Genomic DNA, 68,548 nt, shown 5'->3' with positions numbered 1-68,548 from the left:
TGCCCCGCTCCAGCCGGGACCAGGCACATCTTTGCCGTGGCACTCCCGGAGCAGCCGGGGCCGTGCTGAGCCCCTGGGCCATCCTGCCCGTGCCGCCTGTGCCGGTGCCAGCCCAGCTCCGCGCACTCGGGACCATGGGTGCTCCAGGCAGGTGAATGTGGCCTAGGAACAGCTCTGTGGTCAAGTGAGCAGCAGAGGAACTGAAGGATGCTCTTCCCCGGCACAGCTGCTGCTTTGTGCTCTGGGCCAGCGCTGCCGCTGCTGGGCTTCCTCGGGGAAAACAGCTCCTTTAGGATGTGCTTTGCTGCAAAGCTTTCCCTGAGCTGGGTGTCTGCAGGAGGCAGAGTCGGGATACCAGTGTCAGGAGTTTTCCATGGTTTCCAGGCTCTTGTCCACAGCACGTTCCGGGCAATTTGCCAGCGTGAGGCAGAGCAAAATGGGTGCAATTGGACTCTGCAAATGCAGTTCAGGCGGACGTTGATCTTTTAACTTTTCCATGGCAGCTGCGAATTCTTGGGCATTTGGGAGTCTGCCTTGACTTGCAGGGATTGAAGGGTTTAGGTGTGGAATTGTTTGGCCAGCTTGCTCCAAGGCATGGTGTACTTCTGGAAGTGCCCCCCAGCTCCCAGGCCCGAGGGGCTGCTGGCTGGGTGCTGGTTCTGCTCTGCCCTGGGAACTGGGAGCCCCTGGGAGGGCTGGGGGTGACACCTGCACATGGGCTGGGGAAGCCTGAACTGGGATGGTTTCCCCCCCTGACGTTGGGTACCGAGGCACTAGGAAAGCCCAGGGCTCCAGGATGTTTGAATGTATCTAAAGGTACACCTGGACCTTTGCCCTGTGCAACTCTTGAGTTTCTGCCAACTCTCCTGAATTGAGGCTACTGAGGGCGGTGGAAGATAATTTGTCTCGTTCTGTGCTTCTCTGTTGTTGTTTTTAGCTCCTGCTTGAATTTGAACATAACCTTTTCCTCTCAAGGTCACCGGCGAGCCTGGGACAGGACCTGAGCCAGAGCTTGTTGGGCCCTGGCAGCGAGAGGGAAGCAGCAAATGGTGCTGGAGAGTTTTTGGGAGCGCTGTGGGTGAGTCTCGTTTGGTGCTGCCCTTTGTTCCTGGGGGGCACTCGCGGAGCGCGCTGGGGCCGCGCCACATCGGTGCCCAGCTGGGCGCAGGCGCTTGCCCCTTGCAGCCCTGGTGGGTGAGAGCTGCGCCCGCGCTGCTGCTGGCACAGGAGGCAGAGCTGGGCCAGGGCAGCTCCTCCTGTGCTGCGTGGGTGCAGAACTCGCGGGTTCCTCTCTCTCCCCGGGGCGCTCCGGCTGCTGCAGCTCTTTGGCCCAGGCCCCTGAGAGGCGCTGGGCTATTGCTGGCCCATGGCTCCCAGAGGTGCCCGTGTGTGGAGGGCCAGGGCGCTGTGCTGGGTCCGGGGAAGGTTTTGGCTGTGACATGGCCGGTGCCCGTGAGATGGGGGGTGAACTCTCAGCACAGGAGTTCATTGGGTTAGTTGTTTGTCTGAGGAAAATGTCCCCTGAATTAGTTGGAGCCCTCAGATTTCGATAAACCTTTTTTCTAGAGTTAATGACTCCATAGAAGTAAACCAAGTAATTGAATCAATGTGGCACAAATTTCAGGAGCAGTTTGGGGTATGCAGCTGCACCTGATTATGTTGGGCAGGCTGGTGGGAAGGGCTTTCTGCCAGGCCTGGGCATCCTCAAGACACCTCAAGGATGGTTTTTAAACGTTTGTTGTCGTTTGTTTCCCAGCCCAGGGCCAAGCTGGAGAAAAGGTAGAGAGAGTGGCAAGTGGGAGTCCCATGTTTAGATCTGCCTTTGGATTCCAGTTCCTCCTGGTGGGCCTGTGCTACAAAATGGACAAAGGAAGGAGATGTTGGAGTCCCTGTTTGTTCCCCTGTGGAGCTTGGAAGAGATGCTGAGGGTGAAATTCCAGGGAAGCTGCGCTTGCAGAGCGCCTGGAGTGCAAAGCAGTGGCAGCTGTTTGCCGTGGGCCGGTTTCCCCCCTTCACTTGGGTTCCCTGGTGCTCCTGGGAATCCCTCAGCACCTTTGCTTTTGCAAGTGCTTTGCTGAAGGATTTTGGATGTGGCAGTGAGCTTCTCTGTTCCTGTTTCTATGGAGGATCTGTTTCAGGAAATGTCTCCTTATCTGGATGGATTCACAAGTTCCTGTTACAGGTTAATTGCGGTGAAGAAAAGGAAAAGAAGCCAATAGCCTGGACTGGGATGCCCCAGGCCCCTGCCGAGCACAGGGGTTGTTGCTGGGTGTTTATTCTCCAGTCCTGTGTGCTCAGGCCTTGTTCTGATTTGCTCAGCCATAAATGCCACTGCAGGAAAAACAGGAAATCCCACGTTTCCTGTGGAGCCTTTGTCTGCATTGACTTTGTGCTGCAGCCTGAACTGTGTCCTAAATGTTAGCTTTGAATTAATGCAGATGGTCGGGGATTGTGTGTTCAGAGTTTAGGCATGGCCAGGTCTGGATTTGCATTTGTGGGCACTGAGTGTTCCTTGTGTCAGCTTTAGGTGTGGATTGGTGGGAATTGTCAGAGAAAAGAGAAGGGAATTGGAATGCACAGCTCTGTTCTTGGAGAAAGGATCAGGATGGGAGAAAAGAGGGTGTGGAACTGCTGGGAGCTCCTGGAGTGAGGGAAAGGATGCAAGAGGTGGAAACAAAAGCTGTGGAACAAAGCCGGAAAAGGGGGCAGAGCAGGGCGGGCACCGAGGGGGGGGGCAGGGGGGGGAGGAGGGAAAGAATCCCTGCTCCAGGAATGCAGCAGGGGCCAGGAGAGGATCATTTTGCATCCATTGCTCTCAGTGGAATTCTAATATCCAAAGGAATGATTCGTTTGTTCTTAGGTTTGGAATGAAAGGTGCTCTTGCAGAGGGGAATATTCACCTGTTAAAATTCTGTGGGATAAAGGAAAAGAGGGAGGCAGCAGCTGGGGAATGAACAGGTGGATTTTTGGTGGATACAGGCAAAGGCATGGGCAGGGGCTCTTAGGTAAAATACACTTCATGGGTAGCACCAGGAAAAGCTCCAGCTGCCCATTTTCCCAAGCTCTGACATTCCAGAGGAGTAAGCAGTGGTCAGCACATCAATTTCTCTATTCCTTGGATGTCCAGTGCTTTGTTGGGAAGAGGTGACACTTGGAAAGGAACAAATCCAGGGATGTAATTCCTGATAGTGAGGCCCTGGTTTTGATATCCTTCCAGCACCCAAACACAACAGAGGGAATCCTGGAGGAGCTGGAAAATGCTGTCACTCCATCGGTGGAATTCCTGGGCAATGGAAAGCAGCAGAAGCAGCAAGAACAGAGCTGGAAGCAGGCTCCAGCCGGGTAAGGCAGACACCAAATCCTTTGGAACTGGGCAGGGGTGGGAAGAATGAATTCTTACATTTGTAGCCCAGGGATTCCTGAGCAGGATCCCGGCAGGGAAGACTGCAGGGATCAGGCTGGGGCCTGATCGCAGCTGGGGGCAGCGAGCCTTGGAATTGGCTGAAGGGAAGAAAGAGGGATCCTTTGAGCACAAGGATCAGTTGTCAAATGCAGAGATGGCATCAGACAATTCCTCAGGAGTGTTCAGTTCCTGGGCCAAATCGATCTCCTGCCTTGTGAAGGAGCTCAGAGAGCTGGGAAGAGCCCAAGCAACGCAGGGAATGCACCGGCAGATAAAAGTGCCGGGGAACGGTGGGGAAAAGCATCGAACAGGGGGCCTCGTTTTGTACAGGAATGGTACAAAAAATGTCCAAAAGAGCAGGAATCCAATGGGATTTCCATATTCCTTGGAGACCCCAATCCAGTGGGAAGGCTGAGAGAAGGAAGCAAAGCCTAAAAAGGCAAATGAGCCAGATCTGCCCAAAGCCTCCAATGGCCACATTCCCTGGCATTGCTGAGGACTTCAGCCAAGCTCCAAGCAAAAGGTGAGCCCCTATGGAATCCTTTCTGGGAGACCATATCCAGCTGGGACCCTTCCTGGAGAAAGCCATGGGATAGTATTACTGCACCCCTAGGGTATATCACCGTGTCCTGCAGCCATAGGGAGGAGGAGAGAAGATCCAGCAGCAGGAATTGTGCAGCGAGATTGATTTATTTAATTATTTTACAAACTCTTTTATAGACTTTTTTCTTCACAGTCTAATTGGACAAAGGATCAGCCACCCCTTGGGGTGATTGGCTAAAATCCTAAAACATCCATTGTCCAAATATTTTCCTACTGTACCATAAACAAGACTTTTCAAGGCTGCAGGTGTTTGGCTGTTTACAGAACTCTGCTGCCTCTTCTGTGAGAGAGAAAAGTCTCTCACGGGCTTAGAAAATAGCAAGAAAATCCTTGCTAGCAGCATTTCTGTATCTACAGGATAGGTTATCCCAGGTCCAGAGAATATGTCATTTCCTCAGGAAGAACACTTGGATCACTGCATCACTTTCTTGGTTTAGGCTCACCAGTCACCCGGGCTATCCAAGTCCACCCTCCCCAGCGGGGAGAGCGGGAGCACGTCCGGCCATGGAGAATTTCTGGGAGAGCCCTGGAGAAGAAAGAAGGCTCCAGCTTCACAGATCTGTGTCATAACCCATCCTGTCGGCCGCTCCTGTTTGATCCTGGTGCATTTGTCCTCTTGGATTCAACCTGAGCAGCGCTAATTGCTGGCAATGAAGCAGCCTTTGGTACTTCTTTTCCACAAAACCTCTCCATCCTGCCCTTCAATCCTGTTGCAAACACGGGAAAAACCCACAGTTCTGTTTTTCCCCCCCTCTCCCCTTCACTTTGCCTCCTCTTTTCTTGCAGGCTTTGGGCTATCCAGGCTTGCATGTGGATTAGGCAGAGCACCCTGTAAGCTCAGCTCCAGGTGGGATTGCAGCGGTGTTGGAAGCACCAGGGATTCTCCCAAGGTTTGGTGTGAGGAGCTGCATCTTGGGAGGGGCTGGGATTTTGTGCACTTCTGGGTTTGTTTTTTTTTCCTGTTTGCCTTTTGGGCTGCCTCAGAGAAAAAGCTGAAAACCGAAGGAGCTGAGGGGGGGTTCCCAAATTCCTTTCCAGCCCTTCAGAGGAGGCACAAAGCCACGTGCAGCTGAGGAAAGGGATGTGAGGAGAAGGGCAATAATGGAGCCTTGGGACTCTGCACTTCATTCTTTTCACGTGTTTGGAGGTGCAGGAAATGCCAAACGCCACAGGAATTCTGTGTCTGTAACATCGGGTGCAACCTCTTGAAACCCAAGTGCTCAGAGTGGGGTTTTCCCAAGGGTAAATCCCAATGTGACGTGGCAAAGCTTCAGCGAGGATTTCCAGGCTTGACTGCACAGCTTTTGGGAAAGCTCAGTAGCCAAACAAGATCAGATTTCTGTCGGATTTGGATCAAACGTGGCGTTTAAATCTGGGACAGCTCAGCTCCCCGGGTGGGAAAGTGCTTGGAGTGGCCAAGCTGAGCCTTTTTTGAGAATTCCAAGCGTTGTGTCCTTATGCTCCTTAATACAACGTTTAAATAATTGATCCTGAATGGAGACAGTATCAGAGGGATTTGTTAGAGGGGCAGGGATGTTTTTTCACCTGGCAGTGTGTTGGGATAGTCAAGACTCCTTATGTCAGAATTAATTGGTCTTCCTTCTTTTCCCTTTTGTTCTTTCTAGGTTGTGGCTGAGTGGGGAGAATATTTGGGATAAAGAAACGAAATGCCCGAGGGAAGCTTCGCGTTCCCGTGGGGATGCTTTAGGCGCGTGCAGCTTCTGAGCTGCACCGAAACTTGAGGCTCCCACAGAAGCTTCCGAAGCTGGAAGGGCCGGGGAAGAGAATTCCAGGAGAGGTGTGGGAAGCGCTTTCTGCCGGGTCTGGACAGCACTGAGGTGGGAATGACTTCAAAGTGTTCCTTGTCCCTGTCCTGTTCCCAGGCCAGGACCAAGTTGGTGTTCCCTGAGCGGCTGCGGTTCCCTGGATGTGGCAGGAGGAGGTCTCTGCCGGGGAGTGGGAGAAATGTCCCTGCCCGGTGCCGTGTCCTTGGCGGGCAGAGAGCGCCGCTCGTGGCAAGGGGCGTTTGTGAGTATGGAATCAGTCCTGCCTACGGCACTGACGGGAGAGGGAAGCTCTGGGGCAGAGTACGGAGAAACTGGGAATTTCAGGTGTGGCTTAACAGAAAGCTCAGGGTGCAAAAAGGGGGATTTTGTGTGCCCAAATTGCCTCGAGACGGCTTTGCTGTCTGTTCTCTGCAGTTGTGCCTTCTGAACACGAGAGCATTTCACTCGTGGTGCTGTGCCCAGCAGTTCTCACAGGGCCGGGAAACAGACGATGCTGAAACTGGAAGGAATTTGGGCACGTAAAAACGAGCCGTTCGTTCTTCTCCGGTGCGAGGGCTTTGATGTTGGTTGGCAGTAAAGTTTCCTGGTTGTCTTCTCCTCCTCTTGCTCCCTCTCAAAGTCAGTGTAGGATTTCCAAAGAACCTGCAACAGAGAAACCTCTCATCGTGTTTGTTCCGGGCCCACGGAGACACCGGGAGGGGAAGAGAAGGGGTGAAGGTGGAATTTCCCTGGGAGAAGGTTCGGAGATCGGGGTGCGTTCCCTGGCGCCACGGGCTGGGATTGGGGCTGAGCGGCACCGAACCCGGTGCGCATCATCCCCTCGGCTTTCCCCTCCTGTTGCAGCAGGGGGTTCATGGCCCTGCCCGGAGACAGATGTTAATTAGTGAGTGCCGGGCCGAGCCGTGACAGCAGCAGCTTCTGTGTGAGCCGCTGCTTTACTGGCAGCTTCGGCAGCCACCCTCTCTAATTAAAGTCCTGGCGTTTGCTCCTGATTTTCTTTCAGCCTTCCATCCAACTTTCCACCTCTTTTCTTCTCTCTGTCCACTGTGTCCTTTGTGTTGCTTTCTTGTCCTGTGTGCTCCCCATGCCATTCCCTTTCACTGCTTCACTCTCTCTTTTCTTTTAAGAAATAAGTACTCAATCTTTATTTAATAAACACCGCAGAGAGGAGAGGGGGGAGAAATATTCCCCGACAGCTGTGAAGTTGAAGCAGGCAGCAGAGTTCCGTGATAGGGATGTTCTGGTGTTCTTTTAAGAAATCCATACTGACCTTTATTGAATAAATTCTGCTCAATCCCTCTCCCTGTTCTGTCTCTCTGTGTCTCCCTCGCCGCCCGCATCTTTCTCTTTCCTTCTTTCTTGCTCTCCTCTTTCCTTTGTGCTGCAGTCTGACTGTATTTCTTTGTCCCTCTCGCTGTCCTTTTGCCTGTCCCTGTCTGCATCGGCTGCTCGGTCCCTCTCCCTCACGGTACCCTTCTCTTGGGAGCCCCTGTCCTGCTGCCCATCCCTCTCTTTGCCCATCCCTCTGCTGCGCCTTGCCCGTCTTCCCCGCACGCCCCCGTGCCGCGCTCATTTCCTCCCTCCGTCCTTGTTTCCCTCTCTGTCTCTGTATTATCCCTCTGTCTTTGCTGTGTGTTTACCGCTCCGTCTTTCTCTCTGTCCTTCTCCATGCCTCACTGCTGTTCCTTTTTCTTCTCGGGGGATCCGTCGTGCTCCCTGTGCCGTTGTTTCTCACGGGATCCTTCTGTCCCGTCCCCTGCCCCTGTTCTTTTTTAATCCCTCTCTGTCGTGCTGCCCATCGCAGGTGGGGTTTTTTTCAGTTTCATCCTGCAGCCTGCTCTTCCTTTTCCTCCTGTGTCCCCTCTGCTCCCGCTCCCTCTTTCTGCCTCTCCTGGTCTCTCCCCCGCGCTCCCACCGCAGCGCTCGATGTGTCCGTGAGCGCAGGTTGGGATCCCGGAGCCGCAGCCTGGCGGGGGCAGCAGCGGCGCGGTAGGGAAGGGATGGGACAGCTCCTGCCCCTGCCCCGAGCGCAGGAGCGGAGCCGGAGCGGGAGCCGCGGCAGCGTCGTGGGGCCGCTGCCCCCGTGCCAGCCCGGGACACCGGAGCTGGGGAGGAGCTCCGAGCCTGCTGGGGGCTGCCCCCCTTGGCTGTGCCTGCCGAGCCCCTTTCTGGGGGATGTTTGCATGGAAATGGCTTTATGAAAGTGCCGTGCTGCCGTCCAGGGCAGTTTGTCTCGTTTTGTGCATTCTTTGGGGGTGAGGAAAAAAGGCTGGGGGAGGGGGTGGAGACTCGGGGGCTCTGAATGTCACTTGGGGCCCCCCAATGTCCCTGGGAGAGCCACGATGCGGTGGAGGAGCAGGTGAGTGGGGAATGAGGGGGGCCAATGCTGGGTGTCCTCCCCCAGAGGGGCCCAAAACTGCCAGAAAATCCACTGGGAGGGATGTGTGTATGACAGTGTAAAATACTAAAAGCTGTTAAGTTCTTCATTTTTACAGCTATAGACAAATACTACTAATTTAGATGTAAATTCATTTTGAAATGAGCCAGCCCTCTCTCTCTACTCTGTCGCATACAGCAATATAAGAAGCTGGGAATAGAGATCCGCAGGTTTTGAGAATAAGGAGCCGGCGTTTTTCTGCAGGAAGGAAAGCAGCAAGCGCCTGGCCGCAGGAGCCGAGACGCTCGGGCTGCAGGAGCTGCAGAGCGCCCGGAGCCGGCTTTTCCCTGTGCTCTGTGCCTGCCCCCGGGCTGAGCTGGGCGGCGCTGCTGCCGCCCGGTGCCGGCTGAGCCGAGAGGGCGGCGGCCTCGGTGGCTGCCGAGCGTGGCAAGGAGCGGGAGCGAGCGGGGCCGGGTCTGTCAGCGGAGGGGAGGGGCGAAGGGCGGTTCGGAGCCGAGGGACACGGCCGTGCGTGAGCGGGGCCACAGCTATGGAAAGGAACGGGCGCCGTGCGGGGCGGTGACCGCGGGGAATGACAGCGCGGGGGGCGGCCCGGCGGGGCCGGTTTTGCCGGGCAGCAGAGGCGCGGTCCCTGCACGACACGGGGCGGGGGGCACCGGGCGGGCACGGTCAGAATAGAGATGCCAATGTGCCGCTCTCGAGAGGGCTGCTCGGAAAGGAAGGCGCAGTTGGGCGCTTTCGGGATGGCGCTAAGTGACGCTTTATTAGCAGCTGCCAGGACCTTGCAGAGGGCGGGTGCCACTTCCGCCACACTCAAGATGGCGGACGCGATAGGACCCTTTGAGAGGCGTCCCTGCCAATGCCTGCCGCCGGTCGCGGGGCCGTCCCCCGCCTCCGGCGCCGCTGACCCCGCCAGCCGTGTCCTCGCACCGGGAAGCGCCGCGGAAAATCGCGGGGAAAGCGCGGGGCCGGCGTTGGAGTCGGGGCCGGATTCAGGCAGCCGAATAGACAGACGCCGTTGTGGGGCGGGGGGGCCTTAGGTGTGCCACACTAAAGATGGCGGCCGAACCGGAAGTGGCTTCTGCCAGCACCCAAGATGGCGACGGCGGGCGGAAGTCACGGGATTGCCACACCAAAGATGGCGACTCTTACGCAGCTTTTTTGACCTTCTCAAGATGGCGACTGAAAGGCCTCCCGGTCCGTCTATTCGGCTGCCTGAACGCGACGCCGACACAAACCCAGAGCTTTCAGCACAATTTTCTGAGGCGTTTCCCGCTTTGCGGACACCGACTGTGGGGCCAGCGGCGCCTGGGGCAGGCGGGAGCATTCAGGCAGCCGAATCGACGGAGCGGGGTCCTTCCGGCCGCCATCTTGAGAAGGTCGAATAGCCACGGACCCGATCGCCGCATCGGTGCGGTACCGGTGACTTCCGCCCTTCCTCGCCGGGAGCGGCAATGGCGGGGAGCCCGGGGAGCAGCGCGGCCGGGCCGGGGGCACCGGCGCGGGTGCTCCGGGCTCGGAGGTGAGCGGGGAACGGGGACAGCCCCGAGCGGACGGTGGGGGCCGCGGGGGATCGGTATTCCGGCACAGGGATGAGTATCCCGGCCCAGGGATGGGTGCCCTGGCATAGGGATGGGTGTCCCGGCACAGGGATGGGTGTCCCGGCACAGGGATGGGTGTTTGGCACAGGGATGGGTGTCCTGGCACAGGGATGGGTGCCCTGGCACAGGGATGGGTGTTTGGCACAGGGATGGGTGCCCTGGCACAGGGATCGCTGTCCCGGCACAGCGGGAGCTGCGGGCACGGGACACCGCAGCTGCTTCGGCCGTGCGGGGCCCAAGGCGTCGCTCCGGGGCGGATTCTGTAGGGGACAAAATGAACATTTTGGGGTAAAATCTGGGTTAATCTGCAGTGGGGCTTGTGCCCGCTGTGTTCACGGCCCCGCCGGCTCAGGGCGGGTTAAAGGCGCAGCTGCCCCGAGACAGCGGGACCGGCCGGGGCTGCTCGCTCCCGGTGCTGCCGCCTCGTGGGGAGAGCCCGGCACTGCAGCCCGGAACGGCGCTGGACCACGGGATGGGCGTGGAACAGCAGCGCAGGGGATGCTGAGGCAGCCCAGGGAATGCTGCGGTCCCAGGGAATGCTGAGGCAGCCCAGGGAATGCTGCGGTCCCAGGGAAGGCTGAGGCTTCCCCTGCCCGGGGCACTCGGCAGCAAATCCCTGATGTTGAGCAGAAAAAGGAAAGTTCTGGGTTAGTGGGAGGAGGTTTCTGGAATGGAGCTGGGACAGGTGCTGATCCAAGCGTGGAATCACGGGCTGGTTTGGCTTGGAAGGGACCACCAAGATCATTTACACTCTGTTTGTTGTCTGGTTCCACAGCAAAGAACATCCAGAACTGCCTCCTCACCCTCACGGACAGCAGGAATGCCTTCCATAGCTCTTGTTTAGGAATGGGAATGGCTGTTGGGAGCTCTGGCAGGACCAGGTAAGAACAGAAATGGGATCATTCTGGCTCCTGCTGGAGGTGGTTTTCTCTTTCAGGATGTTCTGATTGATCCTTTCACAGCAGTGTTCCTGGGCACATTTCAAAATAGTTGAAAACTGGTGGGGAAAAAATGTGAACCTGATCCATTTCTGGTAATTCCAAGCTTCTCCCACAGCACCATTCCAGGGGAAAGCTGATGAAAAGATAAAGATGCAGAGGAACAAGTGCTGTAAACCCCCCAGGCTCTCTGAGAGAGCAAACCTTCCAGTAATGCCAGTACATCGCTCTGAGAGACTCTGGGATCACAAGGTTTTCCAGGAAAGCAAAACAAGGACAGACATGAGGGAATAGGCTTCCAGTTAAGAATGGTTTGGTGGGTGTAGGAATGATTCTTGTATGTTTGATGCACCCCTTTTTATTCCTGAATAATTTTAAAATGATTCCTTGAATAAATCATCTAAATTAGGGAATTTAAATTGGAGAGGGAACAGTGCAACATCAATACAGGCAGAGATCATGGAATGATGGAATGGTTTGGGTTGAAAGCCCCATCTCTGAGCCTGTTCTGGGCAGGCTCCTGCCCATCGGCCACTCCTTGCAGGTGGACATGGAAGTGCTGGAGGCGTTCAGGGAACGCTGATTGTTTTTCCCTGCCTCTGGCAGTCAGGTCAGTAAAAAGACTAATTGACCTCTTCCAGTGGGGAGACATTTAAACAAGAGGTGCCAAAAAGAATTGGAGCTTCTGCACGCTGAAATCTGCAAGTCTCCCAAGTTAAAATCCCCCCTGGATGGTCACCGGTGCGACTCCCACGGACTGGTCACCTTGGCCAGGAGTGTCCAATCCTGCTGTCAATGCACTGGACCAGGATGTCATTTTCATTTCGTGTAAAGACCCTCTGGGTGCCCCCCAGTCACTGGAAGGACCGGACTGGGCTCCCAGGGCAGTAATTCCAGGTGTTCCCTTCATGGCAATAGCACAGGAGCCTTCCCCTTGGCCAGAGGAGCAGCCAGTGCCTCCCTCAGTCCACAAATCCCCAGGACAGAACACAGAGAAAGGAACAGGAATATGGAAATGCCCCACGCTGGGAGTTTGTGTTGCTCTGGATTAAATTTTGGATTTATAATGTTAAAGGGGGGGGTGTGGAGGGGCTTTTCTCTGTTTCCTGTTCATTAGTGTTACCACTGCTCTTGTTGCTCTCACTGTTACTATGTGTTGTCATTACTCTCAAATGATTGCATTTGTCTTGGTTTCCATTATTAAACTGCTCTGAGCTGGAATTTTGTCTCTGGTCTCTTCCCCATCCCACGGGGGGTGAGGGAGCGGCTGCTGGTGCCCAGCTGGGGTCCAGCCGTGGCCCCGGGCACTTCTGGGGGCTCCGAACCCGAGGGACAGGAGCGGTTTTGGGCTCACAAAAAGAGACCCAGTGCTGCGTTTTGGGGGCTCAAAAGCAGGCGCAGAGCTTAAAAGCAGAGACTAAATCCTGCATTGTGGAGTCCTGAGAGCAGGCTGGTATGGCCAGAGCTGGGACTCAGTGACTAAATCCTGTTCTCAGGGCTTGAGGAAGAGAGCGAGTCCTGTGTGTTTGGGCTCACAAAGAGAAACTGAAGTGCTGCGTTTTGCTGGCCCTGAATTAAAGGCCAAGTGCCGTGTTTTGGTGCTCAAAGCGGGCTCTTCGGGCCAGGGCGAGTGTGTGTCTCTGGGCTCCGAGTCCTGCCTCAGGCACAGCCCGAAGCCGGGCTCGCCGGCCCCACGCAGAGCTCGGGAGCAGCGACTCAGCGCCGCGTCCGGGGCTGGCGGCAGAGCCCGGGGCCGCGTCGTGGGGCCCAAGGCGGGCTCCGGGAGGGGCTCAGGGCTGAGAGCGGAGCCCGGCCCGGCGCGTCGGGCCCGGCTCGGGATCCCGGGGCTGCCCGGGCGCCGGCACAGCCCCGGCTCCCCGCGGAGAGCCGGCCGGAGCAGGAGCGGCAGCGCCGGGCTCGGCCCCAGCGCCCGTCCCGGAGCGGCTCCTGCCGGTGCCGATCCCAGCCCCGATCCCGCCGGGGGAGAGGCGGCACCGCCCGGGACCCGCAGCGGCCGCCGGCAGGAGCCGGAGCCCCGGTCCCGGGAGCGGCCCCGGTGCGGCCCCGGTGCGCGGGGCGGGTCCGGCCCGGGAGAGAGGGGCGGGGCCCCGAGCGATGGAGCCGCCCCCGTGCCGGGCAGGGCGGGCCCCGGGGCCGGGCGGGGCCGGGGCTCTGGGGCGGGGCCGAGCGGGGCCGGGGGCGGCTTCAGGGGCGGGGCCGGGCCCGGCTCAGGTGCGGGGCGGGGTCCGCACAGGTGCGCGGGGTCCCAGGGCGGCTGCGCAGGGCGGGGCCGAGGTGATTTAAGCCCCCGAAATCGCCCCCGCCGCCATTTGCTCCCTCAGAGCTCGGGGAGGCTGCGGCCGGGCCGGGCTCCCCCGGCGGGGCCCGGGAGAGGCCCCCGCTCCCCCTCTTTCTTCCCCGTCTTTCTTCCCCCTGTTTCTCCTGCCCTTCTCCTCCTCCTTCTTCCCCCGCTTATCACCTCTTTCCTACCCCCCCAGTTTCTTTCTCTCTCCCCACACCCTCTCTCTCTCCCAGCCCCCCTCCTGCCCTCTCCCCAGCGCCCCCCACCCTCTCTCCCTGCTCCCCTGCGCATCCCCGACCCCCGTACCCCTCCTTTCTCCCCGTACCCCTCCTTTCTCCCCTCTCCGTACCCCGCTCCCCAACCCGACTCCCCTCTCTTCCCCCTCTACCTCTCCTCTGTCCATCATCCTTTCCCCCCTCGTTCTCCCCAACCCACCCCGACTCCTCTCCCTACCCCCCCTCATCCCTCCCTGACTCTCCCCTTTCCCTCTTTCCCCCGCAGCCGCGGGGCTCGGGGCGCCGGAGAATAAAGCCCAGAGGGCCGGAGCCCGGCGCCCCTGCCCTCGCTGGAGCCCCACACGGGCCGGGCCCGCTCGGCGGGTCCCCCGTGCGGTACAAAAACAGCGCCGGGGCTCCGGCTTTCCACACATCACACTGGGGATCCCCTCCTCAGGAGGGGTTCCCGGGGGGGGTGGTGGGTTTCAGGGAGGGTGGTGGGTTGGGGGAGGGTGGGCCCCCTCCTGAGGAGGGGGTCCCAGGGGGGTGGGGGGTCCGGGGGGGGTGGGTGGGGTGGGCCCCCTCCGGAGGAGGGGGTCCCGGGAGGGGGTCGGGGTGGGCCCCCTCCGGAGGAGGGGGTCCGGGGGAGGGGGTGGGGCGGAGGGGGGGACTTTCCCCCCCCTCCAGTCCCCGCCCCCTCTCCCGGATCCCTTCCTCCGGACGGGGCTCACCCCGGCCCCCTCCCCGGGACCCCCTCCTCCGGACCGAGGCCCCGGGGGGAGGGGGGCAGGTGGGGTGGGGGGGCCGGACGGGAGGGGCTGTTGGTTTGGCCTGTGAGCTCTATGTCTGTTCATGCCGCAGAGTGACGTGACCCCCTCTGCTTCCCCCCCACCCCACCCGCCCCCCTCCCTCCCCCCCGGGGCCCCGGTCCGGAGGAGGGGGTCCCGGAGAGGGGGCCGGGGGGAGCCCCGTCCGGAGGAGGGGGTCCGGGAGAGGGGGCGGGGACTGGAGGGGGGTGAAAGTCCCCCCTCCGCCCCACCCCCTCCCCCGGACCCCCTCCTCCGGAGGGGGCCCACCCTGACCCCCTCCCGGGACCCCCTCCTCTGGAGGGGGCCCACCCCACTCACCCCCCCCGGACCCCCCACCCCCCCGGCACCCCCTCCTCAGGAGGGGGCCCACCCTCCCTGAAACCCACCACCCCCCCCGGGAACCCCTCCTGAGGAGGGGATCCCCAGTGTGATGTGTGGAAAGCCGGAGCCCCGGCGCTGTTTTTGTACTGCACGGGGGACCCGCCGAGCGGGCCCGGCCCGTGTGGGGCTCCAGCGAGGGCAGGGGCGCCGGGCTCCGGCCCTCTGGGCTTTATTCTCCGGCGCCCCGTGCCCCGCGGCTGAGGGGGAAAGACGGGACAGAGGACGGGAATAAGGGAGCAGAGGGGGTCAAAGAAGGAGCGCAGGTGGGGGGTTCGGGGTGTGCAGGGAGAGGTGGGATGGGGGACAGGAAAGGAGGGGGGGAGGACGAGGACGGAGCACAGGTGGGGGGGTCAAGGTACAGAAGGGGAAAGAGGAAAGAGGAACAGGGGGAGGTGGAGGGGGAAGCAAAGGTGGGGGACGGAGGGGGAGGACTGAGGGCAGGTGGGGGGAATTGGGAGGGGAAGGGGAGCAGGGTGAGGGGGCAGGGGGGACCCGGGATGGGGGGAAAGGAACGGTGGAGGAGAGAGAGGGTGGGGGGGTAGGGCAGGGTTGGGGTGTGTAGGGGGACAGGGAGGGGGATGGGGGGGACCGGGCCGGGGGGGAGGGAGGGGAGGGCTAGGGGGGAGAGGGGGGGGGGGTGGGGGGGGGGGGTGTAGGGGGTGGGGGAGGAGAGGCAGAGGGGAAAGAGCGGAGAGGGTTAGAAGAAGAGAGGTAAAGACAAATATAAAGGAAAAGAAACACAGAGATATATAGAGCCCGGCCCGGCCACAGCCTCTCCCACCGAGCGCCGAGGGAGCAAATGGCGGCGGCGCCGATTCCCGAGGCTTAAATCCCCTCGGCCCCGCCCCGCGCAGCCGCTCTGGGGCCCCGCGCACCTGTGCGGACCCCGCCCTTCACACCTGTGCCGGGCCCGCCCCGCCCCGCCCGCGCCCGTAAATGCCGGCGGATCCGCGCCCGCTCCGCTTTGTGCGGTGGATGCTCATCCTGCTCCTCCCGGGCTGCGGCGGGACCGTCGTTCGGAGCGCTGTGCGGAGCCCGGCACCGGGGGCTGCTCCCGGCGCTGCGCCGAGCCCGAGGCGCTGAGGTGGGAACGGGACCCGGGCCCTGGGATTCGGGGCTGGGTCCTGTCGGTGTTTGCTGGGGGTCCCGGGCCGAGCCGCTTGTCCCTCGGCGGGCGGGGTGCGGCTGCCGGGCTCGGAGAACTGAGGTGGGATGGGGGATGGCATTAGGGATCGGCATCGCCGTGGCTGGGAAGAGCCGCTCCGGGATTGGCGCTGGGGCCGAGCCCGGCGCTGCCGCTCCGGCTGCGGCCAGCGCGGGGCTGGGCTCCCGCCGGAGCTCCGGCTACGCTCCCGCTGCGGCCGCGGGGAGCCGGGGCCGTGCCGGTGCCGGGCCCGCCGGGAGGGCGGCGCTTCCCCGCAGCAGGCGCTGGATCGCGCCTGGAAGCGGCCGGGCCGCGGGGACCGCCCGTGCCCGCCCCGGCCCCCCCCGAGGCCGCCGCTCCCTCAGCGCCGCCCGCCCTGTGGGGCGCCCCCTGGCGGAACCGGAGCGGCGGCGCTCCCGGCCCGGCCCCGCCCGCAGCCCCCGCGGGGACGCGGAGCTCCCCCAGCCCCGGCACTGCCGAGGCCGCCGCTCCCCCTGCCCCGGGCCGCTCCCCCGGGGCCTCCCGCCCGCCGCGCCCCCGCCCAACCAGCGCGCCTGCAGCGGGACGAGCCGCTCCGGGCCGGGCGCTGGCGCCGAGGCCGCTGCTGCCGCTCCTGCTCTGACTGCGCCCGCTGCGGGACCGGGGCCTCGCCGGGGCTCGCTGCTGCTTGGGCCGCTCATCCGATACCTGCCGGGTGAGACCTGATGCTCTCCTTCCTCCCCCCCGCTTTCTCTGGGGTTTGCACGCTCCAATGCAAAAACCTCTGGGTTTCAAAGTCCAGTGGAAACTGTTTATTCTTTATTTCTAGAGCACAGGAGATCCGGAGTGGGAAGGGATACACAAGGACCACCAAGTCGAACCCTTATGTGAATGCCTCATCTGGGGATTGAACCCACACCTGGGCATTCTCAGTACACTGCTCCAACCAAGCCAATCTCAGCTCCTGGCAATGTCCTGCCTAGGATAGGAATGCCAAGTGCCAGCCAGGTAATTCCTATGCAAATACAGCTCCTTCTTTTATGCTAATACTGCTTTACACCCTAGCCCCTGATCATGGAACAACACAGGTGATCAGTTAGTTGTGTGACAGCACTGAACTCTTCCCATAACCCTGATTTCCTGCCCTTTCCAGGATTTACCCAACAGCTGTAAAGGTGCTCATTCCATGGCCCTTTCCAGGGAGAAATGAGCAAGGCAAGTCCTGAGGGTTCACTTGGTCCATGGCCAAAGTTCTTCTGGAGAGTGTCAGGGCTGCTCCTGCCTGCAGAGGGGCCTTTCCCTCAGGTGAGTGTTCACAGCCCAAAATCCCAGTGGCTGCTGAGGCTGGGCAGCTTTTGTGGCCCAGATGCACAGAGCTCTCAGTGACTCCTGCTCACTGCCAGGAGTGTTCCTTGGTGCTCCCTCTGTGTGTCCCAGCTGGCAGGGAATGGGGGCAGGGAGAAGGCCGGGAGGCCCAGGAAGGGAAGCAGCAGCTCTTGTGCTTTGGATTTGCAGAGAGGAGCTGTGCCTGCAGTGTCCTGCCCGTGGCACGCAGTGTGCCAAACACACATCCCCGGAACGGGCACTGGGCTGCCCGGGCAGCGCTAGGATGGACATGGATAAAGGGCTGCCCGCGGCCCCTCGGCCAGGGGCTGCTCTGAACAGGCACCCAGAGATGCTTCAGCCCCGACAGACCCCACTGACACCCCAGAAATGCCCCAAGGAACAGCTGGCACTGGGGAATGTCAGAATGGGCTGTTTGCAGAGGGGCTCAGACAGCAATTCCCAGTGCTGACCTCCCACACTCCTGCCAGCTATGTCCCAGCCACCCAAAATGCCTTCCCTTCCAGCCTGAGGCCATCATCCCTCAGCAGTGTTAAGGCCAAGGCAAGCTTCCCCCACAGCAATGAAATGCCAAGCAATGCCCTCAGAGATGCCTTCAAATGCAAGGTCAGAGTCAGAGAAATCTCTTGGGATTGAGTTGGGAGTTTTTGGGGAGCCAGCTGGAACTGCACAACTGATGGAAAGCTTTCCCAGGTGGCTCCCACTGCAGGTGCCCTGAAGGCAGGGATGTGCATCCCTTTCCTGAGGGAAAAGAACTTGCAGAGGCCACTCCTGAGGCTCTGGAATGAAATCAACTCCTGCAGGGAGAGAAGTCCTCCCGTGGGCACAGGGGCTGCCTCAGCAGGGGCTGGGAGCGTGTCCAGCCAGCGCCTGTTCCTGCTTTAAAACATCACCTGGAGCCCCAGCTCGGGGGGTGCAGGCAGCTGAATTCCAGGGAACTCTGTCAGGTGCCCCCAGGGACATTGGGGGGGCTGGGGGATGAGGGTTACAAACAGCAAATTCTATGGAACATGAAGCTGTCCTTGCCCTGACCCTGCTGAGCTTCTCTGGAAGCTCTGCTGGTTCCTGACACAGCTGGTGTTAAATAGGCAGCTCTGCATGGGAATATCCATGCTCCAGGAGGCACTGGGAGGCTGTTCCAGTGGCAATTCAGCAGGGAATTCAGGGCTTTGGGTAGAATTCATCTGAACTAGCAAAGCCAACCCCCAAATCTGCCCACCACCCAGGGAACAATCTTTGTGCTGCCCTGGCAGCCAAAGCCCCTGGGCTGGGAAATGTCAGCAGGCAAATGGATGGAATGATCTAAATGCCAGCATCCCCCAAAGGGACAATGCCATCACCTCCCTTTGCTCCCCAAGTGTCCACTGTGTTCCCCACAGGTACCCTGGGGATGCCAGGGAGGTGCCTTTGCCCACAGTGCCTTTCTCCTGCCCCTCTCCAGCCTGAGGCCTCTTCTCCCTTCCCTGCCAGCTGCTGTCAAGGAAGGAGGACACAGTGAGTCCTGAGTTGACCTCCAAATAGTCCTTCCCTCACCTTGAGATGACCTGAGATTTTACCCCCAAAATGTCCCCATCTGTCTCCTTCTGAGTTCCTCATTTTTTACAGGGAAGCATTCTTTCTCTGCTCTGGAGATTACCACAAGATTTGCCCCCAAAACTTTCCCCACCTGTCCACTACCTCTTTCCTCATTCCCACCTCAATCTTTTCATTCTTTGCCCTACAGATGCTTTCAGTTTTTACCCCTCCGAACTTCCCTACCTGTCCATAAGTGATTACCTCAGTTTACCCCATCAAGTGCATTCTCTCTGCTACAGATCACCTCAGAGTCTATCCCCAAAATTTTCTCTACCTCTCCACCACTGAGTACTTCATTTTTACCTCCAAATACTCATTTTCTACCATGGAGATTCCCTCAAGTTTTACCCCCCCCAGATTTACCCACCTGTCCAGAGCAATTCCCTCAGTTTACCTCAGGATGCTCCTGCTCTCTCCTAGAGATGTCCTCCCATTTTACCCCCTCAGTTTTCCCTACCTGTCCAATTCTGATCGCTTCCTTTTTACCTCAAAACATGAGTTCTTTCTTCTACAGATAAGCTCAGATTTTATTACCAAAATGTCTATTTTGTCCCCTGTACACTGACTAGATTTTAAAACCAAAACCACACAGGTTATGTCTGTCTTATCCCCAAAATGTTCATTCTGCCCCCTACAAATTAGGTCAGATTTTTCCTCAAAAAACACTTATTGTTCCTACATAATTACCTCAGGGTTTACCCCCCAAATTCTACCTAATGTTGGCTACTGATCACCTCATTGCTTCCTCAATATGTTCATTCTTTGCCCTACAGATCTTCCCAAGTTTTACACCTGAAATTTCCTTGCCTCACCCCAGTGACTGCCTCAGTTCATGTCAGTGGTCACACTCTCCCTAGAGATTACCTCAAGTTTAACCCCCCAAATTTTCCTTAACTGTCCACAACTTATTACCTCATTTTACCTCAAAACATTCATTCTCAACCTTTAGATTATTTCAAGTTTTACCCCCCAAAATTCCCCTACCTGTCCACTACTGATTCCCTCATTCTTCCCTCAATATTTATTTACTTTCTACCATGTAGCTTCTATCAAGATTTACCCCCAAAGTCTTCCATCTCTCTACTACTGATTACCTCATTTTTACCTCAAAATGTTCTTTCTACAAGTTATTTAATGTTATTTTTACACAAGTTTCCCTACCTGCCCACAACTGATTCCCTCATGTTACCTCAGTGTGTTCATGCTCTCCCCTAGAGATTAGCTCAAATTTAGCCCCCAAATTTTCCCCCATGCTCAGTACTCATCACCTCATTTTTCCCTCCAAGTGTTCATTCTGTACTCTTGAGATTTTGTCAAGTTTTGCCTCCAAAATTTTCCTTATTTGTCTACTACTCATTTTTATGCCAAAATATTCATTGTCCCCTACAGATTACATCAAATTTTACCCAATTTTTCCTTCCTGTACAATATTAACTCTTTTCTGCCCCAAAAATGTTCTCTCCCCTGAACATCACCTCAGCTTTTCCCTCAAAAATGCCACCTCACTCCCCTCGACATCCCCTCCCATTTTCCTACACAAACAATTCTTGTGTCCCCTCTCAGTCACCCCAGGTTTTCAGCTAAAAATGTCTTCTCTGTCCCCTCAAAGTTATCCCAGGTTTTCCCAGTGAGGAGCTGCAAGGAATTCAGGCAGGGCCAATGACACCAGGGAACAGCTGTAAATTCAGAGGCAGAGAGAGAAGATCTACCAGGAAAGGGGAAAGGTTCAGCAAACATTTCTGCAATTAATTAATTAATTAATAATTATTTCCAGTTCCCCACTGAGAAGAACACAACCTCACAGCTGTTAAGGCCTGACAGTTCCCTGCAGGGAGAGCTCAGCCCATGTGCCCAGAGGCAATCCCAGCATCTGAAAGAAAGAAAGAAAGAAGCAGCAAAAGGTGATTGCTTCTCTTTCAAAGTTATTTCAAGTGCTCACACCCAAACCAACCTTTGCTCTTGATTCTGGCCAGGTGCATGGTGAGCAGTGGGCACAGGTCATGTCATCCATGCTGGTGTGAGTGATGCTTTCTGGGGGAAAGCAGCTGATCTCCAAAGTTCCCTTCCTGCCCTGTGCCTGATCTGCACAGGAGAAAACCTCTTCCAGGAAGGGATTGTGCTCCCTCTAATGCCATTTGCCCAGTCTGTGCCATGGGGATATTGCCAGCCTGGGGCAGCAGAGGCACACGCAGCTCTCAGCACTCTCTGCTCCAAGCACAGCTCTGGGCTCCTTTGCACACTGCCTCTGCCCTGGGGTTTTCTCCAGGAGAAGCCAAGGAATTGCTCCTGGAAGGGTGCAGATTAAGTTATCCCAAAGGGAAGCAAAGAGTAAGTACTCCAGGAAGAGCCCTTGGGATCTGCTGGGCTGAGGTGGGAAGGGGACATTGATTCCCTGCAGGGCCAATACACAACAACCTCCAAGCCAAAGCACAGACTGGCAGGTGGGGTCTGACAGCAGCACTCTGACAAACCTCCTTGTCATTCTTCCCTGCAGTGACTTTTGCAAGCAAACTCTGAAGCTGACAAGCCCAGAAGCTCCATCCAGCCACTCTGGAAGGAAAGGATACTCCCAGGGATGAGGCACATTCCCAGCAAACTCTCCCAACACAGCCTGGAGGCAGCGCTGGAGCTCGGGTGTGGGGCTGGGAAGGGCTGCCAGGAGCACGCAGCCCCCAGGTGGGGTGGCAGCGGCAGCAGCAAATTCCCACAGGCTGATGGCACAGCAGAGAGACAAAGGCCAGCAGTGCCCACGGGAGGTGCAGGGTTAATTCTGCTCCCTGCCCTGCCCCATCCCTGCAGGAAATCTCCAGGGGGGAGAGAAACTCTCAGGGTGCCCAAAATGCAGCATCTGTCACCCTGATCCAGCTTCAACTCAGCATGGGGGGCCAAACTCCCCCCACAGGTAAACACTGAGCTGAGCTGGTCAGTCTCAAACACAGCCCCAGTTCTCCCCTCCAGCCTGCTCCTGGGGCTGCTGCCACATTCCTGACAAGGTGCCAAAGGCCACACCTGCACTGGCACGAGCACAGGCCCATCGCTCCATCCAGCACCATCCCTCATTTTCCTCCCATTGCTCCCAAACCTCCCCCACGTCTGTGCCAGGGCCAGTGCCAGCCCTGATCCCGTCACCCAACGCTGCAGCATCCAAACCTGCAATCCAGGAAGTTTTTCCACTGGAGTCTGCTGCACTTTTCCCCTTCAGTGCTATTTTCAGGAAGTAACAAATGCAAGTGCAAGGGACCAAAAAGGTGATTTAAGGAATGTTTTACTCTCACACTCCTCCCTCTACCCCTCACAACCACCCAAGCATAAAACAGACGTTCAGGAATTAGTGTTCAGTAGCTGCCATTGGAATTTTAAGGGATATCAACAAAGCTTTGATAAATCCTTGGGGAATTCCACAACACAGGTTTTCCTTCCCCAGCTGTGTCAGCGTCCAGCACAATTCCCTGTTCCTGTTTGGTCCCCAGGAGCTGCAAGAGGAATGTCAGTGGTCAGCTTCACCTCCTTGGCGTTGCCTCATTAGTTCAGGAGACAATTAATTCAAAAAGAATAAATCTGGTCAGTGGCAGAAGATCAGCACATGGAAGCATCAGCTTTGCCACAAGCTATTCCTGCTCCTCTATCCTGGTCCCTGATCAGTACCTACTCAGCTAAACCACAGCAGCACAGTTTGGAGGGATAGAAGTTTTCAGCCTTGTGTGAGTGAAGACAGAAGCATCACTGGGAAGAAATCCTGAAGTTTAAAATCCTGTTCCTCACTTCTTTGACTAATGAACCTCTTAAAATCCACTCTGCATTGTGCAGGAAAGCTCCTTGGTCCTGCTTGGAAATTGATCCCTCCTAGACATCTACAAAAGGCATTTATCAGTTATTCCAACTGATTCAATTAATTAATAAGGAAAAGAGAATACAAATAAACTGGAAAAAAATTTGGCTCAAGTTTTCCTCAGGAATAAAGTGGGAGCTCACCAGCAAGGATTTCACACAGGCAGAGTGTGTGATATAAAATATATATGTGCATATATATATATATATTATAAATAAATATACATATATATTTATACACACATATATAAAAATATGTATTATACATATTTATATCACTAACTAGCTAACTCACAAATATCTGCCATATATATATATATATATAACCACAAATATTTTTATATCACAAACTCTACCTATAAACCCCCACATATCCCCCCGTTTTTAGGAATGCAACAGTTTTAGGGATCCTAAAATCAAACACATGCAGTGCTCTACAAAGGAAAATAAAGCACAATTTTATCCCATCAATTGCAAGATGTTTTCCTGCAAACTCCTGTGGCTTATCCATGAAGTGCACTCAGAAGTGTCAGGATCATGAAATCCATTTGGGATTTTACTGTCTCTGCAGTATCCAGGGGGATGAGTTTTTCCAAAATTATTCCTCCCAGACCGAGCGCATCTCCTCAAGGTCCTTCTCGCTTTCTGCATCCTGGAAATGCAAAAGGGGAAAAGATCAATGTGCATCTCAACTGAAACAAATAAGAAGCATCATTTCCCTTCTTTTTCTCCAACCCCAAATCAGTTTTTAAGCATATCATGGAATCCTGGAACGGTTTGGGTTGGAAGGACCTTAAAGCCCATCCAGTTCCTGGGCAGGGACACCTTCCACTATCCCAGGTTGCTCCAAGGCTTGTCCAGCCTGGCCTTGGACACTTCCAGGGGCAGCCACAGCTGCTCTGGGCACCCTGTGCCAGGGCCTGCCCACCATCCCAGGGAGGAATTTCCTCCTCATACCTGATCCAAGCACAATCTCTTTCAGTTTGAAGCCATTCCCCCTTTTCCTGTCATTCCAGACTCTTTTAAATTGTCTCTCTCCATCTTTCCTGTCACTGCAACAATCCAAATTCTCTCAGCCTTCCCTCATGGCAGAGGTGCTGCCTCCCTCCAGCGAACCTGTCCCTCCTCTGGATTTGCTCCATGTCCTCCCCCGAGCTGGATGCTGGGATCTCACCGGAGCAGAGGGGCAGAGTCCCTGTGTGCCCTGTGCCCATGCCAGGGTCCCTGCTGAGTGTTACCTCTTTGGTGCTCGCTGGCAGCTCCGAGGCGAGGTTCATCCACAGCAGCGCCGCCGAGGTGTTCCCGAGGTCCCTGTAGCACTGGGAAGGGAAAAGGGAACGGGAGAAGGGTGCAAGGGGAAAAATCAGGCAGCAAATGTACCTGGGCAGCTGCTAAATGAGCTGTTTCTGCCTCTCAGCCCTTGGCACCGGCATTCCCTGCAGCATCCCTCATTCACAGGGCCTCAGAGGCACCACCAGATCTCGGAATATCAAATATATTTGACTCCCTTTCATTTCGGGCAAGGAGATTGGGTTTTGCTTGGACGTTTCAAGGTGTCCTCGTGGCTTTCACCCTTTTCAAAGCTCTCTTTTGATTTCCAGTTGCTATTTCCCCTCTTCCTCACACAACCGTCCCCAGAAAACCTCTCTCCTGGGAGCACATTGTTCCCCAGGCTGTTAAAAATGTAATAAATAATATTTACAGGAGTCTCAGGGTCCTGGAATAGGTCTGAAATATTCTCCACGTGACCAGCAGCAGGAAACAGGAAGATTTTGGGTGCCCAGAGAGTCTTGGAGGTATTTGGAGACCATGAAATACACCCAGGAAAAGGAAGTGGGTGCTAAAACCCCTCAGCAAGAGGGCTCAAGACTCCCCACCTGCACAGGGAAAGAGAAATACTTTATCCTTTACATCTCCCCATGATTCTCTGGCTGTATCACCACAGAAGTCGTGGCGGGGAAGGATTAAATCCCAGCCCATGGCTGCCCAGTCACCATTCCTGCTTCCTACAGAATTTCATCTGTTAAAAACCTGAATTCAAAAGCCTCTGCACAAGGTGATTTGGCCTAAAAAGATTTAAAAAATAAATGGAAATATCATCCTATAAAATCTTGCTCTTGCATGGAGTATTTTCCACCTGGTCAGCACTTCACAGCCAAAGGTGATTTTTAATACAAGTGTTTCTTACCCTCTGAACAAACAAGGAGTGAGTGGTTACCTTGGCAATGTAAACTCTTCCTGCTTTGGAAAATCCAGGGCTCAGCTCCTCGACCTACAGGAACAGAGGGAGGGTGTGACAGGGAAGAGCAGACATTAGGATATGCAAGGACACAGTTAACTCTTACATCAGGCTTCCTGCAGCTCTTCAAGTAAAAAAAAAAAAAAAAAAAGATGGCAGGAGGGAGCATAAAGCATAAATACATAAAGCACTGTGGCCCTGCAACCTTCAAGCAGTTGTCTGGAAAAGCTGGAAATGGCAAAGTCAGCCAGGCTGAAGTAAAATCCTCAGAGAGGAATTAAAATGACAGGATGTACCTCCACGAGCGTTCCCAGAGCCTAAGGCACAGCCCAGACATATCCAGTACTGAGCAGGGAATTGCTGTGCAGCCTCGGAAAGGAAAACCAGCCCCCAAACCCATCCCCAACACTTTGGGCTCTGACACCTTCAGCATCCCATTGCTGCAATGGGACACTTCATGACTTTCTCTCTCTGCAGCGTTCCTTGCCCAGGCCCCAGGCCACGGGGAAGCAGCAGGGAGGGCTCCAAGCAGCCCATCCCACGCTGGCAGCTGTGCGGGTCAGCGATGCCCCTTCCCGGCGGATTCCCGGGCTCCCTCACCCGCAGGAAGTTCTGCAGCGCGTCCTGCACCGTGGCCGTCGGCGGGGCCTCGAACAGCGCCGACACCGTCCTCTTCTCCAGCCAGCCCAGGTGGGCAACCTGCAGAGGGGAAAGGGCAACCTGGCCCACCCGCCCGACAGCAGCAGGGAACAGTGGCCTGCCCAGCCCCCGGGAGGCAGCCAAACCCCTCGGCAGGGTCGGAATATTCTGATGGAGCATCCAAATCCAGCCACAGAATTCAACCCCATTGTCCCGAGGCAGCTTCTGCAGTTCCACACATCTGGGATTTGGATGGTCCCAAATCCCAACCTGCCACGCTGCAGCCACACCGGTCCCCAGCTGGGTCCTCCCTTGTCCCAGCCTAAACCTTCCACAAGAACCTGCTCCCCCACCCTAAGATTCCTCAGGAGAGGCAAGCTGAAGCCTTCCCAACTGGATAATCACAGCATCATTTAGGCTGGGAAAGCCCTCCCAGCCCATGGAGGCCAAGCTGTGCCCAGTCCCCACCTTGTGACCCAGCCCAGAGCACTCAGTGCCATGTCTGGGCATTCCTTGGACACCTCCAGGGATGGGGACTCCTCCACATCCCTCTGACAACACCTTGTTTAACCCTGTGTAATCCTGACAAAGCACTACCACACCTCTCCATCCATGGTTTTATTCCATGGCCTCAGCAGCTCCAGGCTCAGCATGAAGGAAGGCTCCTTCTCCACACAGGAAAAGAGCCAGGAGCTCCCAGCAGTTCAGCTCAGGGCTGCTCTGCAATTGCCACTGTCAATTATCCCAGCTACAACCTCTGCACCGTGGCTCCATTCCCAACAAAGTGTTTTCCAATGGCACAAATGGAACAGCAACTGCAGACTCTCATTCCCTTTTTTAGGCTCTAAATCTGATTGACGGCATCTGACTCCAAGCTTTTCCCTAAAGCAGCTGGCACACTGCTCCCAGCTCCGTGTGGCAGGGGCAGAGGGGACACACGCAGCACATCCCACACCAGTACCACGAGCAGAAGCTCCTCAGATGGCCTTGACCACATCCCTGCATGCCCAGAGACGGAAAGAAGGTTGTTTTTACAGAGCAAAGCACTGGGAACAGGACAGGAGTTTGCAGCTCGGGCTTTTCCTAAGCCACCCTTTGCCATTTCACCTCCCATGCCACCAGCAGTACTAAAAACCCAAGGCTGGAGCTGTGAATGCCTTAGAGGCCTGCCCAGGAGGTGATGATGAGCTCTATTACCTGGTAACACCACCTGCCCAGGAGATAGTAGAGCTGTGGGTCCTGTGGCTTCAGGGCAATGGCTTTATCGATGTGTTCCTGTGGGAAAGCACCACCAGCACTCGTCACACCTTTGTCAGAAGCAAATAAAATACCCACGAGAGCAGGTGGGGAAAGAGGAAAGGACAAAATCCACAACTTCAGTGTCACAATCTGTAAAATTACAGCTAGAGATCCCAAATTTCCTTAGAGTGGATTCAGTGAGCAAGGAACAGCAGCACTCCTCCAGCCTCAGCGACAGGAGTTACTGCACACACAAGAAGCTGCCCTGCATTTTATTCCCACTCCAGAGCTGTGCCATAACCACCTCACTGCTCATGTCAAAGGCTGATGGGGAAACAATTACCTGTGGCCTGTTCCACGTGCGTCCTTTTCCCCTGGAACACCCACAAGGCATCGTAATAACAGGAGTAATAACAGGAATAAAAATCAGGGATCTCAGGCAAATGAAATTCTCTTTGAGCAGCAACTGCTCCCAGGAGGTTGTGGGTTGCTCACAGGCACTTAGAGGAGACAAGCTGGAGCTGTATCTTATCACCCTGTCATAATTCCACGTTTCAAGCTCTCAGTGTCATGCTTTACCTAAATTCATTTGCAAGATTTCTTTTTTTTCCTGCAGTTACAGCGTGTAAAACAGCAGAGCCAGCCTGGGCACTCCCAAAAGGCACGGCTGGAATCAGCTTCCTCACCCCAAACCACCCACTCACAGCATCTCTGAGATCTACTGCTTCCCTAAGAAGAACTGGAGGCAATTTTCCCAATTTCCTGCTGCAGAAGTAAGTGTTGTTTGATACCCACACAAAGCCCAGCACCTCCTGGCCACTCACCTTGAAAACATATCCGGCCTGGATGCGCTTGGGAATGCTCTCATGTTCCGACAGCTGCCCACACAGGATGGCGAACCTGCACAGGGAGACACCTGCATGAGCCAGCTGGGATTAAATCCACATTGAATCCACATTTACCTGCTGTCCATGGCTGCAGAAGGAAGACCTACAAGTGCTCGAAGCCAGGCTGAAGGGAGCTTGGAGCAGCCTGGGACAGTGCAAGGTGCCCCTGCCCATGGCAGGGGTGGAACGGGATGAGCTTTAAGGCCTCTTCCAACCCCAACCATCCCAGGATTCTGTGAAGTGCGGTAAAGCTTCACACCTTAGTGGGGAAAACAAGGAACACAGCACATCCCTCCCAGGGAAGAGACACAAGCAGCAAAATGCAGCACCCGGAAGGAATGAGCTGGAAGCACGAGGCAGCGGGAGGGGCTGGGTGTGAGGCACCAACTCGCTGCACTGATGGCCACAAACCAGGAGCAGCACACTTCCACACCCAGAACTGCCTCTCTGAGCAGAGAAAACTGTGACAGAACACAGAGCAGCACCCACTGAAGCTACTGCAGCGAGAGGCAGACCAGGAGCAGCCCTAAGGAACTACGGGGCACTGCGAGCTCCTCGTGCAGCAGCCCAGCTCTGCTGCCAGGGAAATACTGGGAACACCTACCTACATCCTGCAGCTGGGAAACAGAGAACACAAGGTCAGTGCTGAAAGTGCAAAGCCATTTCCTTTTGTCCAGCAAGAGACCGTGACTTGTGAGCCTGAGAAGCAAGGCCCCAGCAAAATCAGTTCTTGCACGAGACGTGGAATTCAAGGAGGTTAATTTGAATTCCCCGTGGATTTGCACCCTCCCATCTCACCTCCCTGCAGCCCAGTGGCTCAAAACCTCCCTCCCTGCATCACTTCCCAAGAAACAACCACTCAGAGAGCTCTCAAGTGGGACAGAACATGCAAATGGAAGCTTGGCCTCTCTCATCCCGCTGGGAATAGAGGACGCTTCCATCCCTTCTCCGAGTTTGGCTCAAAAAAAATCAGGTGGCACAGACAGACAAATGAATAACATGGCTCCTTCTTGCAAAAAAAATCAAAGCAGAAAAGCAGAAAGATGCAAATAAAATCTCTTTTCCTACACCCACACCCCAGCGCTGCCAGATACCGACATCAATATCCCAAAGCATCCCTGGGGATGATTAACCACAGCAGATATGCAGGAAGCTGTCAGGAGACCTTTAAATCTCCAATTACACCTTCCTCAGAGTCACAAAATCCCACAGATCCCCTCACTGCTCCATTTCCAATGCTGCATTTCCTGAATAATTTACCAATTTGCCTTAAATCTCTTCCTTTGATTTGTTAATTTTCTTGTGGAGAAGCTCTGGCTCAGCTCTAAAATTCTTATTTGTCATGGTAATGGCAAGGATCACCAGATCAGTGTGTTATGGGACAAAAGCCTTTTCCTGCCAGCTGGAAAAGCTCATGGCTCCACTGCCCCACTCTGCTGAGTGCAGATGATGGAACAAGTGTTTTCAGGATCTTCTCAGGTTTGTTTCCCAACAAACCTCAGCCTGGACTACACATCCCTATCCACAGCACGACAGGGGTTGAGAAATACAAGCCAATAAAAAGGTTATTCTCTAAGATCAAGAGATAAAATATTCTGAGGCAATAAATCACGCAGTTGTCTCATGTAAAATAAAAATTCCAGGGGCTTTTTAACAGCCTGGTGAAATGCTGATGAAAAAGCCATAAAAGCAGCAGTAAATTAAATTTCAGTCCCATTTTGGTGCCATGAAATAACCTAAATATATGTATATATGGGAAGAGATGCCTGATCTGTTTTTTCCTGTATTTCCAGGAAAGATGATCCTTCCCAACCCAGCTCTGCTGATCCCACATTCAGGGCCATGGGACTCTTGGGGATTTTCATACCCACAACTCTGCATTTCTGGCATTTTAGGCTCTGCCTTCTGCTGTTCTTTTCCCTGCTTGCTCAGCTTGGCAGGGTGGAGCCATTTACTCCAGCTCATTCTATGGAATGCCTCGGGATGAGAGGCACTGTGGAGGTGCAGGAGGGCTGAGCAGCAGGAGCAGGAGAGATTCAAACCCATGATTATGGTGGATTTTCATCCCCTGTAAGCGGTGTGTGCCCCGTGCAGCACTGCTCAGACCCATCCAAAGCTCTCCTTAGGATTTCCCTTGATTCATCAGCCGGACTCCTCACTAAGCTGCTGACACACCACTTCCCACAGGAATCTCAGCTCAGCACTTCCCCATCTTTTAGGAAATAAACTCTGTGGAAGCAGGAACCCCCGGCAGAGAGAGCCTCCTCTTCCAGCTTCAATCCCCAGGCTCAGGACTGGGAAGGACTGTTTGGGTTCTGCACGCTGACTTCCCTGGAAGCAGAACTCTGCCATGGAATACAGAGCCTGCAGGACCTCCCCTCCACAGTCAGGGTGCTCTGCCAGCCCAAACACAGCTCTTCTCTCTTTCAACCACTTCAAAGACAGTTTTCCCAATATTTTATGAGCATTCCCAGTTTTTCACCTTCCTGAAGGTGCATTGGGTAGATGTAGGCGAGTCCCTGCGCCTGAGTAAGGGGACAGGGAATTAGCAGGCAGGGATTTAGACTGCAACAACCAAAAATTAAAGTAAGAATTTAATTGGGAATTGGTACCTTGGGAGACAAAGCAGAATTCCCAGAAACCCAGCCCAGGTTTAATGACCAGCTGATCATGAAGAGGTTGGGAAAAAAAGCTTTGGCTTTTCCAAGGGGAGACAAGATGGAAGGAAAAAGTGGGGAAGGCTGATGTTGCCCCTTCCCTACAGCCCACCAACATCCATATGGGAGAGCTCCTGTATTCTGGATGTTCACATGCCTGAATTCACCTTCCAGGGTAGACAGTCAGGGGCATGCACTCAGACAGCTCTAATTCCATGCTATTTTCCCTCCTCTACATTCTGAACTATCTCCTAACACCTGTTCCTAGAGCTGCCCCATATCACACTGACAGCAAATTCCATCTAATCCGCCTGCGGAATGGAAAACACTCGGCTCATAAATCCAGAATGCAGCTCAAGATTGGCCAGATCTGGGCAGTGATGCACCAAGAGTTAAATCCTGAAGCACTGCCAGGTGTTCAATGAATCCATCTCCCAGGTGTATTGGGAATGCTGTGCCTTTTCAAAAATCCAGGATCTGCCCACGGACAGCCAGATGTACCCACGGAACTGCCAAGGGCTGGTGACCGAGACGTTCCACCGAACTGCCAGGCTCTCCAGAAGAAAGGGCACATTTTGGAGACTCATCCAACCCACTCCCACTTCTCCACAACACACAGGAAAACTCCAAGGGGGCTGGAGTTTATTATTCCTCCCACAACGACGGCTTTCAGCTGGCAGCGCTTCATTTCCAGGGCAAGGTGCCCAACTCAAACTACAGCTCCTGACACAGCACCTGCACCATTTTCCTCAGATTTCCCTGAAATCCCTCTGGTTGCACTTCCAATATTACTTTTAGCAAGAGGAATGGAAGCCAAGGCAAATCCACAGCTCGCTCTCTGCTTTCCTGATCCCTAAAGCTGCAAACACCCACGGGCAATGTGTTGGGAATTAGAAAAGGCCACAGTTCTTTCTCAATTCATTTCTGAGAGGTTTGTGCAACCACTGATACTCCATCCATCCATCCCTCCATCCATCCCTAAAAGCAAGGCCAGACATAGGAGCTTGCTCTGTCCTACTTGAGAGCTGAAATCAGCTCATGGAGAAATCAGTTGAAAGGGACATAAATTCTACCTGCTCAGAGATCTTTGACAATCAAAGCAGAGAATGACTCTGGTGTCTAAATCCCAGGGAAGAACCAGGTAACTGCAAGTCAGGAGCAGAGAGGCTCTGAGATCATTCCCTGTCAATCCCTCCCTTCCCATACACAAGCCTACTCCTAAGGCACCCAACAGGCACATTCAATGGCCAACACAGCTCCCATGCTCCTGTTCCTCAGTGCAGCTCTCACAGGGGCAGAGGTCAGTCCCTCTGCACAAGGCGGGCTTGTCTGTGCAGCCCTGACCAAATCCCCGCTCTGCTCCGCCCGGAGACGGCTCCCTCGGGACCGGCCGGCTTCCAACAGCAGCGACAGGGAGGGCTCTGTCCCACATCCCACACCAGAGCCAGGAAAGGCCTCTCCTTTGTGTCTGGGCAGATCCCAAAGCCAGGCCACACACAGCCCCAGACATTTACTGCCCTCCCTGTCATTCCTGAGAAACCACTTTTCCTCCTGCTGCCAAATCCTCCCAACCATGCAGCCCCCAAAGGAGCTGCAGCCAGAACTGATCTCCCAGCAGAAATCCTTCCCTTCCCCAGAGTTATCTTCTTTCTTTGTTGCTTTAAAATGTCAGTGATGACTGAACAACAACGAGGCACTGGGGGGAGAAAGCTTTCCTTGCTGTAACTGTAGGCTAAGTACTCCTGTCTTCCTCAGCACCTCAAAAAACCAGGAATGATTTGGGCAGCAGCAGGGCATAACAAGAACAAAGGACAATGAATAAGCACCAGAAGACAACGAATAAGCACAAAAAACCAGCACAACTTCATCTGAAGGAATGCACCAACTGTTTTAAGAGGCAACTGATAAAACAGAAAATCAACAGGAAATTTGATTTCTGTGTGAAAACTCACACAGAAAAAATGCAGCCCAGGAGAGCTGCACCATCAGGCTTCACACAGCCTGCATGGAGAGGCAGCAAAATAACTGGGTAATAATAATATTTGGAATATTTCTATTGAAGTGGCCATTTAGGATGCAGTGGGAAGGAGAAAGATGATGTTGACTGCTGTGTGTAGAAAGAAGAATGCAAAGGACCATGACACCAGCACAAAGCCATGCCACTCCCACAGCTTGTGTCCTGCACTAAATTCCTCCACTTATGCCTGAAAAACTACAAGGAAGAGGGAGAAGAATACTGGAAAGACAACATGGGTGGTGAGAGATAATAAATTATTCCCCTGTGACAGGAGATAATAAAGGATCAGGGTCTTCAGCAAGGCAGTTAGTCACTAGAGAGAAATATGACAGAATAAAACTGTAATTTAAATAAATGTGAACAGCATTCTCTGGTCACTTCTCCCAAGAGCTGAGGCATCAAATCCACCCCAAAAAACCTTTAAAGCCTCCCCTGTTTTTTCTCCCCAGGGTAAATTCAATTAGCATAAAGAAAGACTGCAATTAAGCCAGGTTGTGACCACCTCAGAGCTGGCAAGGGAATAATTTCCTGCTCTATTCGCGGCAGAAAACAATAATCTGTGTGCTGATAAAGGGAGTTACATCTTCATTCCCAGGAAATCCCACACCTCCCACATGCTGTTGCTCTGCTGCCTCCTTTCTCCAGCTGCCCTGCAGAACCAGAAGCAGGATGTAGCTGTGCAGGAAGGAGCCTTATCCCTGTTTGGGAAAGGGGTCTGAGGAGCCAAGAACTGTCCCAAACTTGGAATTACAAGGCCAAACTGTCAATATTTGGACACTGGAGCAGAACCTGGCTTTGTAAAATACAAAGTTTAAGATTCGCCCTGGCAACTAAACCCCATCCATTGGAAGATGTTAAACCAGCAGGCAGAGCTCAACACCACAACCTGCTGGAGATTCTCCTGGCCCCAAATTCCTCCTTCCTATCAAAGCTTCAATGGAAAGCAGTAATTCATCACCAACAGCTGAAACACAGCCTAAGATGATAAAGGCATCTATTCAGGTGCCAGTAGCTCAAAACAACCCTTCAAACAAACTTGCTCATTGCAAGAGCACAGATCTTGGTTGGTAAAGACACTCAGCAACCTGTTCTCCCAATAATTGTCATTAAAAAAGAAAAAAAAATCCCTTTTACTCTAATTTAAGCGTTGCCAGTCCTTCAGAACAACTGCTGACAAACACCACTCACGGAGGAATTCCCCAGGGGAACAGAAAAGCACATTCCCTTATCTCCACAAATATCTGTGCCACTCCACAAACTCTCTTCTGGGATAATTTTTAAAAAGGACACTTAAAAATTCACACTTCCAGGAGACTCTAAATGCCTGTCTGATAAGAGTGATGGTTCTCCTTCCTCCAGAATTAAGAGGAAAATAGGGAATCTGGCACAGCACCAAGCCCACACTCCCAGGCCTGGCTGATGGAGTCAAACACATCCCCCCTTGCCTCGAAGCAGCTCCACTTGGGAGCTTTTCCTCCACAACTCTTCAGAGAGAAATTCATCATTAAATTAATATAAGAAACACCGAATTTATTCCTGTCATCACAACCAAACCTACTGCCTGTCAAGTCATTCCTTACACCAAGTAAGCAAAGCTGTTAAAAATGGCTTTTTATGGAAAACTACCACCAGTGTGGCACAGTGCAAGTAACAGCAAATAAGTTTTTGGAGGGTTTGGATTTATTATTTTTTTAACTGCAGCTCAGCTCACAAAAACCTTCCAATCCTTTTCCTACGCTTCTTAAAAGCAAGAAGTGAACAGTCACTTACCACTGGTGGCACTCAGCACTTTGATCCCATTTCTGCAAGGCAAGTTCCAGCTCTTCCTTCCCTGGAAAACAAAAAAGTAGCCAGAGGTAAGAAATTCAGTTGCTTTCTCTCCCAGTTTCTTGCTCTGACGGTGCCAAAGTAACATAATGGCATAAAAGTCATATATTTGTTAATTTGACAAGGCATTTGGCTTGAAAACATCCCATACATAATTTTATCCTCTGGCAGGCTCAAAAAGCTGACAACTAAGCACCTATTGATGGCTAAAAGGACATATGGAACTTAAAATTCCATGTTTAAATGGCTCCATTGATTTCCAGAAAAGAATAATTGCATTAGCTATAGTATTAACTAACTTCTGTGCATAATAAACAGGGCAGAAATTATTTAGATTAGTATCTTTTGCTGCACATCTTAACCATAATAAAGATGATTTTTGTTCTATTCTGACTCACCCAAAACCTCATAGGCACCTTTGAGTCGGTAAAGAAGAAGGAGGGAATGAAATTAAAGCGACTCCCCTAAGCAAATTTAAAAATACATATTTTTTTATATCTGCAGGTGCTGCCAACACGGAAAACCCAGTGTGCTACAGCCAAAGCTTGTTTATTTCATATTTATTTTATCATTTTAGTATCACAGAGAAATGGATGACAGCTTTGAGAAACAACTTCCCCAGCTTTAAGCAGGTCTCCGTCTATTTTTACTCTTTCAAAGCACGATTTTTAAACACAAAAAACTTGTTTAAAGCGCCCAGCTTATCGGGAAAAGCAACAACTGCCCGGCCCCGCTGGCAGGCGGGGGGGCTGCACAGCTGAGTGCCAGCCCTCCTCCAGCCTGGCAGGGAATCCAGGGAACTCCTCACCCTCGCTGGCGCAGGATCTCCTCTCGTCCGCGTCCTCCGTCAGCTCCCACACGTCGCAGCGCGCCCGCGCCAGGCGCCACAGGAACTCGCGCTGCCCCGCGTACTGCAGGAACACAGAGAGCCCGCAGGGCCCGTCAGAGCCCGCCCTGCCACGGGCAGGGGCAGCCGGGCACCAAGGCTGAGCGGGGCACCCGCACCTGAAGGCACGCGGGGATTTGCCTGAGCCTTGGAATGCCCCGGTTCCGAGGGAGCCGAAGCGGAAGCGCAGCGGAGGGAAGCGAGGGCGGGTTTGTAACTCGGTGTGGCCACGGGAGCACGGCAGGGACCGTCCCCCCGGGCTGGGAACCGCAGGGGCACCTCCAGTGCTGTGCCCAGCTCTGGGCTTCCAGGTCAGGAAAGGCAGGGAGGGGCTGGAGCGTGTCACGGGGAGGGAACGGAGCTGGGGGGCTCAGCCTGGAGAAAAGGAGGCTCCGGGGGGATCTTCTGGCTCTCCACAACTCCCTGACAGGAGGGGGCAGCTCCCGGGGAACAGGGACAGGACAGGAGGAAATGGCCTCAAGCTGTGCCAGGGCAGGCTCAGGTTGGACACCAAGGAGGAATTTCCTCATGGAAAGGGCTGTCAGCCATTGGAAGGGGCTGCCCAGGGAGGTTTGGAGTCCCCTCCCTGGAGGTGTCCAGGGAAGGCCTGGACGCGGCACTCAGTGCTCTGGGCTGGGGACAAGGTGGGGACCGGCCACAGGGTGGACTCTGAGTGAAGAAACTCCTCCTGATGTCCAAGCTGACCTGCCCCTGGTGCTGGAAAATACAACAAGGCACCTTTACCGCCAGCTTGTTGTTGAGGAGCAGCTGGAACCCCTCTCTCTTGTCCTGCTCATCCCCGCTGTGCAGGCGGTCAGCCTGCTCCAGGAGCTGCCCCAGGCCCTCCTCCAGCGTGGAATCCAGGACCAGAGGGTTTTCATCCTCGGGGACCAGATCCAGGGAATCCCTGCGCACAGTCCTCACTGTGTCACAGCTCACTTCGTCCTCGCTCTCCCGCTCCGACTCCCGGTCGTAGTCGGACTCGGCGTTGGCTGTGGTGTAACTTCGGGGGAAAAAACATCACCAGAGCAGTTTGAGGAGCTGCTCCTCAGAGAGGAAGAGCAGCTTAGCTTATCCCAGAGGACACTGCACAACCCAAGTGTCTCCAACAGTCTCATTTCTCATATCCCCCTCAGAAAGCTGAGGGATGAAGGTGACAACAAAGTTAAGTCCCAAGTCAGTTTTGAGCAACCTGGGCAAAGGTGGAAGGTGTCCCTGCCCAGGGCAGGGGGTGGCAATCTCATCTCTGGATGAGATTTAAGGCCCCTTCCCACCCAAACCATCCCGGGATTCTAACAGTCCCCACCTCCCCTGCACACCCTGTCAGCTCCTCCCTCTCAGCCCTTCTAACTTCAGTACAAGAGAATTAACCAGCTAAAACCCGAGCCAGGACAATGCAGTTAAATAGATGGGTGATAAAAGGGAACTTCAACAAGCCCTGTGCAAAATGCAGCCTGAGGGGTTTAGCCTTTTCCAGGGAATTTCAGGCACAACAGCTGTACTGGCAACACCTCAGATCTCCATCACCCTGAACATCAAATGGCCTCTTCCCACTGCCAGCTGGGAAGCCACCAGGACTATGTCCCACGAGCAAGGAATCCAGCAAGGATTCACCACATGTGCAAAAACCCAGGGGATGACCTGCAGCTGAAGCAGGCAAACACACCAGGACATGAGGGATTACGGAGGTGCTGGTGGGACTCCATGACTTTGGAGGTCTCTCCCAACCTCGGTGATCCTGTAAAGCTCAGATCAAACCTCCTGAAAATGGTGAAAATGGAGCTCCCCCAGCACCCGAGCTGGGAATTTGAAACTGAAACCACCAGCGTTATGCAGTGGTACCACAGCAGGAGGGAGGCTACTTACAGAGCTGGTTCCTTTTCAAACATGACTCTCTGTGCCCCTCACTTTTACCTGCAAGCTCTCAGCTACAGAACAGGCACAAATCAGCCAGTCATCCCAAAATGTGCACTTGAACGTGGGGATTTTGTTGATTTAAGTCAATAACTGCCCAAGAGAACTTCGGCGGTTCTGCTGGAACTCAATTCCCTGCACTCTGGGGGCACTGGGTACTTCCAGCTGTGCTCATTCCTCCTCCCAGGGACAGCCCTGTGGCCCTGCCTTTGCCTGGGGACACAGATATGTGACCACAGCCCCAATCCAAAGGAGGCAGTGACAGGGCTTTGCCCATGCACAGATAACAAGACACGTTTGGCTATCAAAGCCTCCTGAGAACCATCCCTAATTCTCAACAATTCCCCTCTCTGCTCCCTCACCACAGCCTCCAGCCCTCAGCCAGACATTCAAAACCCCACCATTTTGTCCTGAAACATTTTAAGGTAAGAAATAAAGCACCAGCCTCACACTGCAGGATGTCAGCTCACACTGGAGAAGACACTGAATTAATGGATAACGCACCAACACAGGGGTAGGTGACACTGGCACGGCTCTGGCTTGGATTAAAACCCTCATTTATTTACTTTTCTCAATATCAATGACATTATTAGTTCTCTAGACCACCTCATTTTCAGTAATTAAACACAAACTCCTTGAATTCCCTGATTTCCCCATCCTAACCCCCAACATTTTACTGGCAGCTGCCAAGACTTCAGTCCTTCAGATCAAAAACCAACCCTGTTTTCTGCCAGCCAGCCCCTAAGGGATTCTGCCAGTTCAAAAAGACAAGAAACCCAAAGTTTTCAGGGAGATTAAGGGATTTAGGTGTTAACAGCCTGTTTTCCTGCCTTTACAATGATGGAAAGCTCTGGAATGCTTTAGTACAGCGATCCTGAAGGAAAACAGAGCCCATGGAAAGAGGAGGTGAGGAAGCCCAAAAGCCAAGGCCACACAGGGAAATTAGACAGCACAAACCCCCCGAGAACTCTTGCGAGATTTTTGGGAATTGTGTCTGAAACTGGAGAAGCTGCTCAGGTCCAAAATAAAGCTGAGATGGGGGTTCCTTGTTCTGAACCTCACTGAAAGAATTCAGCTGCCAGCGAGGGACACCCAGCTGAAATTCATGTCAGCTACAGGCTCGTTCCTCCTCCCAGCACCTGCTCCAAAGCTTCAGCAGTTCTTTCCAAAACTTGCATTTCCTCCCCCGAAAATGTTACCTCTCAAGCACATCCACATCCCTAACAGACAACGCTGCACACTACAGGCAGCTGCTCCTGCCCAGACTGATATGATGACACCTCTCAGAGTGAGGCATCACCTGAGATGCAGGTTTTAAATCAGGTGAGAGCTGCTAATCCACCAATTCCCACACTGGTCATTACAGCTAATTACAGATGTTAATTAAAATGCAGGGACTCCACCAGCCACCAGTGGTTTCCCAATAAATTATCGAGTTTTTGCAGCAAAATACACCCCCTGTGCCCTTAGGAGGTGCCTTTTCTGTAACTCTGAATTATCAGCCTCTGTTGCAGCTTACAGTTTTCTGAGATCTGAGGACAGCCAGGGCTGGGATGTGTGGACAAAACCCCCTTTTCCAGCAGCTTTTCACAAGCCACTGTCCCCCCCCGGTGACTCAGTGCATCTGAGTTACCCAAATAGCCAAGCCCTGCCTTCAGAACCAACTCCACAGCTCTCAAATCTGCTCTGCAACTTCCTTACCTATTACACCACCATGAATCACTCCCTCCCTAATTCCCCTCACATTCCAACACCCACTTGAGCTGGATGAAGCTCTACAACCCCAAGGAGATCACGGCAGCTCCCTGCTGCCTCACCAGCTCCAGTTGTTAGAGAGAAACACGAGTTCAGGGCAGCCACAGATCCCTGTCCTTTATCCTGGGAGGACAAATCCCTGCTGCCAAGTGCCAGCTGGCACCAGCTCCCAGGTTGTTTGGCTGTCCAAATTCCCCCTGAGATGCTCCCACTGCTACAAAATCCCTCTTTAAATGACATTTCATCCCAACTGCTCTGGGAAAACGCATATGGCAGCACCACCTGTTTTTTGGGACACACTTCCACACCCCCAAAAGCTACAAAAGTGGTCAGATTCAGGCACAAAAGAGCAGCATTTCCTCAGAAAATCAGCAACCACGTGTGCAGGAGAAGTGTTACCTAACATGTATAAACCAGCAGCTATATTGGCACTTTTGATGATGTTCTTACACCACACAGAACTCTTCTGTCATGTGCAGGGCCAGGAGTTGGATTTGGATGATCCTCCTGGCTCCCTTCCACCTCAGGATATTCCCTGATTTGGTGATCTGACCATTTTCACCTGATTTTAAACCCTAAGACCTTAACACAATTGATCAGTGTGACACAGGGAGAGAAATTCCTAAGAAATATCCTCACTGAAGACATCTCAGTGCATTGAGGACATTTAGCTAACACATTTTTAACTTTCTCAAGTTCTCCACACACTCTAAAACATATATTTATCGATTTATTTATATATATTTATATTTATGTGTATCTATATACACATTAAAATACACATATATATATGTGTGTATGAAAAATCATAATATTTATTAATATATTGATATAGACATTGTCTGGAAATTTGATTTCTAAACTCTCTCCCTCCAGTGCCAGGCTGGACTTGTACTTCCCTTTCTTCTGCAAGGTTCCTTAACCAAATAATTCCTTTAAAAACCCTAAAAATAAGTGTATTTGCCTTTCTCTAAAAGCCAGGATCGTTTCAGATCTCTCAGTCTGACCCTGGCAGTAACACACTTAGGGTAATAAAAGCAAACTAAAACAGGCTGCAGGAGAAAAAAATTCCCTCTTTTATGTTCTGAACTGCCCAGATGTGGCACCAAATCCCCTAAAAGGTCTGTCCCAGTGCTCAGCTTACCCCCCTTCGCTCTCTCCATCATCTGTGTTGGCATTGCCTGAGCTGGCCGTGAAATAGATGGAGCTGGAGCCTGTGGAGTCACTTCTCTCCCTGGAGAAGGGGAACTTCCTCCTGCGAGTCACTCGCTGCGTTTCTTCCAGGTGGGTCCTGGAGGGAAAGAAAAAGGGAGAGGAATAAATATTTGGTGGTGAACTATCTGCTATTCCCCTTCTCCTCTCCAGCAGACTCCACCCAACTCCCCCCATATCCAAGGAGTTCACCAGGTGGTTTAGTCCTGTTTGTACACACTCAAACAGAGCTAATGCTGTGCTCTGCAGGTGAAGCAAATCCTGCTCCATGGACAATCCCTGGAGAACCCACAGGTGTGATGTTCATCCAGCCTCCTCAGCAGGAACAGGAGGGACAGAGCGGCTTCAGACGGGAAGGGGGAAATTGAGGCTGGATATGGGGAATGAATCCTTCCCTGTGAGGGTGCTGCAATGGATTTCCCACGGAAGCTGTGGCTACCCCATCCCTGGAATGTTCCAGGACAGCCTGGACAGGGCTTGGAGCAACCTGGGCTAGTGGAAGGTGTCCCTGCCCGTGGGTCCCTTCCAGCCCAGGCATTCCCGGATCCTGGGATCCTGTGGCTGTTTTCCTGTGCCAGGGAGTGCCCGATGCCAGCCCAGCAGAGAGGGGCAGTACCTGACTTCCCCCACGATCTCCACCGCCAGCTGCTGGAGGCTGTTCCGCAGCTCCTCCACCTCCTTCCTCAGCCCCACGATGTTCCTCACCACGAAGTCCAGGCGCTCCAGCAGCTCCAGCTGCTCGTCCTGCCTCAGCAGGGGGCTGGGCACGGCTCCGTCGCCCGCATCCGCCGGGAGCAGCGCTCCGGGCACGGCCTGGGCTGCACCAGAGCACAATGAAGTGGTTAGACCCAAGTGGGACAGGATTCCATGAGGGAAATGTGGCCACAGTTCTGCTGGCAGGGGATATGAGGCTTGACAGGGACACCGAGCTGGTCAGGGGGATGGAGCAGCTCTGCTGTGGGGAAAAGCCGGGACAATTGGGATTGTTCAGCCTGGAGAAGTGGGGTGACCCAACTGCCCCTTCCAGTGCCTGAAGGAAAGATGGAAAGGGACTCTTTACAAGGGCCTGGAGAGACAGGACAAGGGGGAATAGCTCCAAACTAGAAAAGGGGAGATTTAGATGGGATGTCGGGAAGGAATTGTTCCCTGTGAGGGTGCCAGGCCCTGGCACAGGGTGCCCAGAGCAGCTGTGGCTGCCCCTGGATCCCTGGCAGTGCCCAAGGCCAGGCTGGACACTGGGGCTGGGAGCAGCCCGGGACAGTGGAAGGTGTCCCTGCCCATGGCAGGGGTGGCACTGGATGGGCTTTAAGGTCCCTTCCCACCCGACCCATTCCAGGACTCCACTACTCCATGACCACTGCGAACAACACGGTTTCACTTTCTATTCCCAAAGTTTTGCACAGGCAAAACCCAGCCAGCTCAGGGCTCGGAATCAGCATTTCTAAACGCTCAACACCCCAACCTCACTTCCCCCTGTCCTGGTCCCACTCCCCGATTCCATCCCATTCCCCGCATTCAATCCCTATTCTCCCCTACTCCAGCCCCATTTCCCCCATTCTTCCTATTCCAACCCCATTCCCCTCATTCCAATGATGCCATGAAGATTTTTGCCTTTTCTTTTATACCCCTGTTATACCTTTTTACAACTTCTGTATTCCTAGTGCTTTTTGCCTCCATTCTTGGACTTGTTTGTCAAGCTGAGAGACTCAACATTTTAGAAGCTTCGCAGCCAGGGATCAGTGTGCCCCAGAGCCCAAGGTCCTCTCCAGAACACATTCTGTAAACCAAGATAGAACCATCCAGGGGAAGGTTCCTTGGGGAGGGGGGCTCACTTGAGCCTCTCATTGGGGAACCTTTGATAGATCTGCTAATTAGTAAAACCTATAATGTTATACCCGATGTTGGGGGGAAAAAAGACAGACTGGGAGGGGTGCATCTCGATGCATATGACCTGGACGTGTGCACCTAAGGATCCTTACAATAAATACCAAGGTAAAATCCCTTTTCCCCTTCTAACCATGTCTGACTCTTGATTTTAAGACCAGGAAAAGGCATCACCAACCCCATTCTTCCTTCTGTAATCGCATTTCCCTCTGCTCTTCCTACTCCAACCCCATTCGTCCCTACTCCAGCCCCACTCCCCCTATTCCAATTCCAATTCCAACGTCAACTCTGCGCAAGTTCCTCCCCGCTCCAGCCCCACCGCGCGTATCCCGGCCCCATTCCCCTCACCCCAAACCGGCTTTCCCGCCCCCCCCCCATCCCGCTCGTACCGTGGCGCGGCGGCCCCGCCGGCTCCTTGGAGCGGCGGCGCATGGCCCAGAGCAGCCCGAGGCCGATGCCGGCGCCCGCCGCCAGCCCCAGCGCTATTCCCAGCCGGGGCCCGGCCCGGGCCGGCTCCGCCACCGGCACCGCCATGGCCGCTCCGGGCGCGCGGCACCGCCCGCGGCGCGCCGCGATGACGTAACGGAGAGGCGACAACGGAGGGGGGAGGGGAGTCTCTGGCCGTGTGACGCAATCGGCGCGCGGGGCTGCGAGCCCGCGCCCACGGCCTGTGGTGGCCCCCGGGCGTGGCACGGAAAGGGACGCGGAGCTGGCCATGGCCCCGCAGGCACCCGCACCTGGCCCTGTGCCACCCTCCGCGGGTGGCACCGCCCGCCCCCAGCCGCTGAGTCCGCGGGAAAGACCCTCCAGGGCCGCGGGCTCCGCCCCTGCTGTCGCCTCGGCCCCTGTCCCGGCGTGGTGCCAACACCTTGACCCGGGTGTGGGGGGACGCGCCGGGTGTCTCGGGAGCCCGACGCTCTGGGGGTGCTCCCCCGAGTATCCAAGGTGGGATCCAAGCCGTGTTCCTGAGAAAGGGTTTCCAGAGAGAGCTGGTGCTGCGCTCCTTCCCTTGAACCCTTTTGGGGTTGGCAGAGAACACCCCCAGGCTGGGGGGGGGTGTGGGAGGAAACCCCGCTGGATTTGGTGGACAGCTTCCAGCAGAGAAGGACAAACGTGCCCAAAGAATGGGAATGGGATGCCCAAGGGAGCTGAGCAGGACAGGGTTTGTGCAGTGAGGGAGTAGGGCACAGGGCTGGTTGTGGGAGCCACGGGTTCTTGGGATGAGATAATGGATTCTAGCTGGAATAGGGAAAGGAGACAGGAACGGCGGAACAATCATCCCAAGCCTCTGGGGCTGGAATTCCCCCCTGGACAGGAAATGCGGCGGGCGGTTCCATTCCTGGTGGGATCCCCCAGGAAGAACTTCTTTATCCCAGCATCACTGAAACTAGAAATACCTTTTTCTGCAAGAGCCAAAGGATTCCTTAGGAAAAGGCGCCACTCAGGAGAGGGAAAACCAACCCTGCTCCTGGGGGTTTGGGCAGAGCCAAAGAACCTTCTGCTTCCCTTTATGTGAATTACTGGGAGCAATTCCGAGCCAGCCCAGTCCAAGGAGAGCTGGGAGCAGCCAGCTCAGAGCTGGAGGGTGATAAGCTGCTTTGAGATGATGGATGAGATCCACCAGTGCTCCAGCTGCCTCCCAGATTTCGGTATCTCCTGAAGAAATTCAATATTAGAATGTTATGTATGGCTCTGCTCTCATTTCCTTACTCTTTTTTCCTTATTACATTTTTTCCCCAGGAAGGAGCCATGTAAGAGTCAGACCCAGAGCTGGGCAGGCTGCCAGAACACTGGCCAGTTTTCCTTTAATTTCCGGAAAGGTCTGGATTTCATATCCGTGTTGTTTCCTGCGTAGCCACAGACCAGCAGAGGTCCGGAGGGGTCATGGATTATGGGAACTCTGTCAAAATCCAGCCCAGCCAGGTGAACAGTGCCCCCGGTTCATTGGGCAACAGGTTTGCCCTGGGACAGGAGAGCAATGAGCAAACATTGCAGCTGTTCCAGGCTCTCCTGGGGATGGGAATGATCAAAACAAGCTGATGTTTAACCCATGCAGTGAGGTATCCCACAGAGAACTCCAAATGGACACACTGGGATTTGTGGGATGTGTTTTAGGAAGAGGAGACCATCGGCCTCTGGCCTTTCTTGCATCTCACCAAACCCAACCAACGGGTCAATGACAATGTCAATAATAACAATTAACAACAATAATAATTATAAATATAACAGCAACAATTAATAGGGGTTAATAACAGATTAATAGTAATGGATATGCAGCACCTCTGCCTGTCCCAGTCCCAGGAAATGAGCTTCTCCTCCAGTTAGGAAGGGATTTAAACCCCTGTGTCGCCAGATAAAAACTTGACAGCTAGCAGAAAAACAGATTTTTTCCCAAAAAAACGTCAGTAATGCTGAACATTCTGCTTCAGGGGAGTGTTTGGTCGGGCTGTGGGGTGGGAGCAGGGATGCTTTGCGGGGCCCAGGGCTCGTCACCTGCCTGGCTCCTGCTCCATCATCTCCCAGTCCTCATCTCCCTGCTGTCATTTCCTGCTCCTTTATCTCCCTGCTATTAATTTCCTGTTGCTTCATCTCCGCTATCCATCATCTCCCTGTCCATCATCTCCTTGTTCATTGCCTCCCTGAGCATCATCTCCTGTCCTCTGTCTCCCTGCTCATCATCTCCCGTCCTCCATCTCCCCATCCTCCACGTCCCTGCCTCTCATCTCCTGGTCCATCCTTTCCCTGCTCATCATCTCCTGTCCTTTGTCTCTCAGTCCATCAGCTCCTGGTCCATCACCTCCTTGCCCACCACCTTCTCGTCCATCATCTCCCGGTCCATCAGCTCCCGGTCCATCCTTTCCCTGCTCATCACCTTCTGTCCCCTGTCCCCTCCTGCTCCATCACCTTCCAGCCCTTCACCGTCCGCCCATCCCTTGTTGGGACGGCAGAGCCGAGATCCCGAGGGATCCGTCGGAGCCCCCCGGGTGCCTCCCGCTCCCCAGCCCCGGCGGGGCCCCCCTGACCCCTTTGGGAGTCCTTTTCCCCGCCACTGCCCGGGGGCGGCGGCGGGGCGGGACCGGGGGCGGCCCCGGGCACGGTGCCCCGGGAGCAGCGGCGGGAGCGGCGGAGCGGAGATGCCGTACCTGCTCATTAGCACCCAAATCCGCCTGGTGAGTCCCGGCGGGACCCCCGGGGCTGGGGAATTCCGGGGGGCGGGCAGGGACCGACCGGGGCGAGCGGTGGGACCCGCTCAGCCCGCGGTGCGCCCGGCAGCGGTGGCTCCGGTGGCCCGCGGCGATCCCGGGATGGGCTGGCCCTGCTGCTGCTGGGGTGATGCAGGTCTGGGGGACCCCCAGCACGGCCCCAGCGGCCGGTGTGGGGTGTCCGGCACAACTCCGTGAGAGCCCCCGGTGCCCACAGCGCGGCTCTGCTGCCCCCAAACCCTCCCGACTCCCTGGGGAAACTTGCGGCAGGATCCCACGGACGCCAAAGGGCTCCACTTGTCCTGGCGGCTGGGTTCCCCTCGGCCCCCAACAGCCATTCCAGCGTGGAAAACGCGGCCAAGGGAGTGGGGCTGGCAGGAGCCGGGCAGTGGTTGGGATCACTGTTTGGGATCACTGTTTGGGATCAGTGGCTGGGATCACCGTCCGGGAGCACTGATGGGATTGCTGACTGTCACTATCAGATGAAGCCACAAAGCAAACGTTACCCCCCGGCACTGGCAGCACCCACATCCTGCACCCACATCCTGCAGCACGCTGGAGGAGCCCACAGCCATGTCTTTATCTGGGGGTTCCCTTTTCCTGACAGTCATCCCCCTCCCAAAGCCTGGATCTGCTGGTGCGGTTTGGGGCAGGAAACCAGCAAATGAGCAAAGCGAGGGAGTTGTGATGGACACTGCTACTGCTGCCACTGGAGATGTCCCAAAGGAAGCAGCAGTGGATTGGGAATGGGAACGTGTGGGGATGCTGCAGCACCAAAGCAGCTGCTGGCAGCGGCACTGGGGATCGTACAAGTTGGTTGAGAGATTAAGGATAAGGTACAGGAAGGGACACCTGGATTATGGCACTGGAGGGAGCAGCCTGGAGCAGCAGGGCTCCAGGAGACTTTGGAAACTCTGTTCTTTGCTAAAGGGGCAAAGCAAACATTTCCAGCCTGAAACTTGGCATCGAGCTCAGGCTGGAAACTGAGCGCTTTCCTGGCAGTGGCCCCTCCCAGGATGGGCTGATGGCAATTCCCTTCCCTCAGGGCTCTCACTGGAGCTGTGCTGGGAACAGGGGGTGGCACCACGGGTCACTCACCGCTCCGTGCCTGTCCCACAGGAGGTTGGGCCCACCATGGTGGGTGACGAGCACTCGGATCCCCACCTGATGAGCATCCTGGGGGCCACGAAGAGGAGCACGCTGGGGAACAACTTGTAAGTCCTCCTCTCCTTATTTTCCCAAGAAATGCGGAACATTTTCGCTCCTGGCGTTCCCCACAGCACCTTCCAGCTGTGCAGTTAATCCCAGGACTCGCACGTGTCCTGGTAATGAGGAATTGCTGCCTGATATTTCACTTGGTTCTTTATTTTCCCTTGCTCTGACCCTGCTCTAGCACCTGACCTACCTTTCCCTCTCTCACTGCCATCCCTGCCTTGCTCTGCCTGTGGCCTTTCTTGGTGCTGAGCCACCCGGGATGCTCATCCACAGTTCTGTTCTGTCCCATCCCATCCCATCCCATCCCATCCCATCCCACCCACAATCTGTCTGCCCTGTCCCTCCCACGCAGAGTCTGTCTGTCCATCCCATCCCATCCCATCCCATCCCATCCCATCCTATCCTCCAGTGCAGCTCAAGGTTTCACCCAAGCCAGCCCTTCCCAACAGCTCCCAAGTCTTTTCCATGGGCAGCTGAGCCCCAAGGTTGGAGCTGCTTCCCATTGTGTCACCCCTGACTCCAAGCCCTCCACCCGCATACTCCCAAACTGTGGATATTTGACACTTCTCCATGTCCCCCTCTCTGCCCACGCCGAGTTTGACCCCAGCCTTCGGCCAAACACTCAGAGATGTGACCAGCATCTTCCTCATGGTTTGGCCCAATTTTTTTTTTCCCCTCACTTGATATCCCACTTCTTGGTTTTCCCTGGGAAAAAAACCAATGGCAAAGCAAAACAAACCCCCAAATGCTAAAGAACCTGACAGAGAGGAGCAGCTCGATTCCTGCTGTGTCCCATGTGCCGTGGTGTGGAGTAGGAGAAGGGGGAAAAGGAGAGGAGGAGAAGGACGAGGCATTACACAGCAGGGGCATCTCATCCCAACATTCCATCTCATTCCATGCATGGAGCTGGGAAAACCCACCTACTCAGCACCAGCCTGGCACAAACACCAGGTGCTGGATCCTCGGCTGCTGCAGCGATAAAATCTGAGTGGGGTGGGAAATTTTAATGACGAGGAGATAAAATCTAAGTATTGAGGGCCCCCTCTCCATCCCAGCCGAATTCCTGGGGGGGTTTGCCAGGCTGATCCATCTCCGTGCTGCTATTCCCAAGCCTGTGGGTGGGCAGAGATTGGCAGCAGTGCCAGCGTCGTGCTGCCACCCGCCGCGCCGAGCCCGGAGTTACGCAACGGGACGGGAGACAGCGGGGAGAAACACAGCAGGCTCCAGGAAAGAACTGGATCCGGAGAGATTTGGGCTAGGATCCCTGGGATTCAGGTGGAAAAGGAAGGCACAGACAGATAAAAGCCCCTGTGCTGCCTGCCCCAGCAGCTGGGGGAGCCACAGTGCTGTAAGGAACAGGAGCACCACGTTCTGCTTGTTTGGGAGAAGGGATACGAGCTTCCTATGGGATCTCCCTGGTGGATTCACCACCTTTCTCCCCTCCCTGTGGCCCGGAGCGTTTTGAGCTGCTCTCGCCCCACCTGCTCCTCGGCACGGCCTGTGTGACAGCTGGGAACTCCGCTGCGTCCCCGCGGCACATCCCCGCGGCACGGCACGTCCTCCCTGCGTGTGCCTGAGCAACAGGCAGTGGGCAAAGTCCCCGGCTGGAATGTGGCTGCTGGCAGCCCCGAGAGCACAGCCACGTGCCAGCGGGGCAAGCCCGGCTGCCTCCTCCAGAATCCCAACCAGGGCTGGGAGCTCCAGGATCTGCACCGTGGCCAAGCAGGATTTTCCATCCCCAACTCCTTCATGAGCAGAGCCTGGCTATGGGTGCTGCAACCCCCCTTCCTGTAGCACCTTGGACCCCAAAACTTTAACCATGACCTTACAGGGAGCCTGAAGGAAAAGCCTGAGCAGCACAGACCTCCTGGGAAACTGGGATATACAGGTGAAGCACTGAAATCCCTGTAAGGAGGGAGCGCACGGATCCTGTTCCGCAGCTCTGCACAGACACACGGCCCCTCATTAAGTGGGGAGCAGGGATGTGGTCCCTGCCCTCCGTGTTGGGGTCAGAGCCCTGGGGGCAGCCAGGTGTGGCAAGGGACAGCCAGATGTGGCAAGGGACAGCCAATCCCTGTCTGGGCACGTCCAGCATCCTTTGATCTTAACTGCAACCCGATGCCTTCCTTTGCATTTGGGAGCTGAGGGCTAAGACAGCTGCTAAAATTCCATGTCCCTGCTCCTCCAGGCACAGCCAAACCCATCCTCAGGGAGCTGAAGGACAGCTGGGCATAGATCCCAAGGAGGTTGGCTGCTCCATCCCTAAAAATTGCTGCATGCCGAGGACGCTCCTGCCCCATCCCTGTGGGTGCAGCTCTGGGCTCTCCGGGTTTGGTGCAGCTGGAGGCAGAGCTGGTGGGACCACAACCCAACCTGTGCCAGGGCACAAGTCCTCTCCAGTCTGGCACGACTCCTCTTTTCCCTGCTGGTGTTTTACCTGGGAGAAAAGGCTTTGCAGGTATCCCAGCCCCTCCATCCCGACTGGATGCACACGGAGACGGCAGCGTATCCGATACCCACAGGGTGCAGTCTTCATTTCCGTCAACTCACAGCTGTGATAAAGCCCTGGGAACTCTTCCCTCCTGCTTTTATCTCAGCCACTCCGTTTTTTAGGTTCCTACAAATCCCTGCCTCTGCTACTTCCTCTGAATAATGGGAATAATATTTACCAGCTCCCCCTGCGAATCTGAAGGGTATGTGGCAACCCTCCTGGAGAAAGCACAGACTTCAAAGACACTTATAATAATGCACATTATCTTTACACCACATCTATAATTACAGCCAAGTACAGTCTGTCTTGAGAAACTGGAAAATCTCTCACATCTCAGGGTTATTTTGTGCTTTAAAGCACTCCCAGCCCCAGCACGGCTCTGAAATCCAAGCAGGAGCAGCTTTGGAAAGGCTTTTGGATCCTTTTTTATCATTATTAGTAGGAAAAGCAGAAGAGGCTTTGTTCAGGTGCCCAAACAGGATCCCCAGGGATCCTGCAGCCTGTCATTATCCACTTATCCGGCACTGCAAGTCAGCTACAGCTGAGCTGCTCTTGGCTTTGTCCCAAAAGTCAAAGGCAAGGCTGGCACATCAGTGCCAAAGGTCCCACTGGCCAGCTCAGCTCGGCTGTCCCCACCCAATTCAGCCCAGTTTGTGTCTGGTCCCCTCACTGGGGAGCAGCATCACAGCCCTCGAACTTGTGGGATCAAGGGGTAGGAATGTGGGACAGCTTCTGCTCCAAGCACAGAGCCAGCACAAACCAACTGGGAATCAGAGCTGGGCAAGGATCCAGTAGCAGTTCCCAGGCACTGCCAGAGCAGAGTAGCCTGGGCTCACCTCACCTGGCACCTCCATGCAGGATGGATGACTACTGGCTTTCCAAAGGTTTCCCACCTGGCTGAAAGCAGCACCTTCTTCCAATCCCCAAATTCCAACAGACTCTCAAACCCACCCAGCTCACAGATGTGCTCTGACATAGGCAGAACGCTGGGATTTCCTTCCTTAGATACACCTGAATCATTCCTCTCCTCCTCCACGAATTCCCAGGTGTGTTAAAAACGTGCTCGCCTGTGTTTACCTGTGAGCCCTCCGCCGCAGTGCCAGCCCAGTTACCGAGCAGCACGTGGCTCTGGACACCGGCCCTGAGCCACATTCCCATTCAGCCTGATCCTTCCCTCCCGGACAGGATTCCTGTGGTTTGGCACCGTGGGCTGTGCCTTCCCCTGGGGTTAACCAAGGCCCTGCGTCACACTCGCCCAGCCCGTGCCAGGTGTGGCCGCTGGTCCTACAGGGGTCAGGAGCGAGGCAGGCTCACTTCCACCAGGAAATCCCTGTCCCTGCCCCCCCCCAGCTCACCTTATTCCCGTCTTTCCTGGGTGCAGCTGTGAGTACTACGTGAACGACGCTCCGCGCGTGGTCCTGGACAAGCTGGAGAGCCTCGGCTACCGCGTGGTCAGCATGACCGGTGTGGGCCAGACCCTGGTCTGGTGCCTCCACAGGGAATAGCCAGGGAGAATCCGGCATTCCACATAGATGACATCCTGCTGGAGATCGTCTTCTAGGACTGGCAGCAAATTTTTCCCCCTTATTTCCCTCCTGTCCCAGACTCCAGGCACTCGGGCAGGGGGAGGAAGGGTGTGTGGAGGCAGAGCTGGACCCAGTGGAATTTTGCCATCCCTGTCATTTCCCAAGAGCAGGGGGAGGAAGGTATGCCCAGAATCAGGCAGAGGGAACAGATGGCTCCAGCTCTGCCTTCAGCAGGATGGCAGTCTGGCAAACTCCAGCTTTTTACATTTTAATCATGTATTCAGCATGCCCTGGAGGAAGCTCAGTAAGACCTGTCTGCCTCCTCCTCAGGCTGCCCCGGAGAGCTCCGTGCCTTCTCCTGGGCCAGGGGGTTAGGGAGGGACACCAAGCAGCACAGACACCATCCCATCTCATCCCTGAAATCCAAGGGGGAACCACTAAACCTACCCCCAGTGCTCCGAGAATCTCTTCCCTTGGCAGCAAGGCCTATTCCCATCTCAGCAGCACCACCAGACTTCCTGATCCAGACTGCCCTCCAAGCCTAACACGGGGTTCCCAGAGTAACACAGAAAGGTTGTGTGACTATTCCAGGTGCAGGCTCTAATCCCAACACTGCTGGAATGTCTGCAGCTGTGTATGGATCCTGCTGTGGGGGTAACACCAATAAAACATTGCTGCGCAGAGACCAGCGTCCTCCTGTGGGTTGCTTAAAGCTGTGGCCAAAGCCCTCTGGATCCAAGCTTTCAGGGATTAAAAGCTCCAAGGTTTGGTGTTCTGATGGCACCTCTCACACCCTGTCCCACAGGATGGGGAGCTGCTCTGGGCACACACTGGCAGGGTAACACCTGCACTCTGTGAAGCTCAGGCAGCCATTCCTTCCCCAAACCTGGAAAGGGATAAGGGCTGCATTCCCTGGGAGTTTTTATTCCCACACCACCTTTAAAAAAAAGGAGGTTTATTGACTTAAATTAAGAAACAGCTCTGGGGGGACGGAGGGGTGGGGAGAATCCATACTCTCACGCTAAGTGTGGGACTTTTCCTCCTCGTCTTCCCGCTGGAGCTGCTCGATGAGCTGCTGCCTCTCAGCTGCCTGGCGCATCCTCATCATCACCAGGCTCTCATAGTCCCGCTCGGACACCACCGACGCCTGGGAAGGAGCAGGAAACACACACAACCTGTCAGGACAGCACAGACTCCCAGACCCTCCCCAAATCCCCCTCACAACACCGGTGTTCTGGGCAGGAAGCAATTTGATCCCACAGAAATTGGGTGAGGTGGGTGAAAGCTGCCTGGCTATGGGGAATAACCAGGAATTGTTATTAAAATGATGATTAAAAATAACCAGTGGTAAATGTGGTTGGTGAGGAAAGAGGGACAGACACGGAGCCAGCATTCCATGAGGCTGGATGGGGCATTATTTGGGATGACAAGCTCACCCTGCACCTACAACGTTGGTGCTCGAAGTCCAGCATACACTTCACCTGTTATAAAGGCTAATGCCATAAAAAAATCAAACCTTCGTGGATTAGTCATGGAAGTGACTAAGTCTGATGGTGCTGAGGCCCTGGCACAGGGTGCCCACAGAAGCTGTGGCTGCCCCTGGATCCCTGGAAGTGTTCCAGGCCAGGCTGGATGGGGCTTGGAGGGATAGTGGCAGGGGGTGGGACTGGATGGGCTTTAAGGTCCCTTCCCCCCCAAACCATTCCATGATTCCAACAGCTGCTATCAATGACCTTGGAGGTCTTTTCCAACAGGAACAATTCCGTGATTCTAAGCGGCTGCAGAAAGAAAACCACCAGGGATGTTCCCAAACCTGACACAGGAATGGAACAGTTTTCCAAAGCTCCCGGAGCCTTGCTGCTGTGTGTGGCAGCAACTGTCACGTCAAGGCAGTCGATTGCAGACTCTGCCTAATGAATGTGGGCAGCAGATGACAGCTGTTCCGGTGCTTTGGAACTGCTTCCAAAGCCATTCCACACTGGTAGGTGGCCGTGCTATTTTGGATGTATGAAAGCACTGCAAGGCTTGGAAACATCCAGCTCGTTCCTTGACAGTTCAGGTGGAAATAAAAACGTCTTGAGAGAAGGTGAATGGAAAAAACCCCTTCATGTTCATTTTTCTAGGAAGCGGGTTAAGTGGTGATCACAGAGAATCACGGAATCCCACAATGGTTTGGGTGGGAAGGGACCTTAAACATCATCTGGTTCCAACCTCGTGCCCAGGCTGCTCCCACCTGGCTTTGAACACTTCCAGGGATTGGGCAGCCACACTCCAGATATTTAAGAATTTCTTAGGAAGCAGAAGGGACACGAAGGCAATAGAACGGCTACGTAAGTCTCCGCATGGAAACATGGGCGAGTGCAATTCCTTATCCCATGCCAGCAAAGTGGCTCCTCCGGCTGCGAGGACACAATGAAAGCCCACAACAGATAAGAGAACATCAAGTGGGAAATTAAGAGTCTAATTGGTGTCTTAGGAGCCACCTGAGCGAAATGACCTTTGGGTACTGGCAGCAGCAGTCTCTGAGAAAGCACCGATGGCATCAGCCCTCAGCCGGGATCTTTCCAAGTCCCATCCACCAGCCTCAGGAATTTGCTGGGCTGGATGGAAGAGGCTGCGTGAGACTCATGCAGATGAATCACCCACACAAACCTGAAGCCCCACCTCGCACTGGGATTGAAATTTAAAACAGACAGGAGATTATTTGCAGCCTGGTTTGGGAGCTCTGCTGACACAAGGAGCCCTCGGAGCGGCAGGAGGGAGAGCAGCCTGATCCAGGTGGGCTCCCAGCACGTGCTCCCGGGTGCGTGAGCGTGGGCTGAGGCTTTGCCACTCCACACACCTACTTCCTGCAATCCTGGCAATTACCAATCGAGTGAAACCCAGTTTCTGACGTGGCTGACTCAGCAAGGGCTTGGCTCAAAACAAACACATCCACGCAGGGAGCTGCATCCCGGGAAGCAGCGACGGGTGGCACATGAAGGGACGGTGGCGGCAGCGCTGGGGAGCTTTGGCATCCTGGGTCCAACCTGGCTGAATTCCTGGACTCCTGGCTGAGTTCTCCCTGGACTTGCTGCTTCATCCTGGTGAGCGTGGCCAGCCCAGTTCTGCGAGTGCTCCAGCAGCTTCACCTCTCCGCTCCTGGACTCTGGGCTGCTCCAACAGGGCGTAAGTCTCCTTGGCACTCCATTCTCCCAACGCTGCCTCCCGCGTTGTGGCTTTTTACATCCCCCTTCGCCCGTATTCCCTGGGTTCCTTCGGTGGCACTGAGTCACCGTCTCGTTCCCAGCCACCCACGGCGCTTTTCCGGCGGTGCCCCTCCACAGAAGGTGCCCGGTTACCATGGCACCCGAGTGCCCTTCTGTTCTAGATGCCAGATTAGATCTGTTCTCATGGTGACTGTGCCTCTGCTGTTCCCCACCAGCCCGGAGCCGCAGCACGCGTTTAACGAGCTCGCTCGCACGCCGCCGCTCCTCTCCGCTCTAGGAGGAGACTCCCTGAGATCCAAGCTGAGCCAAGTGCTCCTTGCCACGGCGTGGAGTTTGCATTTCCTGCACTACCAGCCTCCCTGTGTTCCTCGCAGCTCCGGGAACGGGGCAGGAAGAAGTTGCTCCCGTTGCGTGGCTCGCTGCTGATCCCTCGGCTCCCGCCTGTGAGGAGTCAGCACTGCTGCTCCTCGCTGCCTTCCCTCGGCATGGATACTTGGCGCAGGGGGTCCATCAAGTCCACCACCTTCTTCCGACGCTTCTCCCTCAGGAGGCACAAAAAGCTGGGCAACCAAGTCATCATCCTGAACCAGAACAGCCACACGCTGGACACGGATGGCCAGAAGAGGGAATGCTTGAGGGATCTGAAGGACAAGTCTGAGTACCTGTCCTGTCAGAGCGAGCAGAACCTGGCCAAGGCACAAGCCCCTCCCAAGCCTCCCCGGCTGTACCTGGACAGTTCCAGCTGCCCCAACATCATCGATCACACAGATTCCCACTCCAACCTCTCCTTTTCCGATGCTGCTCCGTACCACAAAGCCTCTCCAACGCACAAGGACCAGGCTACAGACCACGGCCCCTCAGAGGCAGGTCTCCAGAACAGCACCACTCTTCCCGACTTGGCTGACCCCTTCCTGTCCTTCAAAGTGGATTTGGGGCTATCGCTGCTCGAGGATGTGCTGCAGACCCTCAGGAAACAGAACCCGAGGGATTACGCCATTTGAAGGTACTCCTTGTCCATCCCATCCCAGTTACTCACTGCTGCTGCCGCTTCCTCCGACCCTGGCGGGAGGAAGGATGCTGGAGCGTGCCTGTTGTGTGTGGCCTGTTTTGTTGTCCTCGCCTCACTTACCAGAGACCATCCCTGTCCTGGCCAAGGAATCCTCTGGAGCAGAGCTCACGGGCTACGTGCTCAGGTGAGAGCACTGTCTGCTGTCTCCTGGGCAACTTTCCACTCTCCACCCCGGGAATTTCCCACACTGAACTGCACGTCCCCTCCTCGGGGAAGACTGGCATTTTTTGGGAAAGACTTACTTTGGGGATGTAACACTGGGGGGCAGGGACACACAGGGATTTGGCACGGATCACTTGTGGAGCAGCAGGCAGCCTGCAAGGAGGCAGCAGCACTGCACCCCAAAGGCAAAGCTTTGAGGGCTGAGGGACGGGAACTGGGGCTTCTCCTCCCACCATGTTTGGATGTGAAAGCTCAAAGCTGCTCCTCCGTTTTTTCTCTGCCTCCTTGTGGGTTTCTTCTCCCCTAACTCCAGTGCAGGTGGCACTCCCAGCCTGGAAAGAGGTAAGCATCCATGTAGGCTCCTGATACAGCACCAGCAGTGGATCTACCCTCCTGGCAGGAGAAGAGATGTCTCTGACACTGCTGCCTCACGCATGCACTGAGCTCCCAGCTGTACAGACATGGAAGAATAAATGTATCTGTGACTGGAAGTGTCTGGTTGCCTCATTTCTTTGGGAGCAAGCCACAGAAACCCCAGGCACCAGGAGCACAGGGTATCTGGAGCAGCCCAGACCCATCCTCCCTGGCACTGCAGGGTTTTATGAGGGGAGGGGAACCAGTGTGGCTCTGCTTCTCTGGGCTGGGGGAAGGACAGAGATGCTGGGACCTGAGGAGAGCTCACACAGCTCGGGGCAAGACAGGAACAGTTCCCCACCCTGAGCTGGGCAGTGGGAAGGGCTTTGCCAGGCTGAGAACATTCTGGGCAGCATCAGGACAAACTGCTGAAAGAAACTACCAGTTCTTACCTTTTTGACTATTAGGGCTCTTTTAAAAAATAACAATAATAAAACCTCCACACCCCCAGATAACCAGGAGCTTTGGAAGCGGCCAAAGCAACCTGCAGGGATATTCCAGGGAAAGCACAGCTGCCTCTTACCCTGCAAGATTCACCTCCCAAAGTCAGGTAACAGGAAATAAACCCTCTGAAACCTCCAAGGAGCTTAGAAAAGGTGCAAGAGTGCCAGGCAGGAGGCTCTTCTCAGGACTGAATGGCTGAGGAGCACTGGCAGGGAAATGCCACTGCAGGAGCAGGGAAAACATTCCCAAAATCAAGTGTTCCACACTGCTGGAGTGGCAAAACAAGCTCTCCACAGCCACTGTGTGTGCTTTGAACCATCACACAGCCACTGCTCTCAATAGCCTGGAGTAACACTGGCCAAGCCACAGCTCTTGAATTCCAAGGGCAACTGGAGCCTGCTTGGCTCCAGCAGCTCTCCAGGAACTGCTGGACAACGTGCACCTGTTGCTGCAGGAGACAACAAGGCTGTGGAAGCAGAGCAGCCTCCTCACAGCACAGCTTCCACCTGGGAGCTGCTTCCAAACCCCTCTGGCTGGGGTCTGGCTGTCCTTCACCGGCAGATTTTTGGGCTGCCTGTCCCAGACAAGGAGCAGAGGATGAGTAGGGAGCACGTTGCCATGAGAACACTGCAGGTTTGGGCTGTTTCCTGGAGCAGAGCAGGGAAGGAGCTGCTTTTGCACAGAGTGGGAAGAGAACGGGGGTGGATTCAGACAAAAACAGAGGGGGGAAGCAAATAGGAAGCAAGAGCAGCTTAAATCAGAATGAGGTAAGTGCAGCCTGGAAGCAGGAACGTGGAGCCTGGTGGCTGGGAAGCCAGGCTGGGTGTGAAAGGAAGAGGCAGGGGGAAAAGGGATCTGGGAGCTCACTCTGCACAGTCTTCAACTGGAGAGCACAAGTTAAGTCAGCTGGAAGCAGATCGGCCAAGGGGAGCTGTTAACACATTACAGGTTTTAGAAGCATCCTACTGGATGCAGCAGGAGGATTTGGAGAGGGTCTGGAGTAGGAACAAGGACAAACAGGAAGGAGAGCAGCTTGGAGATCCAAGGCTGCAGTGCAATCGCAGCTTCTCACAGGTAAAAGCAGCAGAAAGGACAGCCAAGCACCAGCAGTGAGACTCCTGGGAAGGATGCAGGTCCCGGGCAGCAGCTCCTCGCCATGCCCAGAGCCAGGTGGGATTGAGGACGCTGTGCAGGGCAGAGCTGAGTCACCAGCACCCTGTGCTGCTTTCCTGCTCTCCCTGCTGCCCCACCACACTAATCCTGCACCGCAGGCAGACGCTGCACTTCCACACCAACAAGCTTTGGGCATGGGAACAGGCCAGGACACACTCGGGGATCTGAACCCACGCAGGCTGGAATCCACTACCGAGCTCCGACCACACCAGCAGCCCCCTTCGGCAGGAATGGGCCAGCTCTCACTCTCTGCTAGTGAGAAATTCACTAATAACCTGGTTTGGAGTCTGCTTTTTGCCTCAGTTTCCCTCCTAACCCTCTGGTGAATCTCCTGTGGCTGCAGGACTCTCCCTGGTCCTGCATGGGCAGGATAACAACCAGGCATTCTGATGTACAATTACAAATAATATAAATAAAGTGCTTAATAAAACATCAAGAGAGTGAATGCACTGAACAATCTCAGAAGCTTGAAATATTTAGGGAGTGAACACACAAAAGGGCACTCAGTTTCATATTGCTTTCTCCTCCCTCCTGCAGACCCTAAGAACAGAGGTTTGCTTCCAGCACCGAAATTTCCTCCTCCTGTGAATGCAGTGAGTAACCAAGGCTCCCTAAAAGAACTTCTCAGCAGCTCTCACCCAGAGGATTCCAACAGTCAACACATTTTAAAAAATCCCATCAGAGTGGCACTGGAGGCTTTGGGCTGAGCAAGGAACACCCTTGCTCTTCACTTGGGACAAAGGGAATGTGTGAAGATCCAGTCATCCAAATAGCTCCAGCTCCCAGCGTGCTGCTGCTCAGGCAAGAGGTCCTTTAGAAAGCCACTGATCCAGCACAGAAAGGCTGCTGGGAAAGCCAGGTCTGGCACCAAGAGCTTCTGTGTGACCACAGCTACAGAGCACACTGAGATTTGGGTTGTTACAGCACCAGATTTGCATCCCACAGCCCACTGTCCTTACCTGGGAGGTCCTGGGCTGGCTGGTGCTGTCAGGGAGGACGGTGCTGGGGTGGCTCCGGGGCTGGCCCTCCAGCCAGGAAATCTTCAGGGGGTTATTTAGCAGGCCAACCTCATTCTTCACAGCCATCTCCTGGCAGGGAAAACATCCTTCCATCACCACCCGAATTCCAGACCCTGCTCCCTCACAGGTCACTAAGAATCGTGCTCCCATCTCAGGCTGGCCTCAAGGCCAAGTAGGGCACAAACAAGACCAATCCCTGGAAGTGCTCCAGGCCAGGTTGGACGGGGCTTGGAGCAACCTGGGATAGTGGGAGGTGTCCCTGCCCGTGGCAGGGGGCTTGAATTGGACGATCTTTCAAGGTCCCTTCCAACCCAAACCATCCTCTGATTCCATTCCATAAGAATGTAAGGATCCTTCCAACCCAAAGCATTCCGTGACTCTCAGATTTCACTACATGGGAAGCACCTTTACGGTCCACACCCCTGCCAATAGTTTTGATAAACAGGTCACACACAGTTCTGGGGGGTTTTATTACTTGGATGTGAGTGAAAGAACAGCAAACAAGGAATAGAGAGACTCTTGTACAGCCCAAGCTGATGGAACCACTAAAATTTAAGGTAACTGATGATTTCTGCTCCCACGGCCACATGAATTATTCTAACTCACAGTGAGCCAAGACATTTTGGGTTGTTTTTCACTGCAAATGCCTGGTATCACCTCCAAAACACAAAAGCCCAACTCCAAGGTATTTCACCTTCAGAGAGAGCTGAGTAAATGCTCGGTGCCTGATCTTTAAGGCAGTGCCTCCTCCCTCAGCCTGTTCCATGCACAACCTGTTTATGTGCCTGATCTCTGGGTCTGTGCCTCCAGCTGTGCCACTCCCTTCGTGCCTCTGTGCCTTCAGACTCTCATTACCCTTCTCCACTGCCTTAATGACAGGGCAGTGTCCTGGCTGTCACCCCGTCCTGTGCCACCCCCAGCACACCCAGCAGGGGCTCTGCACACTCACAGCTGCCTTCACCGTGGCAAATTCCACCACTGCACTCCCAGTCTTCCTGCTGGAGATCAACAAATTGAGCACATCTCCATACTGTGGAAAGAAGGAAAGGAAGGAAGGGAAGTTAATAACAGAGCCAGGAGAGACGTCAAGTTCATATATCAAATGAACACAAGAGAAAACATGTGTTTTCACAGACATGAGGCTTGAGCTGGCACCATTTCTGTCCTGCTTCCACTGATTCCACCATTTCTGTCCCTCCAGGAAATAATCTGGGAAGGCATGGAGCTCCACACTTGGCTCCCAGCAAGCCCTGGTGCAAGAGGGCTGCTGAGCTCAGAGCCAGAGTTTAGAGGGAAAATAAAGATGCCAGGCTGGGATTGATCAGATCAAAGGCTTGTCTGTGCCTGTCTCTGCACTTCCCACAGCAGGGATGTGGAGTGCTTGAAGAGAAGGAAAGAGTGCACCACAGCCACGGAGCCAGACTAAGTGGGCAGGGAGCATCCAGGGGGAAGAGCCTGCTGCTGCTCTGCTTCAGCAGGAGTCCCTGCTGGGAGCCAGGCAGAGCTGTAAGCTGGGAAACAGTTCCCAGCTCACGGATCAAAGGATCCAACTTGGTTCAAAGGTTGGATTTGATGCTTTAAGAGATCTTTTCCAACCTTAATTGGCTCCATGATCATGCTGATGAGCTCTGAAAACTGCATGAGAAAGATGAAAAAAAAAGTGAGCCACTCCAGCTTATAGCTTACAAGGGAGTGGAGGGACAGGACACAGGGAACGGCTTCAAACTGGATATTTAGATCAGATTATCTGTTCAGATGAAATTGTTAAGATAAAATCCTTCCCTGTGCAGGTGCTGAGACCTCAGCACAGGGTGCCCAGAGAAGATGGGGCTGCCCCATCCCTGGCAGTGTCCAAGGCCAGGCTGGAGGGGGCTTGGAGCACCCTGGGATAGTGGACAAGGTACCTGCCCATGGCAAAGGGTGGAGCTGAATCATTTTTAAGGTCACTTGCAACCCAAACCATTCCATGATTCTGTGATATGCAGCTTCCCAGAATTCACTCTCCTTACAGCACTGAGAGCAGGGGAAGACCCAGTGATAAACAGGGAAGAGCGCCAGACAGGACCTTCTGCAGGATCTGCAGCAGCACATCTTTGGAGTATCCTCCTCCCGTCTCATCTTCCTTCCTGCATTTCCACCTGAGCTGGGAAACAAAGGGCAGGAGCTCATCTTTCCTGTTCGGATGCGCTGCCTGCTCAAGCAGCTGCCACCCCCCTGCACATTCCCCACGTCTGCTATTTACAGCCACACTCCCGGGCCTGCCAAGACAGTGATCTCAGCTTGGGAGTGAGCACAGGGAACAAACTGTTTGGGGAACAGGGAGAAACGCTGCTGCTCGCTGGGATAAAAAAAGATCGAACTTGAAAGGATGCTAATGGCTCTGCCAGGGTAATTAGCAGATGTTTCCCTGTGCTTGAAGCACAGACAACTCAATCCTAGGCTCAGAAATCTGGAGCAGACAAAGAAAAGGTGAGGGAGGGAGGAATTCTAACAGCAAGGACAGGAGCTGTTCACCTGATGATACACATTCCATGGGGGAATTTAACCTCCAGTGTTAAGAAGGAAGTGCCAGCTCAGCAGGGTTGAAGTGTTCCTGCTGTTTTCCACCACGTTCTACCAGTTTTCACCAAAACCCAGCTTTCTGAGGATGTCTTACCTTGAGCTTAGGAGTTACTTTGCTTTCTGCTGCATTTCTTTCCTGCTTGCCTAAAGAGAGCGAAAGCCAACAAAAAAAAAAAAAAAAAAAAGATGGAGAGGACATGGGTGAAAATCCCTCAGTATTTAGCACAGAATTTTCTCTGAGAACACACATCTGACGACAGGAAACACTTTGGGATTTCCACTGGACCATTCCAGCCCCAAAAAACTTGTGCAACAGGAACTGCAGCACAGACTGAATATTCCATGGCAGCACTCTTCCCTTCTAGAAAGCCCAGACTTGCTGCTAGAAACAGGTCAGCAAAAATACAAGTAGGAGACCTGTTCTGAGGCATTTTTCCCTGCAAGAGGGTTGTGCTGGGATAACTGGAAAAGCAGAGGGTAGACGGCTGCCAGAGAGCCCAGTGCCCCCTGCAGGTGAGGGCTCCGGGCTCCCCCGTGCTCACCCCGGCTGCGCTGCTCCCTTTCCAGGCGGATCTGCTCCCTGACGAGCCTCTGCTGCTCCTCCAGCTGCCGGGAGCCCTCCTCACGCAGGCGGATTATCTGCGGCACAGGGAACATGGCACGGACACCTGAGGCACAGACCCAGGGCTGGAACGCCAACTGGACACTTCCAAGGACAGCCTGGGCCTCACTCCCATCTCCTGGGACACCTCTCCAGCCAGCTCCGCTGGGACAGCTCCAAAAGGAGCAGCCTGCTCTGGGGAAGGTGGCCTTGAGCATGGCAGGGAGTGGAACTGGATGGGCTTTAAGGTCCCTTCCAACTCAAACCGTTCCAGGATTCTCTGATTCACAGAGCCTTTTAATCCCAAAGGTTGAAGGACTGCTATCCAGAGATTCGCTGCACCTCATCTCATGGATTTCATCCTGAATGGAAATACTTCCAGCAATTCTTCTGAAAAATAGCAGAGAGAACTAAGAATTTATCCTTACCTCTTCTTCTAATGATCTCGTTATCCTGACCTCCTCCTCTTCGTTCTCCTGGCACTGGGCTTCCCGTTCTCTGGCTTCAAGATCTGCAGAGAAAGAAACAGAATTAAAACAATCCCAAGAGAATCTGAATTTCTCCTGCTGACCAGAGGGAGAGGGAAAGATCACAAACTTGGCTACAGCTACACCAATATCCTGCTAGCTCTGCTGCCTCTCCTCTGCCCCCACACACCAAAGGAGTCTTAGCAGTCCTCAAACCCCCTAATTCCCAGAGCAGGATCTAATTCCCTCCTTCCTAGAGCAGGACCACCCCAGCTATGGCTGTGGGAGGAGATCCCAGGTGGCTCCTGCACTTCACTTGGCATGAAGAAACCAGCGTCATCCCACATGGATGGACTGATCCCTGGGGAATTCCTGTCACAGAGAAATGCAAACACCCAGCTGAGGGAGACTTCAGGAGAACGTGAGGGTTTGATTTTCTTACCAAGCTTTACTTTCTTCCTCTTCTCATCGAGCTTCTGTGTCCTTGCTGCAGCCTCCTTCTTCGCCCTCCTCACCCTGTCATAGGCTGCCTGCCAAGGAACCAGCACAACAGTGGGGAACTACGGAAACCGGGAGAGAAACTGGAAAGCAGGGAATACAACGACATCAGGGATTGAAACCCTGCCAGCAGGGGTGAAGCATCTGCTGCTTCTTGGGCTATGAGCTCTGCCAGCACTTGAAAAGAGGAGTCAGTTGATGTTTTTAGCTCTCACCACCCGGAATCAGCACTTTGTTCCCTCCTGAGCTTATCTGGAGAGAGTTCCTTGCTCATTTCTGGTTTGTTTTTATTCTTCCCAGGGACATTTCCAGGTTCTTTCAGGCCTTGGGCAGTGGGTTCTCAGCCACTTCCTCACAGCTCCAGAAGGATCCAAGCTCTCCTTTGTCCCAGCTTGGAGCCTCAGGAATTGCATCCAGGTATTACTCATGTGCCAGCCCCTGACTCGAGGGGAATGGCAGATACACCGTTGCCATGGGAACTGGGGGTCCCTGAGTCAGGGATGGCTATCACTGGTGTTATCAAACAGGATATGCCCTGGTCCAGCACGTTATTAAAGGCACAAGCTCAGGGCAGAGCTGCTCCCAGCAGCAAATCACAAGCATGACATTTCTCCAAGCTGTTACCTGGCACCTGAGATTTGATCTCACAGAGAGAGAATTACTGGGAACAACAGCTGGGATTTGTATTCATGGAGTCTCTGTTGGAGCAGAGAGCAGGACAGGCAGGAATACAGCTCCCAGCAACAGCCCAAAGTCCCACCCTTCCCAAGGGAGCATCCTTACCCTGGCTGCTGCATCTGTGAGCACGGCCAAGGCCTGGGACAGCTGGTGGAAGATTTCCGCTGGGAAGGAGAAGAAATAAGGGCAAGATGAGGGAAAGCAGGTGAGGGACCTGGGGAAGAACCAGGAAAGACAGTTCCTGTGGGAATGTCTCTCCAAGGAAGAAAAATCACCTTTCCAAAGTGTTTGTAAGCCAACCTCTACCAGGGCCACCTCGACTCAAAGGTGTTACACAAACTTGAGAGCAAACAAAGAAACAAAACTTGGGATTGTTTCATTTTAAGAGAAATCTTGGAACACATAAACTTATTTTTTCTTATTTTGGGTTGCAATATCTCCTTCATGCCACATCTGGCTGGAGCTCACAATTTCCTTCTCCCTCTCAGTCCTTTTCCTTCAACTTCCTCTTGTTTGTGTACAAACACACCATCAGGAAGTCCCACTTATGTTGGACTGGAAGTTGTTGCATTACAGCCATCTATCCTTTAGAAGTCTTTCCTCTTGTCCTGTTATAAGCATTGGCATATTATGCTTATTTTCATGAAGATGCATTATCAGTACTGACACACAAGAAAGAAACTAATTGCTAACTCCACAAGCTCCATCCACAGCAAGCACGTGCTGCAGGCAGCTGGAATTCTCTCTTCCATGCCTCCAGCTTTTCAGCCTGACACCCAAACCTGGTATTTTTCCTCAGGTTTGCTGCCCCTCCTCCTGGAAGGGGACAGGGACGAGCTGGAGGCTTCCCCACATCCTTCCCCTCACTCCTCAGCCTCCTGCAGGTACAACCCCCCCAGATCTTCCCTCGTGGCTGTTACTTTTTACCACTGCTGCTCTCCAAAGCAGGGCAGCTTGCCAGGAAGCCAGGCCTTGCTCCCAGTTTGGGTGAGCTCAGCCAACACTCAGGGCTTTTCCTCTACCAGAAACGGGCCCTGCCCACAGATAATAGGATTTATGGGGTGCTGGTGAAGTTTGGATTGTGAGAGACAGGGATTAAAGCAGCGTCCAAGCAGGCAAAGGTTGGGAAGATCTGGAGAGGTGCAACTGTAATTCCAGCACTGCCCCAACGCTGGTGTTTCTAAACCCAGCAGGGACTGTTCAGCCTGACAAAGCAGAGCTAACATCAACGGGAGCAACTCCCAGCCCTGTGTGTATTCCCAGGGACAGCCAGGCACTCCCTCAGCACCCAGGGAAGCAGAGCCACTTCCAGGGGCCTGCAGAAGTGAAAACTGCCAGGAAGAGCTGCTCCATCTCACCTGCCTGAGGGTTGTCCGGGTTCTTGTCCGGGTGGCAGGTCAGGGCCTTCTGCCGGAACGCTGTCTTCACCTGCGGGGCCACACTGGGAGTTACTGGGGGGAACTGGTTTGTCCCTGCCCAAAAAAGGCAACTTGGAAAACCAAAATAATCCTCAAGTTCAAGGGTAACCTGCCAGGCCCCGTGTCTGGAGGGAGTTGGAGCTATTAAAAGCTGGTTTTAGTTCCAGGTGTCTTGTGTTGGAGCAGGGAAACCTCAGGTAAAAAAATGGGAGAGGGAAAAAAAGGGGAGAGGGGAAAGAAAAAGGGAGAGAAGGGAAAAAAGGGGAGATGATAAAAAAAGGGAAGAGGAAAAAAAATAAGGGGAAAGGAAACCAAAGAAGGGGAAGGAAAGGAAAAAGAATAAGAGGGGGGGGGGGGGAAAGGGGGAGAGGATAAAAAAATGGGTAAGGGAAAAAAAACAGAGAGAGAGCCAAAAAGAGGGAAAGGGAAGCAAAAATGGGAAAGGAAAAAAGGGGGGGAGGAAAAAAAAGAGGGAAGGGAAACGAAAAAATGGGGAAAGGGAAAAAGAAGTGGAAAGGAAAAAAAAGGGGGGAAAGGAAAAAAGGAAGCCGCTCTGTCCCACTCCCAACCAATTCCCTGCTAAAACAAGTGGGAAAAGTTGTGTCCCGGCCCCACCTGGTGGACAAAGCTGCCGGGATTGGGAATGTGCAGGAAAAGCCCTGCAGATGATCCCACCTCCAGTTGAGGGAGAGGCGTCTCCTCCCCGGGCTCCATCCTCCAACATCCCCTCTCAGCAAAGAATTCCTTCCCAATGTCCCACCTAACCCTGCTCTCTGGCAGTGGGAAGCCGTTCCCCCTTGTCCTGTTTTTCCAAGCCCTTGTCCAAAGCCCCTCTGCAGCTCTCTCCGAGCTTCCCTCTTATGTTTAGCACCGACTACCCCAAAAAATTCAATTGAAAACCGGGAACGCGTAATTCCAACCCTACAAAATGAACCACGTGGCTTTTGGGCACTCGGACAAACTTCTTAACAACTGGATGTTTTGATAAAGGCGGAAATTTTCCTTCTGGAAGCACACAAAGGAACGAGAGGAACAGTGTCCCAGCCCAACCCTGCAGTTCTCTCCAAGCCATCTCCTCCTCCGAAGGCGGGTCTCGCCCCTCAGGATTGAGAAGGGACAGGGGTGAATTGAGGGAACGACGCCAATCCCAGTAAAGCCGGGACGAGACAACGCCAAAATCAGTAAAACCGGGCTTTCCCCGAGGTTTGACAGCTGCGGTCCCTCAGCAGCGCTGGGAGCAGCCCCTCAGCTCAGCACTGGGGAGCAGCACGCGCCGCGCCGGGAACACGCCGCTCCCGAGGACACCAGGACAGGGAGAGAGGGAGGGGACAATAGGAGCCCGTCCCGAGCCGCCCGAGCCCCTCACCTCCTTCTCGGACGCCTTCTCCCCTATCCCCAGCAGCCCGTAGAGGTCCCGCTCCAACAGCTCCTTATCCACCGCCATCTTCGCGCTTCCCGGTTCCGCTCCCGGCGCCGCGGTCGCTGGGAAGTGTAGTCCCCACAGGCCGCCGCGCCACGCGCTGCGCCGGAAGGCTGGACTACAAGCACCGCGATGCACCGCGCGGCCCCAGTGGAAGGGCACGACCAGGGTGCGCAGCGCGATGCTGGGCATGCCGGGTATTGTAGTTCTTTAGCGGCGGCTGCGAGCGGGGAGAAACCGGAGGAAAACTACAAGTCCCGTGGGGCCGTGCGCGGGCACCGAGCCCTTAGGGAAAAGTGCTCGGGCGTCCTGCTGTCCGGCACGGTCACCACTGACCGCGTCCCCAAGTGCCACTTACAGATCCACATGCACGCGTTGGATCCCTCCAGGGATGGCACTCCACCACCTCCCCGGGAAGGCTGTGCCAGCGCGGGGTGGTGCGAGCCCAGCTACAGCGCGTTCCCAAAAACATACTTGTTTTTGTTGTCCCCAAAAATGCATCCGTCTCAGCTCAAGGCACAGCTCCTTGGGAAATTCTTGTCTTCTTACTGACCTAAGATACCTCCCTTTTCCCCCACTGCTCTAAAACGGGAGCACTGTAGAAGAAAGCCTATCCGATCATTGCCATGCACAGGAGATGGAATTTTTCATCCCTTATTCCTTTATTCTGATAGGATTTGTGTCCTCGTGGCTGAAGATAACTTACCTTTATCAACAATGGCAACAAACCTGAGATCACGGAGCAAACTTGATAGCCACGCATCCAGCAAAATGAACTGTTTCAGAGAGGTAGTGCAATACACTGGAAGATTCCTGGTCTGTCCCCACGGAGCCTCAGCCAAGCAGAGCCTCAGCTCTCAGGCTGCAGACTGAAGGCATTGTCGGTGTTGTTCCAAGCCCTGCTCCACTGCCACCTCCCTCTTCTTGACGAGAATCCTGGAATGGTTTGCACTCAAAGGGACCTTAAAGGTCATCCAGTTCCATGATCCCAGGTTGCTCCAAGCCCTGTCCAACCCGGCCTGGAACACTTCCAGGGCTGGGGCAGCCACAGCTTCTCGGGCACCCTGTGCCAGGGCCTCCCCTCCCTCACAGAGAAGAGTTTCTTCCAAGCATTGCAACTAAATTTCCCCTTTTCCAGCTTGGAGCCATTCCCCTTGTCCTAACCCTCCAGTTCCTGATGAGTGGTAGCCCTGGGTGTGCTGAGGCCACCTGTGGCCATCGTGGTGCCACCTTGGGCACCTCCTGTGGCCTCCCCCTGAGGATCCCCTCTGGGTTCCCCTCCTGTGACGCCTTCTTGCCCTGCAAGACACAAAATTTATCTGCTGACACCTGTCCCTAAACCTATGCACAGCACCTCATTCCTTCGGGGCTGTCCCACGCCTCAACAGTGGCCCTTTATGACAGCACCATCAGTGACGGCACAGCAGCCACAGGACATGGGCCTCGTCACAGAAGCAGGACAGGGGCACAGAGCCGCAATCCCATGGTGAGACCTGTGGGATGCAAACACCGCTGTTCCAGCCCCACCACAGCCCCGCTGCTGAGGTGTGGGACAGCCCCGGAGGGACGAGGAGCTGTGGGGTTTTTGGGGAGAGGTTCCTGTAGACAGACTTTGTGCCTCTTGCAGGGCCAGATGTCATCGAGGGAGGACACTCCAGAGCTGGGCACCTCTGCTGCCAACACCAGGCAGGCCGCCCCGGCTACGCCGCAGGACAACAACCGGGAGGATCCCGTGTGCCCGGAGTGCCGGGACATCAGCACCGCGTGCTCCAGCTCGTGCCAGCACTGCTTCTGCCAGCTGTGCCTGTGGGACTGGAGCCTGGGCAAGGCCGTGTGCCCGCGGTGCCAGCGGCCCACCCGGCACCCCTACCCCCAGCACGTGGCCCTGTACCACGAGGTGCAGGACCGGGTGTACAGCAGCAAGCGGAGATGGCGCGGTCACTCCACATGGCAGCCACGGAGCTGCTCCGGACACTTCGGACGCGGCAGGCCCTGGGAGAGGAGGCAAAGGAGATCCACGCGGTGGCCTCGCGATGGCCGCTGGCAGTCTCGGCACAGCCAAGGCAGCGACTCCCCGAGGAGGAGGTGGTGGCAGCAGAGAAGGGCTTGGGAGGACACACGTGGAGAGGGACGAGCTCCAAGGTTTGAGTGGGACATCCCGGCCTCCTCACGGGGAAGTCAGTCCTGGTGCAGCTCTCGCAGATCGTGGAGCCAGCAGGAACGGTCGCGGGGCCACCGCAGGTGGAGCAGGGGCAGGGAGCGTTCCCACAGCCGGGAGAGGAGACAGGGCACGTCCTCCAGGAGAGACCAGGACACCCGGACAGGCTCCCACGACCACTCCGCAAGGCAGAGGCACCGGAGGAGCTGGAATGCTGATGACAGACACACTCCCATGCCCCAGTACGATGTCCCCTCAGGGAGGAGCGAGAGACACCAGTGGGAAGACTCTGATTCCTCTGGGCACCAGCACAGGACAAGGAGCCGAACCCGGGACAGATCCCACAGGAGAGGCCAGGACAGCCAGACAAGCTCCGAGGAAACGGTGCCCCACAACCGCTCCAGAAGGCAGAGACGCTGGAGGAGGTGGAATGCTGAGCGGGGACGAGCTCCAAGGTCCCAGCGGGACATCCCGGGCTCCTCAGGGAGGAGCCGGCACCGGCGCAGGAGCCGGAGCCGTGCCGGGCACAGGAACAGGTAGCCCACCCTCCCAAAATGGGAAATGCCACGCTCGGGCACAGCCCGGGGTGTCCAGCCAGGCTTTGGTGATCTCCCAGCATGGAGCCACCAGATCCCCCCTGGACATCCTGTTCCAGGGCTTGACTCGCTGCAAATAAACAAATGCCACTTGTGCCAGCAGTTCCTTTCTTTCCCTTTGTGTTTTCTGCCATCTCAGGAGCCTCCACAGATATTTTGGAGCACCCCAGGCCCTTGGGTTGCCCTCATGAGCCTCATCCTTTCCCTCTCTGAGCTCCCCCCAGCACCAAGTGCCTCTGTGGATCAAGGAAGGAGCCGAGGGGCTCTTCCCCTCTCCTTGCCCTCTCAGCCTTTCCGTGGCTGAACCTGATTTGGATTTTTCCTTTGCTTTCCCTTCAGTTTTATCCAGGGAAACTTTGCTGGGAGAAGTTAGTACCCATTAGCATTTTTTCAGCGGAGCCACAGCTTGGTGCAGGAATATTTTCCCCAGAAACCCAAGGTGTGGCTGATACAATTCAGTGCTGGAGGTGCCCGAGCCCGGCTCCAGGGCCAAAACTTGCCCTAAACTTCCCTCCCAGCTGTCATCCAGCCCCTGTCCCCAAATGCCAGCCTTTGGAAGCACCCTACTAACCTGCAATGTCCCATTGATCTCTAATTTGGGGGATCAGCATAGCTGATCATCTCCCTAAATGCTTGCTCAGCACGTGGGACGTGGATTTTCCCTATGGATACGTTCTCTGCTGGATGGAAGGAGGCTGGTCACACCGGATCCCTCTTGCACTGCAAGAAATAATTGGGAAAAAGCCATAAAATCCAACAACT

General features: G+C 54.8%; 4 protein-coding genes and 1 long non-coding RNA gene across 9 annotated transcripts; 3 read left to right on the top strand and 2 right to left on the bottom strand.

Moving 5' to 3' along the window:
• Positions 1–9,581: 9,581 nt before the first annotated feature.
• LOC309574730 lies at positions 9,582–11,805 on the top strand. The gene is made up of 3 exons (XR_014226551.1): positions 9,582–9,713; positions 10,568–10,673; positions 11,372–11,805. It is a non-coding gene; the product is annotated as an uncharacterized lncRNA (long non-coding RNA).
• A 9,923-nt stretch (positions 11,806–21,728) lies between these two features.
• RMDN3 (regulator of microtubule dynamics 3) lies at positions 21,729–41,997 on the bottom strand (the record flags this gene model as incomplete). 5 transcript variants are annotated; one of them, XM_082282936.1, is made up of 12 exons in its annotated part: positions 21,729–22,959; positions 23,546–23,626; positions 24,526–24,579; positions 25,147–25,245; positions 26,383–26,460; positions 27,249–27,324; positions 33,756–33,816; positions 34,621–34,723; positions 35,437–35,701; positions 39,512–39,658; positions 40,196–40,397; positions 41,853–41,997. In XM_082282936.1, the coding sequence occupies 12 exons, from the start codon at positions 41,995–41,997 to the stop codon at positions 22,906–22,908; spliced, it is 1,365 nt and encodes a 454-aa protein (XP_082139062.1). In that variant the 3' UTR covers positions 21,729–22,905. The 5 variants fall into 5 exon arrangements, 4 of the variants coding, with proteins under 4 accessions (XP_082139062.1, XP_082139063.1, XP_082139064.1 ...); XM_082282937.1 differs by having other exon boundaries at positions 35,443–35,701; XR_014226464.1 differs by having other exon boundaries at positions 22,893–22,959; positions 23,546–24,184.
• A 2,600-nt stretch (positions 41,998–44,597) lies between these two features.
• Positions 44,598–49,877, top strand: GCHFR (GTP cyclohydrolase I feedback regulator; the record flags this gene model as incomplete). The annotated part of the gene is made up of 3 exons (XM_082282941.1): positions 44,598–44,633; positions 45,786–45,880; positions 49,754–49,877. 3 exons carry the CDS (start codon positions 44,598–44,600, stop codon positions 49,875–49,877), a joined length of 255 nt encoding a protein of 84 aa, XP_082139067.1.
• Positions 49,878–50,856: 979 nt separating this feature from the next.
• On the bottom strand, positions 50,857–65,082 carry DNAJC17 (DnaJ heat shock protein family (Hsp40) member C17). Its single transcript, XM_082284126.1, has 11 exons — positions 64,979–65,082; positions 63,553–63,622; positions 62,300–62,358; positions 61,461–61,548; positions 60,980–61,062; positions 60,493–60,589; positions 60,045–60,094; positions 59,454–59,531; positions 58,338–58,418; positions 57,329–57,457; positions 50,857–51,045 (listed from the first exon to the last, which is right to left on the bottom strand). The coding sequence occupies exons 1-11, from the start codon at positions 65,054–65,056 to the stop codon at positions 50,920–50,922; spliced, it is 939 nt and encodes a 312-aa protein (XP_082140252.1). The 5' UTR covers positions 65,057–65,082; the 3' UTR covers positions 50,857–50,919.
• LOC309574445 (uncharacterized protein C15orf62, mitochondrial) lies at positions 53,057–54,458 on the top strand. Its single transcript, XM_082284127.1, is given in 2 exon segments — positions 53,057–53,366; positions 53,369–54,458. Coding segments are annotated over 2 exon segments (816 nt in total). The 5' UTR covers positions 53,057–53,290; the 3' UTR covers positions 54,109–54,458.
• Positions 65,083–68,548: the final 3,466 nt, after the last annotated feature.

The sequence above is a fragment of the Coloeus monedula genome (assembly GCF_965178545.1).
Source record: "Coloeus monedula genome assembly, chromosome: 6".
In the NCBI taxonomy this organism is placed as follows: Eukaryota; Metazoa; Chordata; class Aves; order Passeriformes; family Corvidae; genus Coloeus; species Coloeus monedula.
Note: the sequence above shows the minus strand (reverse complement) of the source record. Positions and strands in the feature narration are given on the sequence as shown.

What these genes read in the sequence shown, in the direction of transcription:
- DNAJC17 (XM_082284126.1), bottom strand. Translation starts at nt 65,056, where the DNA reads ATGGCGGTGGATAAGGAGCTGTTGGAGCGGGACCTCTACGGGCTGCTG. An exon ending in GAGGAAGAAAGTAAAGCTTG is followed by an intron (nt 61,063 to 61,460) that starts GTAAGAAAATCA and finishes CTTTCTCTGCAG; the next exon opens with ATCTTGAAGCCAGAGAACGG. An exon ending in TTGCCACGGTGAAGGCAGCT is followed by an intron (nt 57,458 to 58,337) that starts GTGAGTGTGCAG and finishes TTTCCCTGCCAG; the next exon opens with GAGATGGCTGTGAAGAATGA.